Source organism: Arachis ipaensis, chromosome B7 (genome assembly GCF_059453495.1).
Source record: "Arachis ipaensis isolate K30076 ecotype BB chromosome B7, ASM5945349v1, whole genome shotgun sequence".
NCBI lineage: Eukaryota > Viridiplantae > Streptophyta > Magnoliopsida > Fabales > Fabaceae > Arachis > Arachis ipaensis.
Genome location: NC_142442.1, coordinates 31,895,010 through 31,967,098, shown reverse-complemented (window position 1 = coordinate 31,967,098; position 72,089 = coordinate 31,895,010). Strand labels below are relative to the sequence as shown.

Genomic DNA, 72,089 nt, shown 5'->3' with positions numbered 1-72,089 from the left:
ATAATAAAGCCAAACAATGAAATATCTACAGTCCAATACTCCATTACTGGGCCAAATATTTAAAGATCCACTTCCACTATATCCAAGCCAAGCCAATGTCAGCAGCATGGCTTGCCTCTTAACCCTTCCATCACGCTCTCAAGCTCTCTGAACCATATCTGCAAGTTGTTTCCCCACCTACCAACATTATTCCACGTGTCATCATTATATCCTTCTAAAAAAATATCTGTATATGAAAATCTGTATTTTATAATTGGCCTTCTTTTATATTAATTTTAAAACATAAATATCAATAAAAAATATTTCCTATTTAGATTTAAAAAAATATATATATAAAAAGATTTAAATTAACTAGATTCAATTTACATGTTTATGTAATAAATCAATTTGTTAATTTAATTTACTACTTCTGCAACATATATATAGTAAATCGAATCTAATTAATTTGATCTACTACTATTATAGATAAATCAAATCCAATTGATTCAATTTACATGAGTTAAGCCCTACTTTGGTCCTTGAGATTGGCTAGTTGCACTGATTTAGTTCTCGAGATCCCAATTGCACTAAATTAGTCCCCCAGATTCAAAAAAATGCACCACGTTAGTCCTTCTCCTAATTTCCGTCACTGGAGCACTAACGCCGTCAATGACGTAGCCATTTCTTGCCACGCTGGACAGAATGAAATGACGTCGTTTCTAATTTGGCACTAAACTTCCCTTTGAACGACGTCGTTTGTAAGTAATGGGAAATAAAACGTTAGGCACCCTTTTTTGTTTCTACTCTTCATCTTCTACTTCTCCATGAGTGATGCAGAGAAAAAAAAAGCTTCTCTTCCATGAGTGACCCAAAGTAGCAACAAGTTGCTGCAATAGGATTTGTCGAGACCATTGGAACACAACGTTCGCTGTGCAACTATCGGAAGAGTTAGTTTGCCACTACAGGGATCTTCTGTGTCATCACTGAGGTTAGTGAGGATCAAAAAATTTTTTTTTTCAAATTTAATGGAATGCTGTGATGGTTGTTGATCATGATTAAGTGTGTTAGGATTTTGTTTTGATGTTTTGTGGGACTGTTTTTAGGGGTTTCTTTTATGCTCTGTTCTAATGGTGGAAGAATCAGCACCTTCGCATGAGTGATCATGTTTTTTTAATGATATTTTCTATGGCTTTTATGAATGTTATTGATGAAAACAGTCTTAAAGTTATCAGTGTGTGTTACTGTTGATTAAAATAAATTCTTTTGAACCATGCAGATGGATGTGCAGTTAGATATTATGTTCCACCATAGGGAAAGTGTAAGACCCAGAATTTTTAAATAAATCTTATTATGAATTAATTTCAATTCATTTATTCATTAGAAATTCTATTTCAGAACTTATTTTATTAAAGCTAATTAAATCAAAAATTAAATCAGGTTTTGATAATTAATTAGAATTTTACCTAATTTTATAATTATTGAATTATTTTCTATATTTAAATTACAAAATTAGTAGTTATGGAATGACAAAAATTTTTATGTGATTTAATTTAAATAATTGATATTTCTATGATTTAATACTTTAAGTTTTAGAAATAAAGAAAATAAATCTTATTATCTTATAGATTCAATTAAAGAATTTGATTTCAAATTAATTAGTATTTTAATACAACAAATAATATTTTAAAATAATTTTGAGGATTAAATTAGATTTTAAATTAACACTATATACCCTAATTTAATTGAAATTAACCAAATCCAAATAAATCCCAAAATCCCCAATTTCATACGCAAACCCTAACCTTAATTTTACCCTAATCCTTACCCACACTCACCGCCACTCATCAGCACTCACCCTATCCCCCCTTTCCCCAAACACATACGCAGCAGGCAGAGAGAAAGAAAGAAACGGCAGAAAGAAAAGGGAGAAAATGGGAAAGGAAAAGAGGGGGGGCAGAAGGGGGAAGAGAGGGAGACGGCGCCGGTGGGCATCATTGCCACCGTCGCCGCCGCTGTGCCATCAGGAGGGAGATCCAAGGGAGAGAGAGTGTGTGGAGTTGAGGGAGCAGAGAAGCACGCCGCCACCTTCAGATGTCGTTGCCGCCGCCGTCGCCCTCATCCCGAATCGCTATCATCGCCGTTGCAGGGAGCGTGCGCGAGGAAGGAGAAGCCCTGCCCTCGCGTCCGTTGTTTTCTCCGCGGGTCCCTGTCGCCGCCGCCTCTGAGTCCGTCGCCGTCAAGCAGAGCACGCTGGTGCACGAAATTGTGATCATCAACAATGGCGCCAAAGACTTGGAGCTCTCAAACGTGAATCACACTTTGTCACAATTTCGCACAACTAACCAGCAAGTGCACTGGGTCGTCCAAGTAATACCTTACGTGAGTAAGGGTCGATCCCACGGAGATTGTCGGCTTGAAGCAAGCTATGGTCATCTTGTAAATCTCAGTCAGGCAGATTTAAATGGTTATGGAGTTTAAGGTGATGAAAATAAACATAAAATAATGATAGAGATACTTATGTAATTCATTGGTGGATTTCAGATAAGCGTATGAAGATGCTTTGTTCCCCTTGAACCTCTGCTTTCCTATTGCCTTCTTCCAATCATTCATACTCCTTTCCATGGCAAGCTTTATGTTGGGCATCACCGTTGTCAATGGCTACATCCCGTCCTCTCAGTGAAAATGGTCCTGATGCTCTGTCACAACATCGGCTAATTAGCTGTCGGTTCTCGATCATGTCGGAATAGGATCCATTGATCCTTTTGCCTCTGTCACACGCCCCACAATCGCGAGTTTGAAGCTCGTCACAGTCATCCCTTCCCAGATCCTACTCAGAATACCACAGACAAGGTTTAGACGTTCCGGATCTTAGGAATGGCTATCAATAATTCTAGCCTATACCACGAAGGTTCCAATCTTAGATTAGAAACCCAAGAGATACGCATTCAAGCCATTTCTAGTAGAACAGAGGTGGTTGTCAGGCACATGTTCATAGGTGAGAATAATGATGAGTGTCACGGATCATCACATTCATCAAGTTGAAGAACGAATGAATATCTTGGAGAAGAAATAGACTTGAGTTGAATAGAAAAACAATAGTACTTTGTATTAATTCATGAAGAACAGCAGAGCTCCACACCTTAATCTATGGTGTGTAGAAACTCTACCGTTGAGAATACATAAGAACAAGGTCCAGGAATGGCCGTGAGGCCAGCCCCAAACGTGTCTAAGGTAGCACAAGATCAAAAGTATATATCGTGTGTCAAATACAATAGCAAAAGGTCCTATTTATAGAAAACTAGTAGCCTAGGGTTTACAGAAATAAGTAATTAATGCAGAAATCTTCTTCCGGGCCCACTTGGTGTGTGCTTGGGCTGAGCATTGAAGCTTCCATGTGTAGAGACTTTTCTTGGAGTTAAACACCAGCTTTTGTGCCAGTTTGGGCGTTTAACTCCAGCTTTTGTGCCAGTTTTGGAGTTAAACGCCAGAATTCTTGAGCTGACTTGGAACGCCTGTTTGGGCCATTAAATCTCGGAAAAAGTATAGACTATTATATATTTCTGGAAAGCCCATGATGTCTACTTTCCAACGCAATTAAGAGCGCGCCAATTGGGCTTCTGTAGCTCCAGAAAATCCACTTTGAGTGCAGGGAGGTCAGAATCCAACAGCATCTGCAGTCCTTTTTCAGCCTCTGAATCAGATTTTTGCTCAAGTCCCTCAATTTCAACCAAAAAATACCTGAAATCACAGAAAAATACACAAACTCATAGTAAAGTCCAGAAGAGTGATTTTTATTTAAAAACTAATAAAAACTAACAAAAATATACTAAAAACAATGCCAAAAAGCGTATAAATTATCCGCTCATCACGTGCACAGGGGAGAAGCCGTTCAAGCCACTGCCAAGTCACCGTCGATGAAGCTTCAACCGCCGTACCTCTGGTCGCCGAAAACTGCCACTGGAGGCACCACCTTCTTGGTAAACCCTAGCCATGTTCTGGTTTTCTCTTATTGTCGGTCAAAATCCTAGTTACTATAAGAGTTGTTGTTGAGGTTGTTTGTGCCAAGGATTGTTTATCGCGAGTTGCTCTGTTGTACGCCGCTGTCGGAGCTACGATTCTACTACTGCCGCCTTTGCTGTGAGCCGTTAATTGTAGCGAGTATTGTTGTCATGGCGGCTGGTTTAGTCGCTCCTCTTTAGTACGGTAAGCTATTCCTTATTTCAATTTCGAACTCTGTCAGTCGCTGTTCTATTATATGTTGTTAAGACTCTGCGACGTTAATGCTTTAGGATCGAGGTCCGATTGCTGCACGTTGGCGAATTTAAGTTACTGCTGTGGGTACGGACACCATGGAGCTGTGATTGCGATTGTTACCAATGTCGGGCCGAGAGGAAAAGAGTTTCGATGACGTGTTTGGTCTATAGTTTCGACTTATTGAGGTAGGGATTTTTCTTAAAATCTAATTTATACTACAGAGTTGTGATAAATAGATATTAATGTGAGAGAACATATGCTTGTGATTATGATTGTCTTCTAAATGTGGTTGTTTACTGGACTGAATGACTGATTGCTTGATTGCTTGAGTAGTTTGTGATTGCTGAAAAGAAATTAGTTTGAAAGGTTATTTAGTTGATTATTATGAAAAATGACTTTTCTTGGTTTTGAAGCTATTGTTGATAATGTAAAGGAATTGTCTTTGGAAATGATTTGGAATATGAAACTGGATTAGCTTTGGAAATGGTTTAATTTTGAGTTAGTAACTTTATAAATGACTTTATCAATGATTTAGTATTTGAGCTGGTTCGATTTTAAAAAGAAATTTATTATGGGCACTTATTCGCTTTGAAAATAATTTGATATTGGAACTAGTTGAATCTTGGAAAATGATTGAGATTTGGAAAATGTTTGAGAAATGTTTGGATGGGACCCGAAAAGGGTGACAGTGTCCAAGTTTTAGAGGAGATGCTGCCGAAATTTTATAAAATTGGAAGTTTTATTTGAAGTAACTAATCAAAAAGATTTGTTTTTAAACATTATATGCTTTAAGATTGATTTATTTATTAAAGAAAGAATTGTGTTTTGAATTAGGATTGTTAATGAACGGGATGGAAAGAAGGATGATGAGGATTGATGAGGATTTTCTTTGAAATATGGTTTTTGAATGAATTTGGAAATGAGATTTGGATTGATGAATGATTATGACGTTGAGAATGTTGAGATATGATCTTTGAATTATTCATATGGCTTATGAATTTAAAATATCTGAGATATGAGGTTCCCTGGATTAAGTGCCGTGGCTTGCCACCACGTGTACCAGGTTGAAAACTCGATACTCTGTTGACCCTACGACGTAAGTGTGACCGGGCACTATATAAATTCCCGGGAATGTTACCCCCATTGAGCAATATTAATTATTTGAGAAAAAAACTATGCATAGACTCTTGGGGATACACGTCGGGGGACAGTCTAAGGACAATTCAGACTTGTCGGGTTGGCTGGATAACCGACAGATGAACCTCATCAGCCATAGGACACGCATGCATCATATGCATTTGTATGCTTTGCTTGGGTTTGAACTTGTTTTGGTTTGCCTAATTGCTAAACTGTTCTTAACTGCTACTTGAACTATTTGCTGTAGCTGCTTCCTACTTGTGCTTTCCTTGTCTGTCTTGCCTGCTTTTGTCCTGGCGTGTTACATTTGAGATTGGATTTTGGTGCTGAATTAATGACTGTGTTGTTTGATTGCGTGGTTGGTTTCTGATTGAGATTTGCTTATGAGAAAGGAAAGACTTTGGATTTCTGAAAATATTAAACATTTTTTCTTTGAAAAGGTTTTGAACGATTAACTATTGGATTTTAAAAGGATTCATAAGGCAATGATCATCACAAAATCTGAAAACAATTTTCTTATTGAATATCTTCTTATGACAACTTTGAAACTCCGTGGTGAGACCGTGTGGTTAGGTTCTCACCCCCCTACAGCTTTACCTTTTCAGGAACCAGATGAATAAGCATTAAGAAGAGTTATACTACGTTTGGTTTATATGCTATTGTATTAATTAGATTATTTTCTCCCCTCGTCCTTGTTATTACAAGTTTGTAAGAGGGATAGGAATTGTATGTTTTATACGTATATTATGTTGAATTATTATGTAGGGAGTCTTGTATATGAATCTATGTCTGCTTGTAATTTTCTTAAAATAAAGCATTTACTTCTGGTTTTCAAAGAAATCAGCGATACAGTATCGAGTTACAGGCTCCTATTCTAGTATTTAGTATGTAAAGTAGTCGTAATACTTCTTGCTATCAGAGTAGCGCAGCCGGAAGCGTGATTTCTGATAATGAGGGTGTTACAGAAAGTTTCAAAAAGATGAGAATGGGATAACTATTTATTCCCCTGATAAGAAGGCCTGTGTTGGTGACATTGATCAAGATACTTTGGATGTATTCTGGGTGAGGAATTATTATAAAGAACTAAGATATGATAAGATAGAAGAATGTTGGTGGCATGTTCCTAGGAGGAGTTTAGACAGTGGTTTAAGGGCTCTGAATTCTGATAATGAATTAAGAGAGATGTGTTTCATGGCTCAAGAAAATGATGGACTGATTGATATTTACTTTGAGCATGCAGTGTCATCACCAGAATTTCTAGAGGGGAAGGAGATTGTTCTGTATGTTGAAGATGAGTATGATGAACCCAAAAAAGATAGCCCTTGCAAGCCTAATGAGAAAGATATAACAATGCCTGGCAATGAACCCCTAGCAAGCAAGATCCATGAACAAGCTACCTGCCCTCTGTCTGACAACAATGAACCCAGAACCACATCCAATTCTAATCCCAACAAAGGCAATAAGCCCATTGCCCTGGCTGATAACACTTTACCACCCAACAACACAGAACCAACAAATCATGGTGCTAATAACCCAACATCCCACATCAAGGAATCCATTACCAACAATAATGCTAACCAAGCTGCTACTACAAAGCCTAACATGAAGACTCCTCCAACTTGCCCAAAGACTAAACCCAAGGAAAAGACCATCTCAAAGCCAAAACCCAGCAGTATATCTTCTTCAAAGCCCAAGTTCAGGTCCAAATGTATGTCCAAGCCCAAGAGAAGCTCAAAGCCCAGTCACAAAACCAAAGCCTATTGCACAAGATCTACTTCAGGGGTGAGGCAAGTCCATCAAGGTCTTTAGAAAAAACAAGTTGTAATGTTGTCTTCTTCTGAAGATGAACACACCACAGAGGGTAGTTCATATGAACCTGGAGGAGATGATAGCTCAAGTGGTGATGACACAGATGGAAAAATTGGCAAAGGCAAGGCAAGAAACTTTAAGTTGAGCCATGCACCGACAAAGGCTTTTGCAAAGTCTAAAAGGAAGTTAATTAATGATGACGATGCATTGGTGGTGGATGATGAAGAGTGTGAGGTGGACCTAAATTTCTTCAAAGTCCCTGTCACAGAAGATGAGGATGTCGAGAATACGGACTTTTGCAAATTGATGAGCGGATAATTTATACGCTTTTTGGCATTGTTTTTACATAGTTTTTAGTATGATTTAGTTAGTTTTTAACATATTTTTATTAGTTTTTAAATAAAAATCACATTTCTGGACTTTACTATGAGTTTGTGTATTTTTCTGTGATTTCAAGTATTTTCTAGCTGAAATTGAGGGACTTGAGCAAAAATCTTATTCAGAGGCTGAAGAAGGACTGCAGATGCTGTTGGATTCTGACCTCCCTACACTCAAAGCAGATTTTCTGGAGCTACAGAAGTCCAAATGGTGCACTCTCAACTGCGTTGGAAATTAGACATCCAGGGCTTTCCAGCAATATATAATAGTTCATACTTTGCCCAAGTTTAGATGATGCAAACTGGCGTTCAACGCCAGCTTTCTGCCCTATTCTGGCGTTAAACGCCAGAAACAAGTTGCAAAGCAGAGTTAAACGCCAGAAACAAGTTACAAACTGGCGTTCAACTCCAAGGAAGATCTCTACACATGAAAGCTCAATGCTCAGCCCAAGCACACACCAAGTGGGCCCGGAAGTGGATTTCTACATCATTTACTTATCTCTGTAAACCCTAGTAACTAGTTTAGTATAAATAGGACTTTTTACTATTGTATTTACATCTTTTGATCATCTCTGGAACACATTATATAACTTGTACGTTCTGAGACCTCCATGGGGGGCTGGCCACTCGGCCATGTCTACCCTATTTTCACTTATGTATTTTCAACGGTAGAGTTTCTACACACCATGGATTAAGGTGTGGAGCTCTGCTGTTCCTCATGAATTAATGCAAAGTACTATTGTTTTTCTATTCAACTCAAGCCTATTTCTTCTCTAACATATTCATTCACATACAAGAACATGATGAATGTGATGATTATGTGACGCTCATCACCATTCTCACTTATGAATGTGTGCCTGACAAACACTTCCATTCTACATGAAAGCAAGCTTGAATGTATATCTCTTAGCCTCCTGATTTACGATCAGAGTCTTCGTGGTATAGGCTAGAATTATTGGCGGCCATTCTTGAGATTCGGAAAGTCTAAACCTTGTCTGTGGTATTTCGAGTAGGATCTGGGAAAGGATGGCTGTGACGAGCTTCAAACTCGCGAGTGCTGGGCGTAGTGATAGACACAAAAGGATTACTGAATCCTATTCCAGCATGATCGAGAACCGACAGATGATTAGCCGTGTGGTGACAGCGCATTTGGACCATTTTCACTGAGAGGACGGGATGTATCCATTGACAACGGTGATGCCCAACATACAGCTTGCCATGGAAAGGAGTATGAAGGATTGGATGAAGACAGTAGGAAAGCAGAGGTTCAGAAGGAACAAAAGTATCTCCATATGCTTATCTGAAATTCTCACCAATGAATTACATAAGTATTTCTATCCTATTTTATATTTTAATTATATTTTAATTATCAAATCTCCATAACCAACTGAATCTGCCTGACTGAGATTTACAAGGTGACCATAGCTTGCTTCAAACCGACAATCTCCGTGGGATCGACCCTTACTCATGTAAGATTTATTACTTGGACGACCCAGTGCACTTGCTGGTTAGTTGTGCGAAGTTGTGAAGAAGAGTGATATTACAATTGTGCGTACTAAGTTGTTGGCGCCATTGAGATCACAATTTCGTGCACCAAGTTCTTGGCGCCGTTGCCGGGGATTGTTCGAGTTTGGGCAACTGACGGTTCATCGTGTTGCTCAGATTAGGTAATTTTATTTTAATTTTAAGCTTTCTTTTTTATTATTTTTATCTTCGAAAATTTTTCAAAATTTTTTTTATTTTATTCTATGTTCTTCAGAATTTTTAAGAATGAATTCTAGAGTTTCATCATGATCTGTTGAAGCCTGGCTGGCTGTAAAACCATGTCTAAATTCTTTTGGACTGAGGCTTCCTCTTCACATGCTTGAACTATGTATGCTGAAGCTTGGCTGGCCATTGGCCATGTCTAGTGTTTTGGACCGGAGCTTTCACTGAAAGCTTGGCTGGCTAGTAAGCCATGTCTAATTCCTGGACCGGAGCTTTAGACTAACACTGCATGATTCCTGGAATTCTCATTAGAAATTTTGAAATCCTTATTTTCTTTTTCAAAATAATTTTCGAAAAATATACAAAAAAATTAATAAAATCATAAAATAAAAAAATTGATGTTTCTTGTTTGAGTCTTGTGTCAATTTTTAAGTTTGGTGTCAATTGCATATTTTTTATTTCATTAAAATTTTCAAAGAACACCTACACGGAACTGTTCTTCATGATCTTCAAGTTGTTCTTGATGATCTTCTTTGTTTTGATCTTTGCATTTTCTTGTTGTGCATCTTTTCTTGTTTCTCATATGCATTTTCAATTTGTTAGTGTCTCAACATTAAAAATTTTTAAGTTTGGTGTCTTGCATGTTTTTCTTTTCTTAAAAGTTTTCAAAAATAAGTCTTGATGTTCGTCTTGATCTTAAAAGTGTTCTTGGTGTTCATATTTTTCTTGTTTTGATTCATAATTTTTATGTCTTGAGTCATTTTGATGTTTTTCTCTTTCTTCATTAAAAATTCAAAAATCAAAAACAATATCTTTCCCTTATTCTCTCATAAATTTTCGAAAATTTGGTTTGATTTAGTAAAAAAGTTTTTAAATTTAATTGTTTCTTATGAGTCAAATCAAATTTTCAATTTAAAAATTCTATCCTTTTCAAATCTTTTTTAAAAATCAAATCTTTTTCATTTTTTTTCTTTCATAATTTCGAAATTTTCAAAATTTATTTTCAAAATCTTTTTCTTATTTCTATTTCATATTTTCAAAATTAATGCTAACAATTAATGTGATTGATTCAAAAATTTTTAGTTTGTTACTTGCCTAGTAAGAAAGGTTCAATCTTTAAATTTTAAAATCATATCTTTTTGTTTCTTGTTAGTCTAGTAATCAACTTCAATTTTCAAAATCAAATCTTTTTAAATTCAAATCTTTTTCAAAATGATTTTCAACCATATCTTTTCAATGTCAATCACATCTTTTTCAAAATCAATTTCAAAATCTTTTCTAACCTCTTATCTTTTCAAAATTGATCTTCAAATCTTTTTCAAATTAATCCTATCTTTTTGTTTGATTCTTATCACCTAACTAATTTTTCCTCTCTAATTTTCGAAAACTCTTCCCCACTTTTTCAAAATTCCTTTTTAATTAACTATTTGTTTTAAATTATAATTTAATTTAATTTCATTTTTCTTTTTAAAACTTTCGAATTGTAACTTCAAATTTTAAATTAAAAACAAAAATATTTTTATTTTATTTTATTTAATTTTTGAATTCTTCCCTCTCTCATCCCCTTCTATTTATTTAATTATCTACTAACACCCCTCTTTCACTCAAAAATTCGAACCCACTCTTCTCCTCTGTGTTCGAATTCTTATCTTTTCCTTCTTCCATTCTTCTCTTCTTATACTCATATAAGGAATCTCTATACTGTGACATAGAGGATTCCATATTTTCTTTTCTGTTCTCTTCTTTTTCATATGAGCAGGAACAAGGATAAGAACATTCTTGTTGAAGCTGATCCTGAACCTGAAAGGACTCTGAAGAGGAAGCTAAGGGAAGCTAAAGCACAACTCTCTGAAGAAAATCTGACAGAAATTTTCGAAAAAGAAGGAGACATGGCCGAACCCAACCACAATGCAAGGAAGATGCTTGGTGACTTCACTGCACCAAATTCCAACTTACATGGAAGAAGCATCTCAATCCCTTCCATTGGAGCAAACAATTTTGAGCTAAAGCCTCAATTAGTTTCTCTGATGCAACAGAATTGCAAGTTTCATGGACTTCCATCAGAAGATCCTTTTCAGTTCTTAACTGAATTCTTGCAGATTTGTGATACTGTTAAGACCAATGGGGTTGATCCCAAGGTCTACAGGCTTATGCTTTTCCCGTTTGCTGTAAGAGACAGAGCTAGAATATGGTTGGACTCTCAACCTAAAGATAGCCTGAACTCTTGGGATAAGCTGGACACGGCTTTCTTAGCCAAGTTCTTTCCTCCTTAAAAGCTTAGCAAGCTTAGAGTGGATGTTCAAACCTTCAAACAGAAAGAAGGTGAATCCCTCTATGAAGCTTGGGAGAGATACAAGCAACTAACCAAAAAGTGTCCCTCTGACATACTTTCAGAATGGACCATCCTGGATATATTCTATGATGGTCTGTCTGAATTATCAAAGATGTCATTGGACCATTCTGCATGTGGATCCATTCACCTAAAGAAAACACCTGCAGAAGCTCAGGAACTCATTGACATGATTGCAAATAACCAGTTCATGTACACTTCTGAAAGGAATCCTGTGAGTAATGGGACGCCTCAGAGGAAGGGAGTTCTTGAAATTGATACTCTGAATGCCATATTGGCTCAGAATAAAATATTGACTCAGCAAGTCAACATGATTTCTCAGAGTCTGAATGGATTGTAAGCTGCATCCAACAGTACTAAAGAGGCATCTTCTGAAGAAGAAGCTTATGATCTTGAGAACCCTGCAATAGCAGAGGTGAATTACATGGAGGAACCCTATGGAAACACCTATAATCCCTCATGGAGAAATCATCCAAATTTTTCATGGAAGGATCAACAAAAGCCTCAACAAGGCTTTAATAATGGTGGAAGAAACAGGTTTAGCAATAGCAAGCCTTTTCCATCATCCTCTCAGCAACAGACAGAGAATTCTGAGCAGAATCCATTTAGCTTAGCAAATATAGTCTCTGATCTATCTAAGGCCACTCTAAGTTTCATGAATGAAACAAGGTCCTCCATTAGAAATTTGGAGGCACAAGTGGGCCAGCTGAGTAAAAAAGTCACTGAAACTCCTCCTAGTACTCTCCCAAGCAATACAGAAGAGAATCCAAAAAGAGAGTACAAGGCCATAACCTTACTTGGTGTGGCCGAACCCAGAAAGGAGGAGAAGGACGTGAATCCTAGTGAGGAAAACCTCCTGGGACGTTCACTGACTAATAAGGAGTTTCCCTTTGAGGAACCAAAGAAATCTTAGGCTCATCTAGAGACCATAGAGATTCCATTGAACCTCCTTTTACCATTCATGAGCTCTGATAACTATTCATCTTCTGAAGAAGATGAAGACATTGTTCAAGGGCAAGCTGCTCAGTATTTGGGAGCAATCATGAAGCTGAATGCCAAGCTATTTGGTAATGAGACTTGGGAGGACGAGCCTCCATTGCTCATTGATGAACTAAATATCTGGGTTCAGCACACTTTACCTCAAAAGAAACCGGATCCTGGTAAATTCCTAATTCCCTGTAACATAGGCACCATGACCTTTGAGAAGGCTCTGTGTGATCTGGGGTCAGGCATAAACTTAATGCCACTCTCTGTAATAGAGAAACTGGGAATCTATGAGGTACAAGCTGCGAGAATCTTACTAGAGATGGCAGACAAATCAATGAAACAGGCTTATAGATTAGTAGAGAACTTGTTAGTAAAGGTTGAAGGCCTTTACATCCCTGCTAACTTCATAATCCTAGACACTGGGAAGGATGAGGATGAATCCATCATCCTTGGAAGACCCTTCCTAGTCACAGCATAAGCTGTGATTGATGTGAACAGAGGAGAGTTGGTCCTTCAACTGAATGAGGACTACCTTGTATTTAAGCCTCAAGGTTCTCCTTCTGTAACCATGGAGAGGAAGCATGAAAATCTTCTCTCACTGCAGAGTCAACCAAAGACCCCATAGTCAAACTCTAAGTTTGGTGTTGAGAGGCCATAACCAAACTCTAAGTTTGGTGTTAAGAGACCTCAACATTGTTCTGATTTACTGTGAGGCTCCATGAGAGCTCACTGTCAAGCTATTGACATTAAAGAAGCACTTGTTGGGAGGCAACCCAATGTTATTTAATTATATTTAATTATTTTCCATTTCTATTTTATGTTTTTTTTAGGTTGATGATCATGTGAAGTCACAAAAACTACTGAAGAATCAAAAATAGAATGAAAAATAGCATTAAAAATAGCTCACCCTGGAGGAAGAACTTACTGGCGTTTAAACGCCAGTAAGAAGCATCAAACTGGCGTTTAACGCCAGGAAGAAGCATCAAGCTGGCATTAAATGCCAGAAACAAGCACCAGACTGGTGTTTAACGCCAGAACAGAGCATGGAATTGGCGTTAAACGCTAGAAACAAGCAGCAAGATGGCGTTTAACGCCAGACATGCATTCTAAGGGCGTTTTACACGCCTAAATGGAGCAGGGATGTTAAGTCCTTGACCCCTCTGGATCTGTGGACTCCACAGGATCCCCACCTACCCCACCTCCTCTTCTCTCCTCTTCACACCTTTTTATAACTCTCTTCCCCAAATACCCTTCACCAATCACCTCCATACCTCTTCCCTAAATACCCTTAACCAATCACATCCATCCATTCTTCCCCATAAACCCCACTTACCTCCAAAATTCAAATTCTTTTCCCTCCCAAACCCAACCCTAATGGCCGAAACCTACCCTCCACCCCACCCTTATATAAACCCCTCAACACTACTCCATTTTCACACATTACAACCACCACTTCTCCCCCTTGACCGAATACACTCTCTCCCTCCATTTCCTCCATTTTCTTCTTCTTCTACTACTTTCTTTCTTATTTTGCTCGAGGACGAGCAAACCTTTTAAGTTTGGTGTGGTAAAAGCATTGATTTTTGTTTTTCCATAACCATCAATGGCACCTAAGGCCAGAGAAACCTCATGAAAGAGGAAAGGGAAGGCAATTGCTTCCACCTCTGAGTCATGGGAGATGGAGAGATTCATCTCAAAGGTCCATCAAGACCACTTCTATGAAGTTGTGGCCAAGAAAAAGGTGATCCTTGAGGTCCCTTTTAAGCTAAAAAAGAGCGAATATCCGGAGATCCGACAAGAGATTAGAAGAAGAGGATGGGAAGTTCTCTCTAATCCTATTCAACAAGTCGGAATCTTAATGGTTCAAGAGTTCTATGCAAATGCATGGATCACTAGGAACCATGATCAAAGTAGGAACCCGAATCTAAAGAATTGGCTTACAATGGTTCGGGGGAAATACTTAGATTTCAGTCCGGAAAATGTAAGGTTGGCGTTCAACTTGCCAATGATGCAAGAAAACGCACGCCCCTACACTAGAAGGGTCAACTTTGATCAAAGGTTGGACCAAGTCCTCATGGACATATGTGTGAAAGGAGCTCAATGGAAAGTTGACTCAAGAGGCAAGCCAGTTCAATTGAGAAGACCGGACCTTAAGCCTGTAGCTAGAGGATGGTTGGAGTTCATTCAACGCTCAATTATTTCTACTAGCAACCGGTCTGAAGTTACTGTAGACCGGGCCATCATGATCCATAGTATCATGATTAGGGAGGAAGTGGAAGTTCATGAGATTATACCTCAAGAACTCTACAAGGTGGCTGACAAGTCCTCTACTTTGGCAAGGTTAGCCTTTTCTCACCTCATTTGCCACCTCTGCAATTCGGCTGGAATTGACATAGAGGGAGACATCCTCATTGATGAGGACAAGCCCATCACTAAGAAAAGGATCGAGCAAACAAGAGATCATGGACCTCAACAAGAGCATGAGAAAATTCCTCACCATGAAATCCCTGAGATGCCTCAAGGAATGCACTTCCCTCCACAAAACTATTGGGAGCAAATCAACACCTCCCTAGGAGAATTAAGTTCCAACATGGGACAACTAAGGATGGAACACCAAGAGCACTCCATCATTCTCCATGAGATTAGAGAAGATCAAAGAGCTATGAGGGAGGAGCAACAAAGACAAGGAAGAGACATAGAGGAGCTCAAGAGCACCATTGGTTCTTCAAGAAGAGGAAGACGCCACCCTCACTAAGGTGGACTCGTTCCTTAATCTCCTTGTTCTTATTTTCCTATTTTTCGGTTTTTGAGCCTTATGTTTTATTTATGTTTGTGTCTTTACTATATGATCATTAGTGTTTAAGTGTCTATGTCTTAAAGCTATGAATGTCCTATGAATCCATCACCTCTCTTAAATGAAAAATGCTTTTAATCACAAAAGAACAAGAAGTACATGATTTCGAATTCATCTTTGAAATTAGTTAATTATTTTGATGTGGTGACAAGACTTTTTGTTTTCTGAATGAATGCTTGAACAGTGCATATATCTTTTGAATTTGTTGTTTATGAATGTTAAAATTGTTGGCTCTTGAAGAATGATGAAAAAGGAGAAATGTTATTTGATAATCTGAAAAATCATAAAATTGATTCTTGAAGCAAGAAAAAGCAGTGAATACAAAAGCTTGCGAAAAAAAAAAGAAAAGAAAATTGGCAAAAAAAAAATAAAAGAAAGAAAAAAAAGCAAGCAGAAAAAGGCAGTAACCCTTTAAACCAAAAGTCAAGGATAATAAAAAGGATCCAAGGCTTTGAGCATCAGTGGATAGGAGGGCCCAAAGGAATAAAATCCTGGCTTAAGTGGCTAAACCAAGCTGTCCCTAACCATGTGCTTGTGGCGTGAAGGTGTCAAGCCAAGAGCTTGAGACTGAGCAGTTAAAGTCAAGGTCCAAAGCAAAAAAAGAGTGTGCTTAAGAACCCTGGACACCTCTAACTGGGGACTCTAGCAAAGCTGAGTTACAATCTGAAAAGGTTCACCCAGTTATGTGTCTGTGGCATTTATGTATCCGGTGGTAATACTGAAAAACAAAGTGCTTAGGGCCACGACCAAGACTCATAAAGTAGTTGTGTTCAAGAATCAACATACTGAACTAGGAGAATCAATAACACTATCTAATTTCTAAGTTTCTATAGATGCCAATCATTCTGAACTTCTATGGATTAAGTGAGATGCCAAAACTATTCAGAGGCAAAAAGCTACTAGTCCCGCTCATCTAATTGGAGCTAAGTTTCATTGATATTTTGGAATTTATAGTATATTCTCTTCTTTTATACTATTTGATTTTCATTTGCTTGGGAAAAAGCAACAATTTAAGTTTGGTGTTGTCATGAGCGGATAATTTATACGCTTTTTGGCATTGTTTTTACATAGTTTTTAGTATGATTTAGTTAGTTTTTAATATATTTTTATTAGTTTTTAAATAAAAATCACATTTCTGGACTTTACTATGAGTTTGTGTATTTTTCTATGATTTCAGGTATTTTCTGGCTGGAATTGAGGGACTTGAGCAAAAATCTGATTCAGAGGCTGAAGAAGGACTACAGATGCTGTTGGATTCAGACCTCCCTGCACTCAAAGTGGATTTTCTAGAGCTACATGAGTCCAAATGGTGCGCTCTCAACTGCGTTGGAAAGTAGACATCCAGGACTTTCCAGTAATATATAATAGTCCATACTTTACTCAAGTTTAGACGACGCAAACTGGCGTTCAACGCCAGCTTTCTGCCCTATTCTGGCGTTAAACGCAAGAAACAAGTTGCAAAGCAGAGTTAAATGCCAGAAACAAGTTACAAACTGGCGTTCAACTCCAAGGAAGACCTCTACACATGAAAGCTCAATGCTTAGCCCAAGCACACACCAAGTGGGCCCGGAAGTGGATTTCTACATCATTTACTTATCTCTGTAAACCCTAGTAACTAGTTTAGTATAAATAGGACTTTTTACTATTGTATTTACATCTTTTGATAATCTCTGGAACATATTATGTAACTTTTACGTTCTGAGACCTCCATAGGGGGCTGGCCACTCGGCCATGTCTACCCTATTTTCACTTATGTATTTTCAACGGTAGAGTTTCTACACACCATAGATTAAGGTGTGGAGCTTTGCTGTTCCTCATGAATTAATGCAAAGTACTATTGTTTTTCTATTCAACTCAAGCCTATTTCTTCTCTAAGATATTCATTCGCACACAAGAACATGATGAATGTGATGATTATGTGACGCTCATCACCATTCTCACTTATGAACGCGTGCCTGACAAACACTTCCGTTCTACATGAAAGCAAGCTTGAATGCATATCTCTTAGCCTCCTGATTTACGATCAGAGTCTTCGTGGTATAGGCTAGAATTATTGGCGGCCATTCTTAAGATCCGGAAACTTTAAACCTTGTATGTGGTATTTCGAGTAGGATCTGGGAAGGGATGGCTGTGATGAGCTTCAAACTCGCGAGTGCTGGGCGTAGTGACAGACGCAAAAAGATTACTGAATCTTATTCCAGCATGATCGAGAATCGATAGATGATTAGCCGTGCGGTAACAGTGCATTTGGACCATTTTCACTTAGAGGACGGGATGTAGCCATTGACAATGGTGATGCCCAACATACAGCTTGCCATGGAAAGGAGTATGAAGGATTGGATGAAGACAGTAGGAAAGCAGAGGTTCAGAAGGAACAAAAGCATCTCCATATGCTTATCTGAAATTCTCACCAATGAATTACATAAGTATTTCTATCCTATTTTATATTTTAATTATATTTTCATTTAGCAATAGCAAGCCTTTTCCATCATCCACTCAGCAACAGACAAAGAATTCTGAGCAGAATCCATCTAGCTTAGCAAATTTAGTCTCTGATCTATCTAAGGCCACTGTGAGTTTAATGAATGAAACAAGGTCTTCCATTAGAAATTTGGAAGCACAAGTGGGCCAGCTGAGTAAAAGGATCACTGAAATCCCTCCTAGTACTCTCCCAAGCAATACAAAAGAGAATCCAAAAGGAGAGTGCAAGGCCATTGACATAAGTACCATGGCCGAACCTGTAAGGAAAGGAGAGGATGTGAATCCCAAGGGGGAAGACCCTCTGGGACGTCCAGTGATCAATAAGGAGCTTCCCTCTGAGGAACCTAAGGAATCTGAGACTCATCTAGAGACCACAGAGATTCCATTAAACCTCCTTATGCCATTCATGAGCTCTGATGAGTATTCCTCTTCTGAAGAGAATGAGGATGTTACTGAAGAGCAAGCTGCCAAGTTCCTTGGTGCAATCATGAAGCTGAATGCCAAATTATTTGGTATTAAAACTTGGGAAGATGAACCTCCCTTGTTCACCAATGAACTAAGTGATCTGGATCAACTGACATTGCCTCAGAAAAGACAGGATCCTAAAAAGTTCATAATACCTTGTACCATAGGCACCATGATCTTTAAGGCTCTGTGTGACCTTGGTTCAGGAATAAACCTCATGCCCCTCTCTGTAATAGAGATACTGGGAATCTATGGGGTGCAAGCTGCTAAAATCTCATTAGAGATGGCAGACAATTCAAGAAAACAGGCTTATGAACAAGTAGAGAACGTGTTGGTAAAGGTTGAAGGCCTTTACATCCCTGCTGATTTCATAGTCCTGGATACTGGAAAGGAAGAAGATGAATCCATCATCCTAGGAAGACCTTTCCTAGCCACAGCAAGAGCTGTGATTGATGTGGACAGAGGAGAATTGATCCTTCAATTAAATGAGGACAACCTTGTGTTTACAACTCAAGGATCTCTCTCTGCATCCATGGAGAGGAAGCAGAAAAAGCTTCTCTCAAAGCAGAGTCAAACAAAGCCCCCACAGTCAAACTCTAAGTTTGGTGTTGGGAGGCCACAACCAAACTCTAAGTTTGGTGTTGAACTCCCATATCCAAACTCTAAGTTTGGTGTTGGAGAGTCTCAACAATGCTCTGAACATCTGTGAGGCTCCATGAGAGCCCACTGTCAAGCTATTGACATTAAAGAAGCACTTGTTGGGAGGCAACCCAATTTTTATCTAACTATATTTTTCTTGGTTATATGTCTTTATAGGTTCATGATCATGTGGAGTCACAAAATAAATATAAAAATTGAAAACGGAATCAAAAACAACAGAAGAAAAATCACACCCTGGAGGAAGCATCTGCCTGGCGTTCAACGCCAGAACAGAGCATGGTTCTGGCGCTGAACGCCCAAAATGGGCAGTATCTGGGCGCTGAATGCCCAAAATGGGCATCATCTGGGCGCTGAACGCCAGAATGGCACCCTGGAGAGGAGCTGGCGCTGAACGCCCAGAACAAGCATGGTTTTGGCGTTGAACGCCAGAAATGGCTAGTAAATGGGCGTTGAACGCCCAAAATGGGCACCAACCTGGCGCTGAACGCCCAGAGTTGTGTGCAAGGGCATTTTGCATGCCTAAATTGGTGCAGGGATGTAAATTCCTTGACACCTCAAGATCTGTGGACCTCACAGGATCATCTCAGGATCTGTGGACCCCACAGGATCCCCACCTTCCTTCCTCATAATCCTAGTTTTTTTTCCACATCTTCTTCTTCATCTATTCCTTATTCTTTTGCTCGAGGGCGAGCAACATTCTAAGTTTGGTGTGGTAAAACAATTATATAAAGGTCTATAGCTCAGTGGTAGAACATTTGACTGCAAATCAAGAGATCCCTGAGATACCTCAGGGGATACATTTTCTTCCACACAATTATTGGAGGCAACTAAGGGTGGAACATCAAGAGCACTCCATCATCCTTCATGAAATTAGAGAAGATCAAAAAGTAATGAGGGAGGAGCAACAAAGACAAGGAAGAGACATAGAAGAGCTCAAGAACATCATTGGTTCCTCAAAAAGGAAACGCCACCATCACTAAGGTGGATTCATTCCTTGTTCTTATTTCTTCTGTTTTTCGTTTTCTATGTTATGTGCTTATCTATGTTTGTGTCTTCATTACATGATCATTAGTAGTTAGTAACTTTGTCTTAAAGTTATGAATGTCCTATGAATCCATCACCTCTCTTAAATGAAAAATGTTTTAATTCAAAAGAACAAGAAGTACATGAGTTTCGAATTTATCCTTGAACTTAGTTTAATTATATTGATGTGGTGACAATGCTTCTTGTTGTCTGAATGAATGCTTGAACAGTGCATATGTCTTTTGAAGTTGTTGTTTAAGAATGTTAAATATGTTGGCTCTTGAAAGAATGATGACTAGGAGACATGTTATTTGATAATCTGAAAAATCATAAAAATAATTCTTGAAGCAAGAAAAAGCAGCAAAGAACAAAGCTTGCAGAAAAAAAATAGGCGAAAAAAAATAGAAAGAAAAAAAAAGCAAGCAGAAAAAGCCAAAAGCTCTTAAAACCAAGAGGCAAGAGCAAAAAGGCAATAACCCTTAAAACCAAAAGGCAAGGGAAAATAAAAAGGATCCCAAGGCTTTGAGCATCAGTGGATAGGAGGGCCTAAAGGAATAAAATCCTGGTCTAAGCGGCTAAACCAAGCTGTCCCTAACCATGTGCTTGTGGCGTGAAGGTGTCAAGTGAAAACTTGAGACTGAGCGGTTAAAGTCAAGGTCCAAAGCAAAAGAAGAGTGTGCTTAAGAACCCTGGACACCTCTAATTGGGGACTTTAGCAAAGCTGAGTCACAATCTGAAAAGGTTCACCCAATTATGTGTCTGTGGCATTTATGTATCCGGTGGTAATACTGGAAAACAAAGTGCTTAGGGCCACGGCCAAGACTCATAAAGAAGCTGTGTTCAAGAATCATCATACCGAACTAGGAAAATCAATAACACTATCTGAACTCTGAGTTCCTATAGAAGCCAATCATTCTGAACCTCAATGGATAGAGTGAGATGCCAAAACTATTCAAGAGGCAAAAGGCTATAAGTCCCGCTCATCTGATTTGAGCTATGTTTCATTGATAGTTTGGAATTTATAGTATATTCTCTTCTTTTTATCCTATTTAATTTTCAGTTGCTTGGGGACAAGCAACAATTTAAGTTTGGTGTTGTGATGAGCGGATAATTTATACTTTTTTTGGCATTGTTTTCAGTATGTTTTTAGTAGGATCTAGTTACTTTTAGGGATGTTTTCATTAGTTTTTATGTTAAATTCACATTTCTGGACTTTACTATGAGTTTGTGTGTTTTTCTGTGATTTCAGGTATTTTCTGACTGAAATTGAGGGACTTGAGCAAAAATCAGATTCAGAGGTTGAAGAAGGACTGCTGATGCTGTTGGATTCTGACCTCCCTGCACTCAAAATGGATTTTCTGGAGCTACAGAACTCGAAATGGCGCGCTTCCAATTGCGTTGGAAAGTAGACATTCAGGGCTTTCCAGTAATATATAATAGTCCATACTTTGGCCAAGAATAGACGACGAAAACTGGCGTTCAACGCCAATTCTCTGCCCAAATCTGGCGTCCAGCGCCAGAAAAGGAGCCAAAACCAGAGTTGAACGCCCAAATTGGCACAAAAGCTGGCGTTCAACTCCAAGAAGGACCTCTACACGTGCAACACTCAAGCTCAGCCCAAGCACAGACCAAGTGGGCCCCGGAAGTGGATTTATGCATCAATTACTTACTTCTGTAAACCCTAGTAGCTAGTTTATTATAAATAGGACCTTTCACTATTGTATTAGACGTCTTTTTGACCATCTTTGAACGCATAGTTCTTAGAACATGGGGGCTGGCCTCTCGGCCATGCCTGGACCTTTCACTTATGTATTTCCAACGGTAGAGTTTCTACACTCCATAGATTAAGGTGTGGAGCTCTGCTGTTCCTCAAAGATTAATGCAAAGTACTACTGTTTTCTATTCAATTCATCTTGTTTCGCTTCTAAGACATTCATTCGTACTTCAATCTGAATGTGATGAACGTGACAATCATCATCATTCCCTATGAACGCGTGCCTGACAACCACTTCCGTTCTACCTTCGACTGAATGAGTATCTCTTAGATCTCCTAACCAGAATCTTCGTGGTGTAAGCTAGAATGATGGCGGCATTCAAGAGAATCCGGAAGGTCTAAACCTTGTCTGTGGTATTCCGAGTAGGATTCAATGAATGAATGACTGTGACGAGCTCCAAACTCGCGATTGCGGGGCGTTAGTGACAGACGCAAAAGGATAGTAAATCCTATTCCAGCATGATCGAGAACCGACAGATGAATAGCCGTGCCGTGACAGGGTGCGTTGACCATTTTCACTGAGAGGATAAGATGAAGCCATTGACAAGGGTGATGCCTCCAGATGATTAGCCGTGCCGTGACAGGGCATTTGATCATTTTCCCGAGAGATGACCGAAAGTAGCCATTGACAGTGGTGATGTATCACATAAAGCCAGCCATGGAAAGGAGTAAGACTGATTGGATGAAGATAGCAGGAAAGCAGAGGTTCAGAGGAACGAAAGCATCTCCATTCGCTTATCTGAAATTCTCACCAATGAATTACATAAGTATTTCTATCCCTATTCTATTAATTATTATTCGAAAACACCATTATCAATTTATATCTGCCTAACTGAGATTTGCAAGGTGACCATAACTTGCTCCATACCAACAATCTCCGTGGGATTCGACCCTTACTCACGTAAGGTATTACTTGGACGACCCAGTGCACTTGCTGGTCAGTTACACGGAGTTGTGAGCCGTGGTTTTGGCATCATGTTTTTGGCGCCATTTCCAGGGAAAGAAAGAGCAATGAACTTTACATAATTAAAGTGTAATCACGATTCCGCGTACCATGACCATAGCTTGTTTCAAACCGACAATCTCCGTGGGATCGACCCTTACTCACGTAAGGTTTATTACTTGGACGACCCAGTGCACTTGCTGGTTAGTTGTGCGAAGTTGTGAAGAAGAGTGATATTAAAATTGTGCGTACCAAGTTGTTGGCGCCATTGAGATCACAATTTCGTGCACCACAAATCATCACATATATGTTATAGCCTGGGCAATTGTGGATGTCGAGAATACGGAGAATTAGAAGTGGTTTCTGGAGCTGCTCCATGAAGAACTGAAGATTGATGGTTTAGAGGTTATAGAAAACTCTCGTTGCGAGTATAGTTACTAAACCAAGTAATCAACCTTTCTTACAAACGTTTTGGTTGTCACAAGTAACAAACCCCTAAATAAATTGTTAACCGAAGTATTCAAACCTCGGGTCGTCTTCTCAAGGAACTGCAGGGAAGTATGTTCTTATTATTGATTATGAAGATTGTAAATCGGGATTTTGAAGATGAGGAACAAGTAATTTGAATTGCAATTAAAAGTAAGTAAATGACTGTAAAATAAATAAATAACTGTAAAAACACACTTTTGGCAAGGTATGAGAAATTGGAAGTCCAACCTTAGTTATCCTTATCAATAACAATGAAAGTTGAATCTTAATTCCACTTTGTTAACCTTTACTCAAATAAAGGAAGGTCAGGGGATTAATTGGTTGATCTTCGAATCCTATTTATTTCCTAAGAAAAGATTGGGATTATGGAAGTTCAGTTCAATTAACAAAGATAATAATTATCAATTATGTTGTTGAATTGGATAACTCTTGAGTTACTAATTTCTTAACCAAGACCAAAAGGAGAAAAATAAATCTACTTGGAATAAAAATATCTTCAGAGTAAAAGTATCAATAGCATGAATAAGAGAAATCAATATTAAACTGAAATACCTCAAATAACATTAATTCAAATAATCTGTAACCTGAAAGGATTCATAAAGTAGCTTGCAAAAGTAAATAAAAGGAATATTGAACCTGATCAAAAGAGGTAATCCTGAAAGTGAATGAAAAATCCTAAATCTAAATCCTAATCCTAAAGAGAGAGAGAATCTCTCTCTAAACTAAATCTAATTCATGGAAAGTAAAAATTGGCGAGCTCCCTCTGAATGGATGCGTTCCCTCACTTTATAGCCTCTAATCTGTGTTTTCTGGGCCGAAAACTGGGTCAAAAATAGCCCAGAAATCGCCCCCTGCGTATTCTGGTACGTTCAGGTCGCGGACAAGTGACGCGGAGGCGTCGTCCACACGGCCGCGCGGATTGGAGTTCGCAGATGCGACGCATCCGCGTAAATCACGCGTTCGCGTCGCCTAGCATCAGGGCAACTATGGCATATTATATATCAAATCGAAGCCCCAGACGTTATCTTTCCAATGCAACTGAAACCGCGTCATTTGGATCTCTGTAGCTAAAATTATAGTTGTTTGAGTGCGAAGAGGTCAGGCTGGACAGCTCAGCAATTTCTCCAACTTATTGTATTCCTTCCACTTTTGCATGCTTCCTTTCCATCCTCTGAACCATTCCTGCCCTGTAATATCTGAAAATACTTAACACACATATCAAGGCATCTAATGGTAATAGGAGAGGATTAATAATAAGTAAATATAAGATCAAAGAAGCATGTTTTCAATCATAGCACAAAATCAGGAAGGAAATATAAAACCATGCAAATATTATGAATATGTGGGTAAAGAGTTGATGAAATCCACTCAATTGAGCACAAGATAAACCATAAAATAGTGGTTTATCAACCTCCCCACACTTAAACACTAGCATGTCCTCATGCTAAGCTCAAGAGGAGCTATAAAGATGAAGAGGAATGGTAGAAAGTATGAAATGCAATCCTATCTATATGAATGCAACTAAATGCAAAATGTTTCTACCTACTTGGTTAAAAGTAAATAAGCTTTTCAAGACAAACATAAATTAAATTTCACTAATTCAAATTATACAATAAAAGACAAGTAAACTTGTAAGAAGATAGCTCATGAAAGCAGGGAACATAGAATTAAGCATTGAACCCTCACTAGTATTGTATATCACTCAAACTCTCAAGTGTCTAAGGTCAATCACTCTACTCTTCCCTAATCATGCTTTCTAAACTTTGTTCTTCATCTAACCAATCAACAAATATTTAGCATACCAATGCAAACATCATGAGGTCTTTTCAGGGTTGTAATGGGGCTAAGGTAAAGGTAAGGATATATGTATGGTCAAGTGAGCTATAATATGAATCTTTGACTAACCTAAGCTCTCACCTAATATACATATACTCTATATACTTTTAAATTCATGCCTAACTACCCATAATTCCCACTTTTGTATGATTCCCATACTCATGTACCAAAATTTTGATATTTCTTTACTTTTATCACATGAGCATTGATCATTTATTAACTTAGCATTGGGGTAATTTTGTCCCCTTATTTATTTATTGAAAAAAAATTTTTGAATCATATAAGCAAACATAACTTATCAATGCACATGGATTTTCCATTATTTTTCTATTTTGGTTTTTTTTTTCATGAGTAGGTTTCCCAAATTCCCAATATTCAAATAAATTAGAAACATGATACATTCCCTTATTAACCCATGTTCCCACAGTTTCCCCACACTTAGTTGATGCACAATTTCTATCTTAAGCTAACCAAAGATTCACTTGGGATTTTTAATTTGTTTTCTGCTTAAGGCTAGTAATGTGGTTATAGAACAAGAGGGGATTAAGCTCAAGGGGCTAACAAAGGTGATGTAAAAGGTAGGCTTATTTGGGATAAGTGAGTTAATAACAAATAATGGCTTCAATCATATGCAAGCATGTAAATACACTAAATATTGGACATATAGAATGGAACAAAGCAAAGATTGCAATCATAGTAAAGAAAACACACAAGAATAAAAATTTATGGTTAAATAATGTAACCATGTAAATAAGCTCAAAATCTCACAGGTTGTGTGTTTTTTAGCTCAAAAACCATGTTCCAAATATAACTTCAAACAAGTTTTAACAGAAATTTTTTTTTAAATTTAAATTAGTGAAGTACTATAAAAATTTCTTGAAAAAGAAAATATTACTTCAACCAAGTAGTAACTAAATGCACAAAATCAAATAAACATGCAATCAAATATGTAAATGCAACAATGAATTAACAAAGAAAATAAGACAATGGTGTTGAAAGGAGGAAAATAGCTAACCCATGGAGATCGGTATCGACCTCCCCACACTTAAAGATTGCACCGTCCTCGGTGCATGCTGAGATGTGCGGTGAACGGGCTGCTACAACTGATGCTTTTCTCCAAAGATTGTGCAGATGAACTTGTCTTATCTCCCCATGTAAACGTCTTCCAGTTCCCTTCCGGGTGGCCATCCTGAAAGAAAAAGGGAAGAAAGGTAACCCAATAATAAAGATAAGAAAATAAATAAAGTATGGGTGGGTTAATGCCAAATGATAAGGGTCTCATTTACATGGAAGCTTCAACATGTACGTGAGAAAACAATAGAAGCCATGGCATACCAGTGGTGCAAGATTTGAAACATAGGGGAGGAGAGTGTGGGTAATGAAAGACAGTATAAGCTCATGTCAATGCAAAAAGGAATACAAATATCATAAAGGAATAGCATTGATTTAAATAATATTACCCAACAGTGTAAACAAGTCACTAAGCACCAAATAATACCGAAAAAGTTGCAACAGTTAAATAAGAAAATCAACACCAAAGGAAAAATAATAAATGTAGAAAAGAAAAGAAAAAATATGCACTAAATTAAAATGCAATGAATGAAATATGCAAATAAATTAAGTAAAATAAAATGAAAGATAAGAAGAATGAGAAGGGAAAGAAGTGAGTAAGAAAGGAGGGAGGGAAAAATTAGGATTGGGGAAGAAAAGATAAGATATTTGGCAAATTAGGATAAGCTGTGCGGCGCAGGCGACGCGGTCGCATGGGGCACGCGGTCGCGCGGCTTGCGCTTAAACTGATTGACACGGTCGCGTCGGTCACGCGGTCGCGTGACCCATTTTATGCTACTGGTGCAAGGACAGCCTCGCTCTCTCATAACTCTCTGTTCAAAAATCATTAATTGCCAAATATTGGGTGACGCGATCGCGTGGGGCACGCGATCGCGTGAATGGGCACTTAGTAGGATGTGACGCGGCCGCGTAGGCACGCAGTCACGTGAGATGGACTGCGCGTCCAGCGCCAGTCCAGCACCACTCTAGCACAACTTTCGGCTGTGCACCATTATTACGTCGAAATCCTGGTCACGTGGTTGCGTGGGAGGCCAGTATTCCCACTCGACGCGGACGCATCGGCGACGCGGTCGCGTGGGACGATTTGTGCCACGGGCACGCCTCCAGCAACGCTCCAGCATGACTCTCTGTTCGTTTTTATTTTCTCCCCTCTCCTTGCGACGCGAACGCGTCGCTGATGTGGTCGCGTCGCGTGGTATTTTTTTTTATATGTGGAATGCGGAATGCAATATGCAGAATGCAGTGCTTAATGTGAATGCTATGCATGATTCCAGGTTCAATAAAATAAAATAAAATTCAAAAACAAACAAAACTAAATAAAATTAAAATTACAAAAGGAACGATCATACCATGGTGGGTTGTCTCCCACCTAGCACTTTTAGTTAAAGTCCTTAAGTTGGACATTGGAAGGGCTTCCTGTTATGGTGGCTTGTGTTTAAATTCATCCAGAAATCTCCACCAATACTTGGAATGCCAATAGCCTCCGGGGTCCCAAACTAGGCATGTAAAGTTTCTGAGCAGCTTCAAACAGATTTTCAGGCTCCCGGGGTGACAAATGTCAGAATAGATTTCAGGATCCCAAGCCTTGTTTTTAAATCCGCCTCCGTCTTGATCTCCATGTTTCCATCCGGGCGGTTTAAAAAGTAAATTCTCACTATGGTAACTTGGTGCACGAAATTGTGATGTCCAGGCTCAAACTATTCCTGGCACGTGAGCAACTTGGTACGCATAATCGTGATTACACATTCATAATTTGTCACAACTTCGATACAACTGACCAGCAAGTGCACTGGGTCGTCCAAGTAATACCTTACGTGAGTGAGGGTCGAATCCCACGGAGATTGTTGGTATGAAGCAAGCTATGGTCACCTTGCAAATCTCAGTCAGGTGGATATAAAATAATCATGGAGTTTTCGAATAATAAATAATAGAATAGGGATAGAGATACTTATGTAAATCATTGGTAGAAGTTTCAGATAAGCGAATAGAGATGCTTTTCGTTCCTCTGAACCTCTGCTTTCCTGCTATCTTCATCCAATCAGTCTCACTTCTTTACATGGCTGGCTTTATGTGATACATCACCACTGTCAATGGCTACTTTCGGTCATCTCTCGGGAAAATGATCCAATGCCCTGTCACGGCACGGCTAATCGTCTGGAGGCATCACCCTTGCCAATGGCTTCATCTTATCCTCTCAGTGAATAATATGCTCACGCACCCTGTCACGGCACGGCTATTCATCTGTCGGTTCTCAATCATGCTGGAATAGGATTTACTATCCTTTTGCGTCTGTCACTAACGCCCTGCAATCGCGAGTTAGGAGCTCGTCACAGTCAATCAATCATTGAATCCTACTCGGAATACCACAGACAAGGTTTAGAATTTCCGGATTCTCTTGAATGCCGCCATCATTCTAGCTTACGCCACGAAGATTCTGGTTAGGAGATCTAAGAGATATTCATTCTAGCTTATTTCATGTAGAACGGAAGTGTTTGTCAGGCACGCGTTCATAAGGGAGAAGGATGATGAGCGTCACACATAATCATCACCTTCATCACGTTCTTGGGTGCGAATGGATATCTTAGAAGTGAAATAAGATGATTTGAATAGAAAACAGAAGTACTTTGCATTAATCTTTGAGGAACAGCAGAGCTCCACACCTTAATCTATGGAGTGTAGAAACTCTACCGTATGAAAATACATAAGTGAAGGTTCAGGCATGGCCGAGATGGCCAGCCCCCTAAAACGTGATCAATAGTCTCCTAAGATGAACAATGAATTAAAACTGAGACCAAAGATGCCTAATACAATAGTAAAAGGTCCTATTTATAATAAACTAGCTACTAGGGTTTACATGAGTAAGTAATTGATGTATAAATCCACTTCCTGGGCCCACTTGGTGTGTGTTTGGGCTGAGCCTGAGTGTTGCACGTGCAGAGGCCATTTGTGGAGTTGAACGCCAATTTCTATGCCAGTTTGGGCGTTCAACTCTGGTTTTGGATCCTTTTCTGGCGCTGGACGCCAGATTTGGGCAGAAGGCTGGTGTTGAACGCCAGTTTACATCATCTATTCTTGGCCAAAGTATGGACTATTATATATTTCTGGAAAGCCCTGGATGTCTACTTTCCAACGCAATTGGAAGCGCGCCATTTCGAGTTCTATAGCTCCAGAAAATCCACTTTGAGTGCAGGGAGGTCAGAATCCAACAGCATCAGCAGTCCTTCTTCAACCTCTGAATCTGATTTCTGCTCAAGTCCCTCAATTTCAGCCAGAAAATACCTGAAATCACAGAAAAACACACAAACTCATAGTAAAGTCCAGAAATGTGAATTTAACATAAAAACTAATGAAAGCATCCCTAAAAGTAACTAGATCCTACTAAAAACATACTAAAAACAATGCCAAAAAACGTATAAATTATCCGCTCATCACAACACCAAACTTAAATTGTTGCTTGTCCCCAAGCAACTGAAAATCAAACAGGATAAAAAGAAGAGAATATACTATAAATTCCAAACTATCAATGAAACATAGCTTCAATCATATGTGCGGGACTTATAGCTTTTTGCCTCTTGAATAGTTTTGGCATCTCACTTTATCCATTGAGGTTCAGAATGATTGGCATCTATAGGAACTTCAGATTTCGAATAGTGTTATTGACTCTCCTAGTTCAGTATGATGATTCTTGAACACAGCTTCTTTATGAGTCTTGGCCGTGGCCCTAAGCACTTTGTTTTCCAGTATTACCACCGGATACATAAATGCCACAGACACATAATTGGGTGAACCTTTTCAGATTGTGACTCAGCTTTGCTAAAGTCCCCAATTAGAGGTGTCCAGGGTTCTTAAGCACATTCTTTTTTTTTTTTTTGCTTTGGACCTTGACTTTAACCGCTCAGTCTCAAGTTTTCACTTGACACCTACACGCCACAAGCACATGGTTAGGGACAGCTTGGTTTAGCCGCTTAGGCCAGGATTTTATTCCTTTAGGCCCTCCTATCCACTGATGCTCAAAGCCTTGGGATCCTTTTTATTTGCCCTTGCCTTTTGGTTTTAAGGGTTATTGGCTTTTTGCTCTTGCCTCTTGGTTTTAAGAGCTTTTGGCTTTTTCTGCTTGCTTTTTCTTTTTCTTTCTAATTTTTTTTTTCGCATATTTTTTTTCTGCAAGCTTTGTTCTTTGCTTCTTTTTCTTGCTTCAAGAATCATATTTATGATTTTTCAGATTATCAAATAACATGTCTCCTAGTCATCATTCTTTCAAGAGCCAACATATTTAACATTCTTAAACAACAACTTCAAAAGACATATGCACTGTTCAAGCATACATTCAGAAAATAAGAAGCATTGTCACCACATCAATATAATTAAGCTAAGTTCAAGGATAAATTCGAAACTCATGTACTTCTTGTTCTTTTGAATTAAAACATTTTTCATTTAAGAGAGGTGATGGATTCATAGGACATTTATAACTTTAAGACAAAGTTACTAACTACTAATGATCATGTAATGAAGACACAAACATAGATAAGCACATAAACATAGAAAACGAAAAACAGAAGAAAGAAGAACAAGGAATGAATCCACCTTAGTGATGGTGGCGTTTCCTTCTTGAGGAACCAATGATGTCCCTGAACTCTTCTATGTCTCTTCCTTGTCTTTGTTGCTCCTCCTTCATTACTTTTAGATCTTCTCTGATTTCATGAAGGATGATGGAGTGCTATTGATGTTCCACCCTTAGTTGCTTCCAATAATTGTGTGGAAGAAAATGTATCCCCTGAGGTATCTCAGGGATCTCTTGATTTGCAGTCAAATGTTCTACCACTGAGCTATAGACCCTTGATGGAAGCTTTTGTCTTCCCTTTCCTCTTTCTAGAGGTTTCTCTGGCCTTAGGTGCCATCAATGGTTTTGGAAAAAACAAAAAAAGCTATGCTTTTACCACACCAAACTTAGAATGTTGCTCGCCCTCGAGCAAAAGAAGAAAGAATAGAAGAATAAGAAGAAGATATGGAGGAGATGGATGGGAGTGTGTATTCGGCCATATGGGTGGATTGGGTGGGAGAGAGATGTTGGTAAGTGAGTGTAAGGATGTGAGTGGTCGAGGGTTAATAGGGAAGAGTGTTTGTTGGGAATAGAGGATGATTGAGAAGAGGGAAGAGAGTGAGTGGAGGTATGTGGGGATCCTGTGGGTCCACAGATCCTGAGATGATCCTGTGGGGTCCACAGATCTTGAGGTGTCAAGGCATTTACATCACTGCACCAATTTAGGCATGTAAAATGCCCTTGCACACAACTCTGGGCGTTCAGCGCCAGGTTGGTGCCCATTTTGGGCGTTCAACGCCCCTTTGCTGCCATTTCTGGCGTTGAACGCCAGAACCATGCTTGTTCTGGGCGTTCAGCGCCAGAAACATGCTCTGTTCTGGCGTTTGAACGCCAGGCAGATGCTCCTCCAGGGTGTGATTTTTCTTCTGCTGTTTTTGATTCCGTTTTTGATTTTTTTGTTTATTTTGTGACTCCACATGATCATGAACCTATAAAGACATATAACTAAGAAAACTATAGTTAGATAAATAAAAATTGGGTTGCCTCCCAACAAGCGCTTCTTTAATGTCAATAGCTTGACAGTGAGCTCTCATGGAGCCTCACAGATGTGCAGAGCTTTGTTGAGACTCTCCAACACCAAACTTAGAGTTTGGATATGGGAGTTCAACACCAAACTTAGAGTTTGGTTGTGGCCTCCCAACACCAAACTTAGAGTTTGACTGTGGGGGGCTCTGGTTGACTCTGCTTTGAGAGAAGCTTTTTCTGCTTCCTCTCCATGGTTGCAGAGAGAGATTCTTGAGTTTTAAACACAAGGGAGTCCTCATTCCATTGAAGGACTATTTCACCTCTGTCAACATCAACCACAGCTCTTGCTGTGGCCAGGAAAGGTCTTCCTAGGATGATGGATTCATCCTCTTCCTTTCCAGTATCCAGGACTATGAAATCAGTAGGGATGTAAAGGCCTTCAACCTTTACTAACACGTCCTCTACTTGTCCATAAGCCTGTTTTCTTGAACTGTCTGCCATCTCTAATGAGATTTTAGCAGCTTGCACCCCATAGATTCCCAGTTTCTCTATTACAGAGAGGGGCATGAGGTTTATTCCTGAACCAAGGTCACACAGAGCCTTAAAGATCATGGTGCCTATGATGCAGGGTATTATGAACTTCCCAGGATCCTGTCTCTTCTGAGGCAATGTCAGTTGATCCAGATCACTTAGTTCATTGATGAACAAGGGAGGTTCAACTTCCCAAGTATCAATGCCAAATAATTTGGCATTTAGCTTCATGATTGCACTAAGAAACTTGGCAGTTTGCTCTTCAGTAACATCCTCATTCTCTTTAGAAGAGGAATACTCATCAGAGCTCATGAAGGGCATAAGGAGGTTCAATGGAATCTCTATGGTCTCTAGATGAGCCTCAGAGTCCTTTGGTTCCTCAGAGGGAAGCTCCTTATTGATCACTGGACGTCCCAGGAGGTCTTCCTCCTTGGGATTCACGTCCTCTCCTCTCCTCACAGGTTCGGCCATGGTGCTTATGTCAATGGCCTTGCACTCTCCTTTTGGATTCTCTTCTGTATTGCTTGGGAGAGTACTAGGAGGGATTTCAGTGATCCTTTTACTCAGCTGGCCCACTTGTGCTTCCAAATTTCTAATGGAAGACCTTGTTTCACTCATGAAACTTACAGTGGCCTTAGATAGATCAGAGACTAGATTTGCTAAATTAGAAGCATTTTGTTCAGAGTTCTCTGTCTGTTGCTGAGTGGATGATGGAAAAGGTTTATTATTGTTAAACCTGTTTCTTCCACCATTATTAAAGCCTTGTTGAGGCTTTTGATCCTTCCATGAGAAATTTGGATGATTTCTCCATGTTGAGTTATAGGTGTTTCCATAAGGTTCACCTAAGTAATTTACCTCTGCTATTGCAGGGTTCTCAGGATCATAAGCTTCTTCTTCAGAAGATGCCTCTTGAGTACTGTTGGATGCAGCTTGCATTCCATGCAGACTCTGAGAGATCATATTGACTTGCTGAGTCAATATTTTATTCTGAGCCAATATGGCATTCAGAGTATCAACCTCAAGAACTCCCTTCTTCATAGGCGTCCCATTACTCACAGGATTCCTTTCAGAAGTGTACATGAACTGGTTATTAGCAACCATGTCAATGAGTTCTTGAGCTTCTGCAGGCGTTTTCTTTAGGTGAATGGATCCACCTGCAGAAGTGTCCAGTGACATTTTTGATAGCTCAGATAAACCATCATAGAATATATCCAGGATGGTCCATTCTGAAAGCATGTCAGAAGGACACTTTTTGGTCAACTGTTTGTATCTTTCCCAAGGTTCATAGAGGGATTCACCTTCTTTCTGTCTGAAGGTTTGAACATCAGCTCTAAGCTTGCTCAGCTTTTGAGGAGGAAAGTACTTGGCTAAGAAAGCCGTGACCAGCTTATCCCAAGAGTTCAGGCTGTCTTTGGGTTGAGAATCCAACCATAATCTAGCTCTGTCTCTTACAGCAAAAGGGAAAAGCATGAGCCTGTAGACTTCAGGATCTACTCCATTAGTCTTAACAGTATCACATATCTGCAAGAATTCAGTTAAGAACTGAAAAGGATCTTCAGATGGAAGTCCATGAAACTTGCAGTTCTGCTGCATCAGAGAAACTAATTGAGGTTTCAGCTCAAAGTTGTTTGCTCCAATGGCAGGAATGGAGATGCTTCTTCCATGTAAATTGGAATTAGGTGCAGTAAAGTCACCAAGCATCTTCCTTACATTATTATTATTTTCGGCTGCCATCTCCTCTTCCTGTTCGAAAATTTCTGAAAGGTTATCTCTGGATTGTTGTAATTTAGCTTCTCTTAATTTTCTCTTCAGAGTCCTTTCAGGTTCTGGATCTGCTTCAACAAGAAAATTCTTGTCCTTGCTCCTGCTCATATGACAAAGAAGAGAGCACAGAAAAATAATAATAATAATGGAGATCCTTTATACCACAGTATAGGGATCCCTTTGTAAGTGGAAGAAAAGAGGGAGACAAAGAATGTAATATAATGGAAGAAACACAACTGTGAGGATGGCAGAGATGTGAGATGAGATGTTAGGATATGAATGAATAAATAGAATAAGATGGAAGAGAGAGAATTTTCGAAAAATATTTTTGAAAAAGAGTTAGTGATTTTTGAAAATGGTTTTTGAAAAATGTTAGTATTTTTCGAAATTTTTTTTAAATCAAAAATAAAAATAATTAGTTAATTAAAAAGAAATTTTTGAAAAAGAGGGAAGATATTTTCGAAAATTAGAGGGAGAGAGTTAGTTAGATAGTTTTGAAAAAGTTAAGAAACAACCAAAAAGTTAGTTAGTTAGTTGAAACAAATTTTGAAAAGATAAGAAGTTAGGAAGTTAGGAAAGATATTTTGAAAAAGATAAGATGAGAAGATATTTTTGAAAAGTAGTTTTGAAAAAGATTTGATTTTTAAAATCTCAATTAATGACTTGATTCATAAGAAATCACAAGATATGATTCTAGAACTTAAAGTTTGAATCTTTCTTAACAAGCAAGTAACAAACTTCAAATTTTTGAATCAAAACATTAATTGATTATGTTATTTTCGAAAATTTGGTACAAAAATAAGTAAAAAATTTTTGAAAAATATTTTTGGAATTTTCGAAAATAACTAAGAATTTTGAAAAAGATTTGATTTTTGAAAAATATAAGATTTTCAAATTGAAAATTTGATTTGACTCATGAGAAACAATTTGATTTTAAAATTTTTTGAAAAAGTCAATCCAAATTTTCGAATTTGATGAGAGAAAAAGGGGAAGATATTTCTTTGATTTTTGAAATTTTTATGAAAAACATGAAAATTATGCAATGCATGAAATTTTTAGATCAAAACATGTGATGCATGCAAGAATGCTATGAATGTCAAGATGAACACCAAGAACACTATGAATGTCAAGATGAACATCATAGACACAATTTTGAAAAATTTTTAATGCAAAGAAAACATGCAAGACACCAAACTTAGAATTCTTTAATGCTTAGACACTAAGAATTCAAGAATGCATATGATAAACATGAAAAGACACAAAACAAAAAATCATCAAGATCAAACAAGAAGACTTACCAAGAACAACTTGAAGATCATGAAGAACACTATGAATGCATGAAATTTTCGAAAAATGCAAGATGCACATGCAATTGACACCAAACTTATAACATGACTCAAGACTCAAACAAGAAACAGAAAAATATTTTTGATTTTTATGATTTTCTAATTTTTTTGGTATTTTTCGAAAATTAATTGAAAAAGGAAAATAAGGATTCCAAAATTTTTAATATGAATTTCAGGAATCTTGCATTCTTAGTCTAAGGCTTCAGTCCAGGAATTAGACATGGCTCACTAGCCAGCCAAGCCTTCAATGAAAGCTCCGGTCCAAAACACTAGACATGGCCAATGGCCAGCCAAGCTTCAGCATGTAATTCAGATATGACATGCCTGACATACTCATTCCCAAAGGAATAGACATGGCTTTACAGCCAGCCAAGCTTCAACATGCTTCATGAAACACTAGAATTCATTCTTAAAAATTTTGAATAAAAATTTTTGAAAACATTTTTTTTTATTTTTTTTTTATTTTTTCGAAAACAGATGAGAAAATTTTGAAATATTTTTGAAAAATTTTTGAAAATAAAATAAAAAGAAAATTACCTAATCTGAGCAATAGGATGAACCGTCAGTTGTTCAAACTCAAACAATCCCCGACAACGGCGCCAAAAACTTGGTGCACGAAATTGTGATGTCCAGGCTCAAACTATTCCTGGCACGTGAGCAACTTGGTACGTATAATCGTGATTACACATTCATAATTTGTCACAACTTCGATACAACTGACCAGCAAGTGCACTGGGTCGTCCAAGTAATACCTTACGTGAGTGAGGGTCGAATCCCACGGAGATTGTTGGTATGAAGCAAGCTATGGTCACCTTGCAAATCTCAGTCAGGTGGATATAAAATAATCATGGAGTTTTCGAATAATAAATAATAGAATAGGGATAGAGATACTTATGTAAATCATTGGTAGAAGTTTCAGATAAGCGAATAGAGATGCTTTTCGTTCCTCTGAACCTCTGCTTTCCTGCTATCTTCATCCAATCAGTCTCACTTCTTTACATGGCTGGCTTTATGTGATACATCACCACTGTCAATGGCTACTTTCGGTCATCTCTCGGGAAAATGATCCAATGCCCTGTCACGGCACGGCTAATCGTCTGGAGGCATCACCCTTGCCAATGGCTTCATCTTATCCTCTCAGTGAATAATATGCTCACGCACCCTGTCACGGCACGGCTATTCATCTGTTGGTTCTTGATCATGCTGGAATAGGATTTACTATCCTTTTGCGTCTGTCACTAACGCCCTGCAATCGCGAGTTAGGAGCTCGTCACAGTCATTCAATCATTGAATCCTACTCGGAATACCACAGACAAGGTTTAGACTTTCCGGATTCTCTTGAATGCCGCCATCATTCTAGCTTACGCCACGAAGATTCTGGTTAGGAGATCTAAGAGATATTCATTCTAGCTTATTTCATGTAGAACGGAAGTGTTTGTCAGGCACGCGTTCATAAGGGAGAAGGATGATGAGCGTCACACATAATCATCACCTTCATCACGTTCTTGGGTGCGAATGGATATCTTAGAAGCGAAATAAGATGATTTGAATAGAAAACAGAAGTACTTTGCATTAATCTTTGAGGAACAGCAGAGCTCCACACCTTAATCTATGGAGTGTAGAAACTCTACCGTATGAAAATACATAAGTGAAGGTTCAGGCATGGCCGAGATGGCCAGCCCCCTAAAACGTGATCAATAGTCTCCTAAGATGAACAATGAATTAAAACTGAGACCAAAGATGCCTAATACAATAGTAAAAGGTCCTATTTATAATAAACTAGCTACTAGGGTTTACATGAGTAAGTAATTGATGTATAAATCCACTTCCTGAGCCCACTTGGTGTGTGTTTGGGCTGAGCCTGAGTGTTGCACGTGCAGAGGCCATTTGTGGAGTTGAACGCCAGTTTCTGTGCCAGTTTGGGCGTTCAACTCTGGTTTTGGATCCTTTTCTGGCGCTGGACGCCAGATTTGGGCAGAAGGCTGGCGTTGAACGCCAGTTTACATCGTCTAATCTTGGCCAAAGTATGGAATATTATATATTTCTGGAAATCCCTGGATGTCTACTTTCCAACGCAATTGGAAGCGCACCATTTTGAGTTCTGTAGCTCCAGAAAATCCACTTTGAGTGCAGGGAGGTCAGAATCCAATAACATCAGCAGTCCTTCTTCAACCTCTGAATCTGATTTCTGCTCAAGTCCCTCAATTTCAGCCAGAAAATACCTGAAATCACAGAAAAATACACAAACTCATAGTAAAGTTCAGAAATGTGAATTTAACATAAAAACTAATGAAAACATCCCTAAAAGTAACTAGATCCTACTAAAAACATACTAAAAACAATGCCAAAAAGCATATAAATTATCCGCTCATCAGTAACCAAACGTTTTCCGAGATCCATTCGATTGATTTTGATGCCAATCGGTGCACTTTGAGTTGAAGCGTGGAACCTTATTGAACCTTGTGCACCAGCTCTGAGCACGAGCCATTTTCCTCTTATTCTTAAAGCCGCAGAGAGCTCTAAGCTGGCCATCTGTTTCAAGTAAACCATATTCAAGTGAATAAGTAAAGTTAAAAGTTAAGGATTGTACCCACTTGAAGCTTGTATTAGGTGGTAATGGCCTTGGGGAAGGTGTTTCTGGTGGTTCTATAAGTTCTGCTCCCTTGTGCTCTTCTGTGAATTCCTCCACTTCTTTGCAAGGATCTTCAAATGCATCATCACCCTGGTCAAAGTCTTCTATGTCTTCCTCATCACTTGAGTCATAGATTGGGGGTTGAGAAAAATCTACCTCTGCATCATCCTCATATTCATTTGGGGAAGATTCGTCGATCTCAGAGAACTCACTTGCAGATGCAAGTTCATTACTAAGAGAGCTTGACTTGTGACTATCATCATCAAGGGAATTTGCTTCCTGGATTATTCCGTCTGATTCTTCATAAACGACTTGCCTTGGGGATTGTGTGCTATCCTCCGTAGCATTAACTATAATGTCCTTGACGGATTTCTCCTCAGCTCTGGATTCCCATGGAGGTTCTGCATCTCCTAGATCTTCAACTAACTCTTCTTGTACAATGACAGCTTCTTCTACTTGTTCGAGTACGAATTCATGCTCTGTCTTGTCCACTGGAGTTTCTAGTATCTCCTTCATGCTACGCTCTTCATTAGATTGTCCACATGGGGCTGTGGTTGGTCCTTGAATGTTCGCGCGTCTAGAAACTAATTGAATTACTGCTTGCTCCAGTTGTCGAATGGTTGCTTGAATCTTATTTACTGTTTCCTTGAGGCGAACCTCTGATTCTCGGGGTGATGGATTTGGACATGATACATAGGAAAGTGGTGGTGCTTGGGAGTGACTGGATTGGAACTGGGGTAAATAGGGATCATGTGGTGGCGAATGGTGAAGAGAAGCTTGTGAGTGTGGTGGTTCGGGGTTATGTTGAGAGGATGGTCTATAGGCACGGGGTGGGGCTTGTTGGTAGTAACAAGGTTGTCCACCATATCTATCAGCTGGATATGCATTGTAGAATGGCCTTTGTCCATGATATCTTGGAGGGTGTTGTTGCCTAAAGGGGTGATTAGATCCTCTTGGTTCCATCCATCCTTGATTGGTTTGACCTTGATGCATATTCCTGATGTAACTTCTATTTCCTTCAACAAAGTTAGAACCAAACTCAAAGCGAGAGAGGTGAGAGTTCATAGTAGCAAATAAAATTAAAAAGGAAAAACAGAAATAAATAAACAAGCAAAAGAAAAATATTTACAATAACCAATAATAAGGCACACGTTAGCAGTTCCCCAGCAACGGTTCCATTTTGAAGAACTAAAGATTGATGGTTTAGAGGTTATAGAAAACTCTCGTTGCGAGTATAGTTACTAAACCAAGTAATCAACCTTTCTTACAAACGTTTTGGTTGTCACAAGTAACAAACCCCTAAATAAATTGTTAACCGAAGTATTCAAACATCGGGTCGTCTTCTCAAGGAACTGCAGGGAAGTATGTTCTTATTACTGGTTATGAAGATTGTAAATCGGGGTTTTGAAGATGAGGAACAAGTAATTTGAATTGCAATTAAAAGTAAGTAAATGACTGTAAAATAAATAAATAACTGTAAAAATACACTTTTGGCAAGGTATGAGAAATTAGAAGTCCAACCTTAGTTATCCTTATCAATAACAATGAAAGTTGAATCTTAATTCCACTTTGTTAACCTTTAGTCAAATAAAGGAAGGTCAGGGGATTAATTGGTTGATCTTTGAATCCTAATTATTTCCTAAGAAAAGATTGGGATTATGGAAGTTCAATTCAATTAACAAAGATAACAATTATCAATTATGCTGTTGAATTGGATAACTCCTGAGTTACTGATTTCTTAACCAAGACCAAAAGGAGAAAAATAAATCTACTTGGAATAAAAATGTCTTCAGAGTAAAAGTAACAATAGCATGAATAAGAGAAATTAATATTAAACTGAAATACCTCAAATAACATTAATTCAAATGATCTGTAACCTGAAAGGATTCATAAAGTAGCTTGCAAAAGTAAATAAAAGGAATATTGAACCAGATCAAAAGAGATAATCCTGAAAGTGAATGAAAAATCCTAAATCTAAATCCTAATCCTAAAGAGAGAGAGAATCTCTCTCTAAACTAAATCTAATTCATGAAAAGTAAAAATTGGCGAGCTCCCTCTGAATGGATGCATTCCTTCACTTTATAGCCTCTAATCTGTGTTTTTCGAGCCAAAAAATGGGTCAAAAATAGCTCAGAAATAGCCCCTTGCGTATTCTGGTACGTTCAGATCGCGGACAAGTGACGCGGAGGCGTCGTCCACGCGGCCGCGCGGATTGAAGTTCGCAGATGCGACGCATCCGCGTGGATCATACGTTCGTGTCGCCTAGCATCAGAGAAACTATGGCATATTATATATCAAATCGAAGCCCCGGACGTTAGCTTTCCAATGCAACTGAAACCGCGTCATTTGGACCTCTATAGCTAAAGTTATAACCGTTTGAGTGCGAAGAGGTCAGGCTGGACAGCTCAGCAATTTCTCCAACTTATTGTATTCCTTCCACTTTTGCATGCTTCCTTTCCATCCTCTGAACCATTCCTGCCCTGTAATCTCTGAAAACACTTAACACACATATCAAGGCATCTAATGGTAATAGGAGAGGATTAATAATAAGTAAATATAAGATCAAAGAAGCATGTTTTCAATCATAGCACAAAATCAGGAAGGAAATATAAAATCATGCAAATATTATGAATAAGTGGGTAAAGAGTTGATAAAATCCACTCAATTGAGCAGAAGATAAACCATAAAATAGTGATTTATCACTCCACGAGGACCTAGGAGACTATAAAGAAAACAAATGGTGCTTTATGAGTGACATGCAAAGGTAATAATCTTTATTCATTCATTATCTTTATTTTCTTCCATGGTAAATAGTGTAAATGAACTTGTTGATTTCTTGTATGATTTCTTGTTGGTAATAATCTGAATGGATTCTGGATTATAAATAGTGTAAATTAACTTGTTGGTGGACTTGTATGATTTCTTGTTGGTAATAATTTGAATGGATTCTGGATTATAAATAGTGTAAATGAACTTGTTGATTTCTTGTTGGTAATAATCTGAATGGATTCTGGATTGAGAATACTGCAAAATGAACTTGTTGATTTCTTGTTGATTTCTTGTTTGTAAATAATCTGAATGGATTCTGTATGGTAAATAGTTCAAATGAACTTGTTGATTGGTCTGAATAGGACTTGTCTTCTACTAAGAATTTCTCGTATGGGACTGTCAGTATTAGGTGGGAGTAGTGTAATATAGGGACCAAAACAGGGAACGACGTAAAAGTGGGAGACTATTATGTATTCATTAAAGAAATGTTAGGGACTATTATGGGTTCATTAATTGTATCTGAGGGACTATTATGTATCACAATAAAAGTGAAATAAGGTGTTGTCTTCGCATGTAGGGCCTTATCACTGCTGTCCAGGAGGTCATGCCACATGTCTACCATAGGTTCTGCGTGTGGCACCTATGGAGAAACTTTAACAAGTAGTGGAAAGATCTAGAGTTAAGGGCTTACTCTGGGAATGCGCAAGGTCAACCTAATATCAAGACTTCTCAGATAACATGAACAAGATTAAGAAAATTAATGAAGATGCATGGAATTACCTGAACAAGTGGCCTAGGGAGTCATGGACGAAGTCAGCATTTAGTCATAGCCCAAAGCTTGATAACATATGCAATAATGCATACGAGGTCTTCAATGCAAGAATTAAAGAAGCAAGGGCCAAGCCAATAATCACTCTACTTGAGGAGGTCAGAATGTTCGTGATGAGAACGATAGCTAATAACCACATAATGCATGCTTGTGCGGCTCTTGCAAGGGTGAACAGAAAACCTGAAGATTTCTGTCATAAATGGCTCACCATGGACGCATACAGAGACACGTATGCCCATTACATAAATCTCTTACCTGGATAACATCTTTGGGAGAAATCTGAGTCCAACAGACCACAAGCACCAAAGGCTAAGAAAAAGACTGGACCACTCACAAAGAAAAGAAGAAAGGATGCAAATGAGGGCAGTGGAGGAAGCAAAAAAAATGAAGTCTACTGGAGTCTTAAAGAGACAACTGAAGCCCTTTACTTGAAGATATTGCCTACAGAAGGGGCACACAAAGAGGGGTTGCCCAAAAAAGAGAGCAGCTGATGTTGCTGCTGCAGCTACTGCTGCTGCTGCTAAGACTAAATCCAATCCCCAAGAAAATGCAGCATCAGGATCAACTGTTGATCCAAATACTGTCACACCGCCAAGTCAACCTCCTCCAGATCCTGCACCCCAGCCTGTTGATGTGCAAGAAGTTGAGATCGATATTTCTCAACCCAACTTCTCAGTTGCACAAGAGTCTCAAGAGGTAAATCATTTACTCTATCAAACTACATTTCAAATTTTTGTGCACAATCAGTCTCATCTTGGATATTATTTTATTGGAATAGGCACCACCTCAAAGGCCATCCAAGTTGCAGACCAGGAGGAAGTCCTCATCACCATCAGGACTGGTCACCATGGATCCACTGCAAGGAGCAAGCTCAGCCACATCTTTCAGACTGGCCAACTTCTTGAAATTTGTCCCAACACCCGGCTTCAAGCTCCCGAAAAAGAAGAAATGAATGTAGTTGAATTAGGAATCTTTTTGTGAATCATACTCTTGTTTTTTGGCTTCAGTATATGACAGTAGACTAATTGTTATATTTGAAAACATTGTAAGGTTAATGGCACTATCTGTCTTTGTTATTGGTGTATTTTGGATCAAGAACTAGCTTTTAATTAAGTTGGGGAGGTGTCACTGATATGGCAGCTGTTTTGCTTGTTAATACTCATGCTGGAAACTCATTGTTAAGTTAGCATCTTATTATTATAATGACAAATTGTTCTACCTTTAATTATGCTACTAACAGGTTCTTCTTTACAATATTTTTTCCATCATTTTGTTAGATGACAAAAATAGAGTTCTTGGTTTATATTTAGAGCAAGACTACCAACTTCAAACAATTCACAATGACACTTTTTCTTTTGTCTACTTTACAATAACCCTAATCACATTAAAACATAATCATCCTCAAACCTTAAATAACAACATGAAAACAGCAACAAATATTATAAACAGAGCCAACAATAATATGTACAATTTGTGGGTCCTAACTTCAACTTCTAACTTTCCAATTCTCCAGGCCAAATTGACCCTCAGTTCATCAACATTCTCGGTAGCAGTCACCCTTTTATCGATGTCTTCTTCTCCAATGTCAGCCCAAACAAACAAACCACACCACCTTTTTCCACTGACATTGTAGTTAGGACACCCAAAGAATGGCTTGTTAAGGTTAGCCTCTGTTGTGGACCACCGGAGAACAGGGCGGCATCCCCACCCACACCACTCTGGAACACTCGATGCTCTATTGGTTCCTCTGGAGATCCTTCTGCTTGACCGCATGGAATTGTGGCTCCCACTTGCACTCATGATCCTAAACCCAGAAAGTTGCACAGCGAGAAAGAAGACGAAGAACTAGGAAAAGTGGATAAAAGAAGAAGAAGAAGAAGTTAGGACAGAAATCTTGGTTATAAAAGGGGACAAGGACTAAATTGGAGCTAATCAAATTTATTGCCATGTTGCTGGGTCCAGCGTGGCAAGAAATGGCCACGTTACTGACGGCGTTAGTGCTTCGGTGACGAAAATTAGGAGAAGGACTAATGTGGTGCATTTTTTCAAATCTAAAAGACTAATTTAGTACAATTGAGATCTCAATGACTAAATAAGTGCAACTCGTCAATCTCAGGACCAAAGTGGACTTAACTCCAATTTACATACAAATATTTTAGAACCATTTAATGACCGGTCGGTTTTTGAAACTTTTAGAATAAGACGGTTGGTGGAGTTGGACTCTGGAGCACCCGCACCGCTGCTCCGCACGTCAACTCGTCCGCTGCTGCGCTGCATTCGTGACTCTTCTTTTTCTTCTTACGGACCACCGCCATCCGACACTGTCTGACAGCCCTAGGTAGACCATCAATTTCATAGTCTACCACAATCTGACCACTGCTCAACACACTATTTCTTATTGAACCATTATTTGTTAATCAACTTTAGGTATGGAGGATAATAGCAAAGCGAGCGTAGTGAAAAAGCTCCAAGCTGTGAAGCAGAAGAACGGCAAGTCGTACAGTCAGTTAGCGGAGGAAACCGGACTGACCAACGTCTATGTTGCCCAGCTCCTCAAAAGACAAGCTCAGCTCAAACCCCAAACTGCCCCTAAGCTCCGGGCAGCCCTCCCTGACCTGACCGATGATCTTTTGGAAGAGATGATGAGGCCCCCCTTGAGGTCTTATGACCCTCACCTCATCCAAGAACCCACTGTATATAGGTTCTTCTTCTTGCTCCTCACATTTGAGTGCTGTAAATTCTAATTTTAATCATTTTGGTGCATGTGGATATTCTGTAGTTGAATTTTAACTCGAACATGAGGCTGTGATTATGGTATAATTATCCTCTCAAAGTTTAAGCTTTTTCAATTTCACTCTAGACATTTCAGGCTTGGTTTAAGTTCAAAAAATGAATTAATTATGAAACATGGTGTAGAATTGAAACCATTTATCAGTGTCTGAGGATTTATACTTGTATTTTTGTTTTTTAGCCAACATATTCTCTGCATACATTTTAGTTGCTAATAATGTGTCGATAGTCAAAAACCCTTTTAGACTGAGAATGGATAAGGATTAATGCTATTGTCTTCGTTCTCTTTTATTTGTCAGAACGAAATTTGGTAATTCTTGGACCAGTGTACCCGAATATAAATTCAGATAAATTAATTCAAGAATGTACCAGATTAGTGACTGATAAAAGGGGAATGGAGGCAGTGGCATTCAATTATATATGAGCTAATATAAGGTTTGTAAAGATATAGTACCTGCTTCAGCTTTTGAAAATGCTTCTGTTCAGTCAAGGAATGTGACATACTTCATTCCAAAGTGGTTTACATGTACTTTGTGGACCTGTGTTACTCGCTTTTTTGGATTCTAATATTAGGAATGTATTATGCATGATGCATCATATGACTTGCAGTTTTTGGATGCTTAATTTGTCGGGTTACTGATATTCTCTTTCATAGGTTGAATGAAGCTGTTATGCATTTTGGGGAGAGCATTAAAGAAATAATCAATGAAGAGTTTGGTGATGGGATGTAAGTTTTGAATTTTTATTTTTATAAATTTCTCTTGCTTGATCAAATTATATTCTTTTTGTGATGCTTTTTTATATTGATAATGCTATGCCGCAGTGTCATATATGCTACGCCATTCAATTTTACAGCTTATTGTTTAAAAAGAGGATATTAGGTCTAAGGAATTCTCTAAATTATTGTCAAGACTGGTCCTTATTGAAAATTGAAACTAACTCTTGCCGCTGAAATCAATTTTGATTTTCTTATAGTGCAATAGGCTATGTATGTTATATATATTCTTAAGTTACAAATAAAAATGTGCGCTAAATATGTTGAGGCTTATTGAAACATGGTTTCTATGTTAGAGAGAATATTCAACTGATAATACATTATGTATTGATATTCATATGCTTGTGGTTATGCCATTTTCAATCAGGGTTGGGACATTTTTCTATCCTTGTTTTCAATGTGAAGCGTCCAAATTATTAATCATTGTTAACTGATGATTTAAATTAATAATTCAAAGTGCTGATGTAATATACTCTGAAATCAGGATTTTGGAATTTTAGGATTCTTTATATAATACCAATGCAGGATTTTATACTTTTTATGTAGTTGCTAACCAGTCTTTAGGTATCATATTTGATGCTTTTGTCTTCTTTGGAACCACCAGAGGCACCTGTGTTTCTGGAGAAGAAATATCTGAGTGATTATCAATGTCATAAATCTCAATGAATGAATCATTTCCAAAACCTTTTGGATGGTAAAACCAAAAGATCCAGAGATCCTGTATTCTGAAGCCAAGGGGAATATTGTATTGTAAGAAGGTTTAATGAATTGTGTTTATTAATAATGTCTTGTCAGGAGGATTTCAGACAAGACACCAAGAGACATTCTGGTTTTTCTGAAACTGAGTCCTGGTTAACGACTCTGTTATTGAAACCTTGATCTTATGCATGTTACAACCCGATGCTTATGAATGATTTTCGGACGAGGGAGCTAAACCTCACAAGGCTCAACCACACAGATACATTGTCTCTTTCTCCTAGAATATCAGGTTATTGTTTTGTTCTGGATGTCCATTCATATGTTCTTAAACATATCTTCCTGCACCCTTCCTGTGACAAGAAAGGCTATCTTATCGTTATCAAAGTGCAAGTTAAAATTGAAGGAGCAAAGTCGGAAGTCAAGAAATTTGAAGTTCTTTCTTTGGAGATTGAAAGTTTACCACTCGCAGTTTTATGACATACATTATTATCACCTTTCATCCTTCTTTAGTCTATACTATCTCCATTGTCCAATCTATAATGCAACATTTTCACTTAAACATGCTTAAGATCTCAGCCAATAATAAAATTCTTGTGGAAAGCAAACTGAACATTTTATTTTTGAAGATTTCCCTGCCTAACAAATAGTTTTTGTTAATTTTCATTTTCAGCATGTCAGCAATAGATTTCTACTGCTCGGTTGACAAAGTCAAAGGAGTAGATGGGAAAGATCGTGTGGTCGTGACATTTGATGGAAAATATTTGCCATATTCGGAGCAGGTCAGTTGCATCTTATGTCTTTTTTCTCTTGCGAGATTTAGCTGCATGGAACAATGATCCACACAACGGAAAAATATAAATAAATAAAATTAAACAAAAAAAAGTAGGAAAATAATGCTAATACCATGTAAAAGCAGGGATAGCAGAAAATTTCTATAATTCTGCAGCCTCAAGAGTGTCTCACTTTGCTAACTTTACAGTCGAATTGACTTGGCTGTTATGAACATCCTTACTTCCTTAGTAGGTTTTGAAGCCACAAAATAACTGAGCGTTAATTCCTTTTGTGGGCCAGCTACATTGTTCTGATCAAGTTGATTTCTTTGAACTGCATAATCATGTTTATCCTATTAAAGTCTACTCTAGTTCCGGTTGTGTATATTCGTCATGAAGATTTTCTAGTTTTGAACTATGAATATTGTTTTTCTTTGCTTAAGCTATATTTATGTCCAAACTTTTCCATTCTGAGCAGAAATCAGAGCACATGGTTTCAAGACAAACGCCACACAGAAATTAATGAGTGCCGCGATGCGGCAACGATACCAAAATCTTTCCGCACAGACAGATTCTTCTCTGCCTGTGTTTTGTATTACTGCATGATGTTTTTGTTCGCTGTTGTCTTGTTTGTGTGGCTTATATATACTGAAAATTGCTAAAAATACATATTTTGTTCTTAATATATTATGTGTGTTAAAGCCAGAATAAAGGTATGTCCTAAACAATTTTGGGTGTGTCTCTAGCTTGACCCAAAATAAAATAATGTACAAGTTTTTAGACTAGCCAATCTTGGCCGTGTATGGCTTTTGGGATTCATGGCGTTTGTATCTTAATTCTTAAATCTTAAGTCTTTTAACAGTAAATAAGCTTTTATTGAAGCCAAGGAAACTTAAAAATGTTCATCCTTATTCCGTCCAGCATTGTAAAGTATGGCATCTTTTAATAGAAAAAAATGTCTGAAGTTTGGTGTTAAAAACCTAGGTATGTTCATCGGTAATTTGTTAATTACATTTACGAATAGGTTTTCTCAAGTACAAAATTTATGAAAAATAAAAGTAGTAGTTGGAGACGTGTGAAACTGTGAACTACCGAGTGTGTGTTTGGATTGTGGTTTGTCAAACTCCAGTTTGAATAAAATTGATTTTATAGATTTGATTTTGGGTAGAAGTAAGTTTGTGTCAACATGATTTATGTTTGGCAATTTTTTACCAAATTGATTTTGATAAAATAAATATTGTTTGGATAATATTAGTTAAAATCACTGTTAGATAGATAATTACTTAAAAGGACATGACATTATAATATAATGTTTAATTTTTTTTATACTTTTTTCTTATATGTTTTTTATATAGTATATTTTTAATACTCTTAGTACTCTTTTTTAGTACGTTATAATTTTTAACTATTATTATTATTATTTATGGTTAATTTTTTTTAATTTATTTTATCTAATGGGATTAATAAATTCTATTATAAAAAGATAATAATAAACATAATACACAAAAATTATAACTATAAAAATATATAATGTCAAATAAAAAAATTAATAAAAAATATAAATAATAAATAATAGAAAAAGAGTTCATATAGTGAGAAATAATAAGAATTTTATAAATAATACAATAACATGTATAAAAGATAAAGTTGGTAAAAAAAAAAAATAAATGTTGAAGATAGTGGCTAAAAGCATGTTAGTGCAACGGAGAAGTTAGAAATTATTACTTTTTGTAAACGTGGTTTTATGAACAAAATCACTTCTGCGTTTGTAGAGAAGAAAATTAGTCAAATAAAAAATTAAAACTTTTAAGAAGCTTTAATGTGCTTTTTTCCTTCAAATGTGGCTACCAAATACACCGTAATTTATGTAAGATATTAACATCAAAATCTATAAAAATTTATGAATAATAAAAATGTGGCTTGTTGGATACAATGTCTAAGCAAGAAAACTCTTGAAGTTATATTTGTTATAAATTATGTGTTTATATATAAAATGAAAAAAAAATAATTGTTTATATCCTGGTTCATTACCTAGTCAAATTCAAAATAAATAAAGCTCAATCTACAGACATTAGTTAGGCAGATATTTACCTGACTTCACAGAGGTCGGTCGTAATGGCATGAGTTCAACCTTATTTATCTAAATAAATAACTAACCCCTACTATCTCTTCTATCTATCTAAAAGGGAGATCCTAACAACCTCCTTACTAAAAGAGAATAACTAATCCATCATCAAAGGTGGAACTACTTAAAAAGTGGTTATTGACTTTACATTTATACTTATAAATATTCTGACATTCTCAGGTATTCTTCGAATTTCAATCTACTAAAAACCTGTCTAAAACCCTTGCTAACTTAAGCATTGGAGTCCTTTGCAGGTACCACCCTCCACCTCCTCATGAAGAACTTGGACAGTGACACCTCGACCCAGCAGACATCGGACGCTACCCTAAAAAAAGTCTGAACCTCATGTTCAGACAAAAAAAAAATCCATCCATTTCAGTTAACACTCGAAACATTGGTGCCGTTGCCGGGGACCTGGTAATCAAGACCGTATGATGGCGAACGATATTCCAAAAGATGGACACACAACTTCTAATTCCGAAGTCCGAGAAGAAGAACAATACAATGCCGAACGAGCATTAATCATACCACCCCGAGCTGATAAAGAAAAAGGTGTTGCTAGAGACACACGTCAGCCGAACCCAGAGAGGCCCAAGAAAAGCTCGGAAGTTCATCGAGCTAAAGGATCTAGGCCAAGAGATTGCACAGAAATCATGGGACTAGTTAACGGCCTTAGAGAAAGACCCTTCTCCCAATCCATATCAAAGAGGCATCCAACCTCTTGTATGAACGCTGACAAAAGTACCTATCAAATAAGAAAACTAACGTTGTACTCATGAAACTTAGGTTCTGTGTGACAAAAACATCTAAACCCTAATTTTTTGTTGATTTTTTAATAAAATTCTCAAACTACTTCCACCCTTTATATTTATCATCAATTCCACACGTATATTTTCTTTCTCAAATTCCAAACCTTCACAATCTTCTATTGCCACCACTTCTTTATCTTCAACCCTTCATTGACGGTGACCTCTAACTCATGCTCTCTCTCTCTCTCTCTCTCTCTAAAAGAACCCCTCATATTCTTCCAACTCAACATCATCATCGTCTTCATCACTGTCATCATCTTAATTATCGTCATCATCACCATTCAAGATGAATTCTCTTAAAGCTTGAGACGCCTTGTTTTGAGCTCCCAAAGCCCCAAGCCTCTCCTTCACCTCGAGAGACACTGCAGGGACCTCTAACCGGGACTTCTTGGGTACAAGCCAGCTCGTTGAGGGCAGGTCAGGCGAAGCTGGGCATAGCCACCCCAAACCCAGGCTCCGTGGTCAATCCCTCCCCTTATTCTTCTTGTTCTTCTTTATCTTGTTGTTTGAGGTGGGTGAGAGTGATCCGATGTGCACAGGTACAAGAGGGATGGTTGGGAGATGTTAATGACAAGGGTTAAAATGCCAGGGGACCCATTGAAATAGGAATTAAGGAGTTTAGAGATGTGATGTTCTAACTTAAAGAAAATGCTATTATTGTAGAGTTATGTTGGAGTTCGAATAAGGTTTGGCGGTAGTGGAGTTTGGGGAGGATTTTGGTACTAGAGATTTTTATCACTGCCGTCGACGATGGCACCTTCTATCTGAGGAGAAGAGTTTGGTGATGAGTTTGAATAGATGGTGGCTGAGTTCGAAGAAAGGTTTACTAGTTTATGGTTGGGTTTGTTTTAAATTATGAGTCAGAAAGAAAAACGAGTGAGGATGGGAAAGATAAAGAGTGGGGTAATTTGAGAATTTTATTAAAAAGTCAACAAAAAATTAGGATTTGATTATTTTTGTCATATAAAACCAAGGTTGCGAGAACCGGACCGATCAAAAAACCGGTGAGGTCACTGGTTCAATAGTTCACTGGTTCGACCGGAGTTCAACCGGGGTTCAACCGGTTTAATTAAATATAAAATAAAATTATTAAAAAACCTAAAAATAATTTTAAATATATAAATTCAATAATTTCTAACTTAATAAAATTTAAAATTTTACATAATAAATTATCCATTACTTAATATTAGAGGTTCACAAACAACTTCAAACATCAAAGTTTATAACTAAACAAAAAAAAAAAAAAAACGCACATAATGACAAACCCATAATGTTCTACATTCAAAAGAAACAATTACTAGCAAGTTTTCAACTAATCAAAGATGCAACTCATCAAAAATCATAATTATCATTAAGTGTTCCAACTAAGAACACTCACGTTGTTGTTCAACTGAGATTTGATTATATTATCCAAATCAGAAGTACAATGAAGGTGACTCGTTATAATAGATTGTTAATAATGGAACGCATTCAACATTCCACCTCGTCCCTCGGACCACAGTTTAGCACAAATAATGAGGTTTTGCAACTAAGCATTAGGTTTTACCATGAATTACATGTGAAAACGTACCAAGGGGCTATGAATGGCTGCTGGTCAAGGATGTTATGCACATAAAATATTAAACATATTTGCCACATGAACCCGCCAATGGTACCATGATGTAATGAACATTTGGGTCTTCTAGTCATCTGTTTATCTCAATACCAGAGGAGCAGGAAATTACCGATGCAGAACAAGAAGGCAAAATGGTGACAACAACATGATTTTTTATTTTAACTTCATTTTTTGGAGATGGAAGGTTTAACCAATTCTACAACCACCTGTTTTAAAAAAAGAAATCATGAAGCAGGAACCGAAATCATGAAGCACCAACCAAAATCATGTAATCCAGCTTGAACAAATAAATAATTCAGCAACCAAAATCATGAAGCAGCAACTCATTTCATCATGAACAAATCATGAACAGATACCAAATCATGAACAGCAACTCAAACAGAATTTTTCTGATGACCTCATCATGAATCCAGATAACAAATCATGAACAGAATCCAAATCATGAATCCAGATAACAAAACATGAACACGGAGTAACGGCGGCGAGTATTACCGGCGGCGAGTAACGGCGACGAAGGAGGAGGCGAGCTCGGCGACGAAGATGGAGGAGGCGAGCTCGGCGACGACGATGGAGGAGGCGACCTCGGCGACAACCAACGACGAGGGGAGCTCGGCGACAACGAAGAGGGGCTGTGGGACGGCGAAGAGGGGCTGTGGGATGTGGGATGCAGTGGTGATGGCGGTGGGATGTGGTGGCGATGGTGGTGGCTATGCGACGGCGAAGAGGGGCTGCTCGATCGTGGCCCGTCGGTGCTCTCTCTTTTGCAGTTCTGCTCGCTGGTGGTGGCTATGCTGTGCTTTCTCTTGTGAGTTGTGAAAGTGTGAGAGACTGAGATTAGGATTAGGGTTCATGCGTTTAGCTTGTTTTTTTTTTTTTTTTCCACCTTCAAAACGGCGCCGTTTTGTAGTTAATATCCAAACCGAAAAACTGCTAAAAAACCGGACGGTTCTCCCGGTTCACTGGTTAACCACCGGTTCGATCGGTTTTCTCACCAGTTTTTTGTCAGACAGTTTCTGACCTTATCCGAACCGGCTAAGTGACCGGTTCCCAATTTTTCTGGTTGAACCGGTCGGTCCGATTCGATTTTTAGAACCATATATAAAACTCATCTTTCATAGATACAACGTTAATTTTCTTGTTTGATGGATAATTTTGTGAGCATTCATGAAGTTTATGGGTGTAAATGATTGTTTTTCCCCTAAGAGCTTTGAGTTCAACAATGGCAAGTGTTAGGCATCACCATTAATTAGGAAACACACCTTTCGTATTGTCATAAAATTCTTCTACCTCAAAAATTCAAGAACTAGTCTCAAGACCATAACAATTCTCTTTAAAAGACTTTGTTGACCTCAATTATTTCCTCAACATTAAAGTACAAAAGCAAATTGATTATTTTTTAATTATTTTCATGGTTTTGAAAATCTTATCGGACAATTAAACCTAAAAAACTAAAATCCAATCGGTTTGATCAATTGAGAAAACTTCCAAATTCGAAAACTGGAATCATATAAAAAAAAAAACATTTAGAAACTAATGAACATATTCGAAATGGGGCCAAATCTTGACAAACTCTTTTTTTACCGAAGGATAAAAAAACTTTCTTTTTTTTTTGTATTTTTTAAAAATTTAATTATTTTACTGATTTTTATAGTCTTACTAAATTTTTAATTAGGTCTCTCTATATATATTTTTTTATTTTTAAATGGATTCCTATACCATATAAGATTTTGTAATTAAGTCTCTATCGTCATAAAAACGTTAGAATTAACGGAATATTCTATTAACCAAAATAAAATATTCAGTCAAGTGTTAAGGACTTAATTAGATATGATTTAGGGATTCAATTAAAAAATATAAAAATTTAATTAAAAATTAGATAAAATTAAAAAGACCGATAGAATAATTAAACTTTTTTAAATAAATAAAATAAATTGATTAATTATTGATATATGATTTTTTAAAAGATTTATAGTTTTTTCTTTGCCAATGAGAGATTAGTTTAAAAAATAAAATTGATATAATTTATTATAAGAATAAATGACATTTTGTACCCATAAAAGATGAAAACGCTGACATATGTATTCACACTAGATCGAAACTAAACTTGTACCCACGCAGAATGCCCTCCGTGTGACAAAAGTACCCTACGTGGCACTCCAACCCTCTAAAGATAGGGTACTTTTGTCACACAGAGGACATCTTGCGTGAGTACAAGTTTAATTTCGATTTAATGTGGGTACATATGTCAGCATTTTCATCTTTTATATATACAAATGATCATTTATTTTTTATTATAATATAGATGATAATTTAATTTTTATTTTTCAAACTAATCCGATTTTATTGAAAAGATTGTAATTTATACTATAATGATGTGAATTGATTTTTTTAATTCAATTCAATTGATACTATTATAATTTAATAATTTATATTATATTATTTTTAGATCTCATCTAAATTTTAAATTTTATCGGCTCTAAATTTTATTTTTTAAGAGTTTTATAATTTAACATTTTTAAATTGTTATTTTTTCTTGAAACAAATTATATCGAATCTAAATTTTAATTTTTTAAATGTGATCATTTAAAATATATCAAAATTTTAAATAATTAAAAACACATATTAATAAATAATCAACTTATTTTATTTATTAAAAAACAACTTTTCCATGCGGGCCTTGAAGAAAATAAAGGTCTAAAGTAAGTTTTTGTTTTTTTTTTTTTTTTGTTATTGGTCTAAAGTATAGTTATCAGATCCGACTTGACTTAGATAATTCGACTGGAAATCCGATCACCATGTCACTTGACTGGACCAAATCACTTACCAAACCGCCGGAGCTATCAGATCCGCAAAAAACTGGTTCAGTCCATCCGGGTCCAAGCAAAACCGGAGACCCGGTAGGTTTCTATAACCCGGACCGGGTCATGCTTAATTTTGAAAGAAAAAAAAAATTTGAAGACGACGTGGCTTTGTAGTGAAGGAAAGCCAAAACCCTAATCTGCTCTAGGAACGTCTCCTTCCTCTTCTCTCGAACCCACCGGGCCACCCTTCAGTGTCTCAGTCTTGTCACTCTCTCACTAAGCCCAATCTCTCTCATCTCTCTCGCTGTCGCTCTCGCACTCAAGCTCTCTCATCTCCGGTCTCTCTCACTGCCTCCGGTATCGCACTCAAGCTCGTCGTCGCTCTCTGTCTTGTCACCGTCTCGCAGTCAGCGCGCGCCTTCCCTGCGCTCGCCGTCGCTCTTTGTCTCGTCACTGTCTCGCAATCAGTCGCGCGCCTTCCCTGCGCTCGTCGTAGCCGGTGGCAGAAGCAGCACGTCCCGGGGCTGGTCGTCGTTGTCGTCTTTTGCTTTGAGCCTCGCCGTCAGCTTCCTCCTCGACGTCAGCAGCTGGTCCCCGATTTGGTGAGTTCAGCAAATTCCCCTGTTCTTTCTTGCTCAATTTTGTTGCTGTAATTCATCTCTGAACATTGATTTGGTTGCTAAGAGTTGAATTTATTGCTGAATATATCACTGAGGTAATTTTTGTTTGTTGCTGAAAATCATCACCGAGTTGAATTATTTACTGATTATAACCTTGAATCTGTTGCTGGCTTGTTGAAAAAATCACCTAGCTAAATTTTGTGTTGCTGTAATTCATCACTGCACCTTGATTTTGTTGCTAAAAGTTGAATTTGTTTCTGAAAATATCACTGAACTAATTTTTTTTTTTTTTGCTGAAAATAGTTGAATTATCATCCCTGAAGCTTGAATCTGTTGTTGTCTTGCTGATATAATCACTTAGCTACATTTTTTGTTGCTGTAAATCATCTTTTGAGCTAAATCTTTTGTTGTTGAAAATGAGGTTCACGCTCTCTGCAACTCAGAATAAAATTGTTCAGTTATTGTTCCCATGCTCTCGTTTTTTTTTTTTTTTTTGCTAGAATTTTAAAAATGTGTTCATCACAACTCAGTTGCTATTACGAATTATTCTTGGTATTGATTTGTGAAAAATACACAAATGTAGATATAGATGCAAATCAAAATGAAGGAAATGTTGGTCAAGCATCAGATTTGTCCTCTGAAGATATAGATGCCGACTTTGAGATCATCCCTTGAATTTGATTAACTGATTGTGTTATTTTTTGCTCTCTCTCTTGTTCATTTAAATTGAGAGAGTATTTTGTACCCGTGACCAGTTTATTATCTCTTTTTGCATCATTAGTAATGTCTAAAAACTGATACTTGGTTGTTATTAATATGTTTGTGAAGAAATACATTTTAATTTTTAACTTTTGATTTTAATTTTACTTTTATAATTTTACATTAATTATGATCGGGTTAACCGGGTAAATCAGTGACCCACTGGTTGAACCAGTGACTTGGTGACCCGGTCGTATGATTGGGTCAATTACTGGTTCGCTTCTGATAAACCTAATCCTCCCTTTCTCCTCACATTGATGCAGTCACATAATCCCATCATTACTTGTTTCATTCCGTCGCGCTTCTGCCGTCGTTCCGTCCCCCGTTCGTGTCCCCTTCAACGTCGCCTCTGTTCCGCTTTGGTCACCCCCTCTGCGGGCCACTGCTCATTTGCCATCCCCTGGTTCGTATGTTTTAATTTCTTTCGTTGCTTCTCTCTGTTTTTGTTTTAAGTGTTAATCACTTATTGATTTATTGTTGCTGCTTCTGTTATCTTATAATATTATTGATTCGGTATGTTTGCTGGCTAGCTGCTGTTATAATCGTTATGTAGAGATTCATACTTATAATAGTTTAATGGATGCTACTGGATGCAATGCTTAGATGGGTTTTCGACTTTTGGTGCATTGATTTTGGGGTTTGTTTTACCAGTCTTCATTGGGTATCAGTGATGTTAGCTTAAAAAAAAGAGTAGTGTGCTTTTGGGCTGTGTGTAAAGTGTTTTTTGAGGGGAGTTTTGCCTTTGAGTGTGACTAATTTTGTTATGTTAAAGATATCAGCTTCTGGGACTTGTTGGATTTTTAGTTCGAGGACCCCGCAGATTGGCATTGTCCTATTATGATTGTCTAGGATTAATTTTTTCTGGTATGAATACTGAGATTAATGAAGTACCTGTGGATATTGGCATTGGTTGTATCGGAGACTTCAGAATTGTTACATGAGATTATGAGACTTTAGAAGATGATTTTTGAATTTTGAAATTTTATGTACTTTTGAATTTACAAAGAGAGTATGTTCGTGTTATTGTGAGGCTGTGAGCTTATTTATGATTTAATATATTATTTTATTATAATCCGATTACTGTGGTTGAACCTTGGTTAAACTGGTTGAACCTCTGACCCGGTAGCTTGAATGGTTCAATCACTAGTCTGGTTTTCAAAACCTTAGTTTTCTCTTAGTCTTGTTTAATTTGTTATATTAAAACGAATCTTGTTTCTATGAATCTTTTATATGAAACTCTTTTTTGCTGACATCTCATAACTTACACAACCATTAACTAAAAAGAAACCACTTTTATGTCCGAGGTAGCACTTAATTGGATGCCAGTGTAAAATGTACAGTTGTAGACCGACAAGATGAACTTTTCTACTCACGACATGTTCCTTCTTTCCATATATCTGCGTCCACTATCAATCTCAACTGCCAATTCCAACTGATTTTGTGTTTTGGGCCTTTGAATCTTGATTTATTGTTCTATATTATTTTGTTCTGTTGGAGTGGCTTTATTGTTGCCTTTTTGAGTTTATTATTGAAACTTCACAGGGAAAAAGGGATCATGGTGGGATTCAAGAACCGATTTATGGTGATGGAGGTTTTTCTAAACCCTAATAGAGAAAATTTAGGGGGCACCCCTCTGATAATTACACAGTTTAATGTCACAAAAGCTATAAAAGACAGCATCCTTGTAAATTTTGGGGTGTGTGGTTTGGCTACAGCAATGGCATCATTTGATGGTAAGTAACATGCTCTTATATTATATTATATATATTCCGTTTATGAATTTCCGGTTAATTTGATGTTCTTTTAAATAATATATAATATGACATCTCTCTTATTTTTTGGGTGCAGTCAAGTATGTAAATCCAATCACTAATTTGTGTATAATTAGAGCTGCAACGGAGGACTATGAAAAAGTATGGTCTGCCATTACAATGGTTAAAAATATTGCACATGTGCCTGTCATATTTAACTTGCTGGATATAACTGGTAAGGGCAAACACTACATGGTTTTCAACCCCAGAAACGGTGGAAAAACCTGTATGATTGACATTCTAGTTTGTTGTTGTGTGTATATGTATGCATGTATATATTCCCTTCTTTTTCCTTTTTTTTTTTTTAAGATTGGTTTAGCTGCTTCCTAAAAGCCTAGTTAATGGTTACAGATAAAAATTAAGATGAAACACATTACAATTTGAAAGGACAAGGAGACCTGTTTTTGTATGTTTTCTAGTCTTTTTTTCTTGCTTAACTATCATGAGGAACTGAATAAAACTAACTTGCTGCAGGCACAGTTTGGTTTGTCGAACAGTTTGTTTACAGTAATACAGTTTACACTTTGCAGTGATTAAACTATTTTTTTTTTAATTTTATTTATTGTTTTTATTTGTTTGATTAGATAATGCAAATTGCTATATGCATGAATTCTATATTTTCATCCACTTATGGAGGAACCGATTCTTGACAACGATTCTGACATAATACCAATAAAATGTGGCCTCTCTATGCAGGAAGTAAAAGGTCATGCCAATCTCTGGCCTTGAAATGTGAGGAATCAAAGTTTGAGCAATACAAACTAACGGTTGGTGATCAACTCAAACCTGATGAACCTAAACGTATGTCAAGCTTTCTTGATCGGATCAAAGCATCAAAGTTTTAGGGCACTGAATATTTTGGCCACAATAGTATGCCTTATTCTTCCTTGTGATTGTTTGTGTTTTTGTGTTCAATCACAATATTGGTCTAAACTTCTAGATGAAAGTTCTAATATCTCAAATCTATGCAGAACTGTCAATTTTCCTTAAGAGTTAAGAGTGTATTATGTGATATCTAATTACTTCCTTCAGCCTTGAGAGGAGAGGTTGAGAAAATGATTAAACACTGCAATTTTGTTTTGTCTTACATTTTCAAATCCTTTGTAAATAATCATAGTAGTAGTAGTCCAAGGATTCAAAGTTACAGAGGATAACTTGTTTTTATGTTTTGATGCCTCCAAATCGTTCACAGGATTTTTTTCTTTTATAAATTTAAAAAATTAATTATTTCCAAAAAGAAATAGAACATTATTTACCAAAATATGATTTTTTTTTTCGGAAATTGCATGCAGTTTGCTCAATGAATAGGCAAACTGTGCCAGTTTACACAGTAATTGGGTGAATTACTCTCAAACCATGCAGTTTGCCGAGTGATTAGGCGAATTGTGTTTTGTTGCACAATTTGACATAATTTAGAATGTATTGGAATATTTTTATTTTTTTAATTAATTTGATTTTATTCAAATAATTTAAAATTTAAATTAATGATTTAATATGATAAAATAAATGTACATATTTTTAGTTATATTTATTCAGTTTTGAAAAAAATTAACTGTTTGAAATTTTTAGTTTTAAATTAAAAAATAAATGTTCTTGTATTATTTTTAAATTAAAAATTTTTAATTTAAAAGTTTTAAAATTAATATGAATGTTTATTTAAATTTTTAATTTAAAAATAATAGTAGTACTCTTATTTTTAAATTTAAAATTAGTGGTGTTTAATGGTTAATTTTTTTTAATTGAATAAATATAATTAATCACACGAGAATAAGGATACAAGTATGTTTGCTTTTACCAAATTAATTAATTTAATTTATATCTATTTAAACTTTTTTAAATTTTATAATTTTAAAATTTTTAATTTTTTAAATTTAGATTAATTGAGAAAATAAGAATATACTAATATAATTTAAATTATATTAAATTATAGAGTAAATGTCATTTTCGGTCCCTAATCATTTGTTCGATGAACTTTTCAATTCCTAAGAAATTTAAACATCTAAATCGGTCCTTATCTACTTTGATATATGTACGTTTCAGTCCCTGTCTACTTTGAGTAAATGCTCTTTTCAGTCTCTAACCAGGGACTAGAACGTACATATATCAAAGTAGATAGGGATTGATTTGGACTGTAGAACATACCATTGTCTGAACGAACTGCATGGTTGAAGAGCAGTTTCTCTAATACGTTGGGCGACTAACACAACATACTCTAGGATGGGAGAACTAGTACAGCTGCAAACTGCATGTAATGTACCAACAAAAAATCATAGAATAAATAGCCAAATTGGTCTCCGAAAGATAACCCATTCTTCAAACGAGTCCCCGTAAGAAAAAGATAATAAAATTTGTCCCCGAAAAATTTAAAATTGGTAACGTTAGTCCTTCCGTCAAATTTCCGTCAATTCCGTCAGTGACGCCGTTAACTGTTGCTTAGGTGGCTGTCAGTGTGGCATATGAGCATGCCAGCTTGGCGCAGAGTGGCTGGTGACAAGATATGTTTCCATATGTATGTCAAATTAGTCATAGGTTTGTAAACTCTAATCCCCTCTTCGTTTAAAATTGCCATTGTTGTTGCAGCTTGAGATTGATTCTGCAGAGGCCGAAAATTCATGACCGATTGCACGATGGGTAGCGTAGGTGGGGGTCGCAGTCGACAAGTGTCGCAATCACACGGAAGCCATGCCTCGAGCTCTTCGCTGCGGTGGCGGAGGAAGAACTCCGACCAAGTTTGCTTTTGTGGGCTGAAGACAGTGATCAAGAAGTCTGGGACAAGAGAAAATCCTGATAGATTGTTCCATGCTTGTCCAAGATACCGGGTGAGTTATCAATGTAGTCTTCTTGAAACTTCAAATGATTTGAGTTGGATTTTGACATTTTGGTACCCTGATTTTGTGCAGAAGGGCAGCCACTGCAATTACTTTAGGTGGGCTGAGGACGACGAGTATGAAGGATTAGAGCACTTAGGAGAAGTTAAAACTGATGCACAAATGGAGAGTGATGTTGCTTTGTTGAACCATAACATATCTTGGAGAATGATGACGTTAGAAGCTGAAGTAAAAGCACTTAGGATGCAACTGTATTTTGGATTAATAGTTGTGATTGTGGTTTTTATGATTATGTGTATGTTCTTTAGTGGGAAGTGAAGCAGTTACTGTGAAAAGGTGAAAAGGATGATGCTGTGAACCTTTACAGTTTTCTGTTGTTGTGAAAACCTTGTATGTTTATGTTTCTTTACTAGTAAAAAGGTTATTTACATACAATATTGTTGTTGATCATAACATAATGTAAGCAAATCAGAATAAGCAGAATTAAAATTAAGTGAACTAGGAATAGCATAACATCATAACATCACCAATGGTGAACTAGTTTCCATTGTGCCAGATTTAAATAAGAACATTGTTTTAACATGATAATAATCCAAAAGGTAGTAGCTGACAGTTGAAAGCAGTATACCATAAAGGGCTATACAAAAAACAGGGCTATTGAAGATACCACAACTACCACATTGTTTATAAATGGTAAAATTTAGCCCTGACAAAATAACAGATACTAATTGCCCTATATTTTATGTCTTCAAGTCTTGAAGTCATTCCATGTCTTTTTTTCTGGGAGGTTTGAAACCCGGAGTTGGAACAAATGTCATGAAGCTGGCAAGTTTCTTGGCTGTTGCGGAGCTGCTACCCTTGATGGTTTCAGCTGATACAGCATCTGCTCCTGGAGAGGCATTTTCCTTTGCCCTGGCCCTGGTGACATGGAGTTTTGGAGGCCTTCATCTTTTTCTAGTCTGTATCAAACAGTTATCATCATTGTCTGAAATCAAAAATAGCTACAAGTAACCAATGCTCAAATTAAAAGTCATGGGCAAGATTACTTGAGTGACATTGGTTGAGGTTTGGGATTGTTGTGTCAGTGGAAGCTGAGCATGCTGAGTAACAGGAATTTCAGTATGTTCATCTGGAGCAGCTACTGCTACTGCAGGTGGTGTCTGTATGGGCTGAGTGTGATCTTCCTTTTCTGCAGTTGCATCATCCTTGCTTTCTCCTGAGCATCGTCTTGCTTTTTCTTCCTGCAAGTTCTCTTGTTGTGGCCCACCTCTCTACAGTACATGCACCGAATTGGAGCATACTTCCTTTTCATTTTTGTCTTCGTGCCAGTGGGTCTTTCATCCTTGTCCTTCCTTCTATTTGTTGTTGGTCTGCCTGGTTTAGGTTTGATAGGAGGTGGAATAGGTGCAGGAGAACCAGTTTTCTCCCATAGATCTTGTCCCTTGACAGGATTAACATTGAATTGGTATGTTCTTCTGTAAGCATCCATGCTCAACCATTCGTGGCAATACTCCTTAGGCCTCTTATCCTTTTTTTCTTGAATGGCTGATATTGCGTGCATACAAGGCATTCCTATATATTTCAGAAAAAAAATTCATTCAGTTAAGTATGAATCATGGTATGCATATGAAAAATGAAATCAGTTATGAATTCAACCTGTCAACTGCCAAAACCTGCAGGAGCAAGTATGCTTCCCCAAATCTACCACCATATTAGTAGGCCATCCTTGAACTTCGTAGACTTCCTCTTTAGCATCACCCGACCAGTAGGGAGCCCAGTTTCTGGATAACTTAATAAGAGATTCTAGCCTACTTTGCTGAACTGGAGGAAGTTTTCCTTGATAACTCAAAAGTTTCAGTCTATTATTAGACATGCTTTTCATAACCATTCTTCGTACCTCCTCTGCCAGACTCAGAATAAGCTTACCTCTGTCATGCTTTGTCTTTGCATTGAAGGATTCACAAGCGTTGTTGCAAATGTTGTCGACCTTTGGCCCTTCACTGAAATGGGCTTTGGTCCAAGCTTCCTTCGGCCACTTGGCTAAGTATTCCCAAGCTTTTTCATTAATCCTTTTGACTCTATTCATATTCCTCTCGAACTCAACCGGGGTCCTCGATCTTGCACACTCCCAGACCAAGTCCTTAAGTTCGATGCTGCCCCACTGTTTAGAGAAGTTCCTCCACAAATGCCACACACAAAATCTGTGTGGAACTGCTGGGACGAGTTCTTTGACTGCTAGTATTAACCCCTGCACAAACAGTCAAGCCCGAGAAGATTTACAGTCATTACAGTCCTCAAAGAAGCATCATTAAATCAAAAAAGTCCTTAAAAATCAAATCGTGATTCAAATTAGTCTTCACCTTTTCCATGTCTGATAGGAGCAGCTCCAAGAACCATTTCCAGTTCTCTTTGTTCTCAACATCAACAATTGCGTATGCAATCATAAAAATGTGATTGTTTGCATCATGTCCGCATGCAGTGAGAAACTGTCCTCCGTGTAATGTTTTTTAGGAATGCCCCATCTAGACCTATCAATGGCCTACAGCCTGCTTTGAAACCCTTATTACAAGCATCTAGACAGACATAAAATCTCTCGAACTAAGGCGGATTATTAGTTATGGGAATCACACCCACCTGAACTATGGAACCTGGGTTGGCAGTGAGCAATTCATGTGCATAATCCGATATCAACCCGTATTGAGCAATCTCATCCCCTTCAACTATCTTCCTAGATGCCTTAAGAGCTCAGGTAATGCATGAACTATTCAGCTTCACGTTGCACTTCCTAACAAACCACTCACACACCTCCATATGCTTCATCTTAGGGTGCTTCCTAAGTTTTGGGTATAACTTGTTCACAGTCCATTCCAATATAGCAGCTCTGTTTTTTCGCTTTCTTGCGCAAGTGTGATTGTCAACTAGTGTTTTTATCTGCCAGGAACTATCACTAGGATTGTGTCTACAATATACTACCCATGTACAGTCTTCACACTTACAAACCACCCTTACTCTAATCTTGTCATTCTTATAGAACCTAATATTCCTACCCCATTGTATAGTGTAATCTCTAGTGGCAGCCATAAAATGTTGCTTGGATTTGAAAACCATATTTACCTCAAACTTCAGATCACCAAATTTGGGCTTGTCATTATAATGTGGATACACAGCTGGCCCTTCATCTTCAGAGTCTAACTCATGGGCAGAATCTTCTGACTTTCATTCATCTCCATCTGATGATTCTTCCCAATCAAATTCGTCATCTGACTCTGAAATTACATGAAAATATCATAAGATTTGTGTAGAAAAAATAAATTATTTGAATAAGATCTATTAATATATTAATACCTCCATCAGAGCATTCATCAGATTCAATGTTCTCATAGTTGGAGTCATCAGTGTCAATAGCTTTGTCCCTTGTTCTGTTAGCAGCAGGCCTATGCTTCTCTCTGTGATCTACTTTCTTGGCCCAAGAAGACTCTACTCCATCAACTCCACTATCACTGTCACTACTGTATATGGAATCTCCTGTAACTTTTGGAGGCTTGTACAAACTGTCTTCAGCACTATCATAGGAATCATGAGATTGACTATCATCTGCAAGTGGAGTTGCCTTGACCTGCCTTCAAGATCTTGTACTGGTTGTGGATTTCACCTTCTTGCTGATCTTGTCGGCTGCTGTAGCCTTGCCACTCCCTTTAGCAGCCTGGGGTTTAGTCTAAAGTTTGGGTTGCTGGATGGGCTTTTGCATAGCCTTGGTTTTGGGCTTTGGAGTGGGCTTAGGTGTGGGCGTACATGTGGGTTGGGGGTTGGCTGAGGAGTAGGCTGAGGTGTGGGCTCAGGAGTGGGCTGAGGTGTGGGCTTAGGAGTGGGCTCAAGTGTGGCTTTAGGTGTGGGCTGATGTGTGGGCTGAGAAGTGGGCTGGGGTGTGGGCTGAGGAGTAGACTTAGGTGTGGGCTAAGGAGTAGGCTTAGGTGTGGGCTGAGTTTTGGCTCTTTTTGGCTTATGTGATTTTTTTGTTATCTTACAGTAATCTTGGGACATTGCATCATTGTGGTCCTTGTTCAGTTTCTCTGCTTCTTCAGGGATGGTTGGCAAACAAAGTACTTCATCATCATCCTCGCTCATTGATGAGCGGATAATTTATACGCTTTTTGGCATTATTTTTAGGTAGTTTTTAATATGTTTAGTCACTTTTTATTATATTTTTATTAGTTTTTAAATAAAAATCATATTTCTGGACTTTACTATGAGTTTGTGTGTTTTTCTGTGATTTCAGGTATTTTCTGGCTGAAATTGAGGGAGCTGAGCAAAAATCTGATTCAGGCTGAAAAAGGACTGCAGATGCTGTTGGATTCTGACCTCCCTGCACTCAAAATGGATTTTCTGGAGCTACAGGAGTCCAATTGGTGCGCTCCCAATTGCGTTGGAAAGTAGACATCCAGTGCTTTCCAGAAATATATAATAGTCCATACTTTGCTCAAGGATAGATGACGTAAACTGGCATTTAGTGTCAGTTCTATGTTGCAGTCTGGCGTTCAGCGCCAGAAACAGGTTACAAGTTGGAGTTCAATGCCAGAAACAGGTTACAACCTGGAGTTCAACTCCAGAAACAGCCCAAGCACGTGAGAAGCTTAAGTCTCAGCCCCATCACACATCAAGTGGGCCCTAGAAGTGGATTTCTGCACTATCTATCATAGTTTACTCATTTTCTGTAAACCTAGGTTACTAGTTTAGTATTTAAACAATTTTTAGAGATTTATTTTGTAACTCATGACATTTTAGATCTGAACTTTGTACTCTTTGACGGCATGAGTCTCTAAACTTCATTGTTGGGGGTGAGGAGCTCTGCTGTGTTTCGATGAATTAATACAACTATTTCTATTTTCTATTCAAACACGCTTATTTCTATCTAAGATGTTTATTCGCACTTCAATATATGGATGTGATGATCCGTGACACTCATCATCATCCTCAACCTATGAACGCGTGCCTAACAACCACCTCCGTTCTACCTTCGATTGAATGAATATCTCTTGGATTCCTTAATCAGAATCTTCGTGGTATAAGCTAGAATCCATTGGCAGCATTCTTGAGAATCCGGAAAGTCTAAACCTTGTCTGTGGTATTTCGAGTAGGATTCAGGGATTGAATGACTGTGACGAGCTTCAAACTCACAAGGGCTGGGCGTAGTGACAGACGCAAAAGGATCAATGGATCCTATTCCAACATGAGTGGGAACCGACAGATGATTAGTCGTGCGGTGACAGCGCACTTGGACCTTTTTCACTGAGAGGACGGATGGTAGCCATTGACAACAGTGATCCACCAACACACAGCTTGCCATAGGAGGAACATTGCGTGCGTGAAGAAGAAGACAGGGAGAAAGCAGAGATTCAGAAAACAAAGCATCTCCAAAACTCTAACATATTCTCCATTACTGCATAACAAGTATTTATTTCATGCTCTTTTATTCTTTGCAATTCAAATTGATAATTATAATTGATATCCTGACTAAGAGTTACAAGATAACCATAGATTGCTTCAAGCCAACAATCTCCGTGGGATTCGACCCTTACTCACATAAGGTATTACTTGGACGACCCAGTGCACTTGCTGGTTAGTGGTACGAGTTATAAAAAGTGTGATTTACAATTCGTGCACCAAGTTTTTGGCGCCGTTGCCGGGGATTGTTCGAGTTTGAACAACTGACGGTTCATCCTGTTACTTAGATTAGGAAGATTTTGTCTTTTGGGTCAAAGTCTTTTACTTTCTTTTCAAAAATCTTTTAAAATTTTTTTATTTTTCTTTATTAATCTGTCTTTTATCTTTGAGTCTCTTATTATTGTTCTTGTTAAAGTTTTAGAATCCTTATTTTCTTTTTCAAAATTTTTTGTTTTCGAAATTTTATTTTTTTACTAATAATTGAGTTTTTCTGTTTGAGTTTAGTTTTATATTTTAAGTTTGGTGTCAATTGCATGTTTTTATTTTCTTTTAAATTTTTTAATTTGTGTTCATTGTTCTTTCTTAATCTTCAAGTTGTTCTTGTTTATTTTCCTTGTTTGATCTTTAGTTTTTCTTGTTTTGTGATTTTCTTTTGTTTTTCTTGTGCATTCTAGAATTATTAGTATCTAAAAAAAAATAATAATAAAATATTTTTATGCATTAGACACCTTGTTAAAACACTTTAAATTTATAGCTCAATTGGCTAGAGCGTGGTGCTTATGTTCTTGGTAATTTGCTATCTTCTTAAAAAAAAAAAACTTTTTCAAAAACATAATTTTTCTTTGGATAAATCTTGTGCCAAACTTTAAGTTTGGTGTTTTCTTGTTGATTTTTCTTTAGTTTTCGAAAATTTTATCTTGGTTTTCTAAAAATTTTAAGTTTGGTGTTCTATCTTCATGTTCTTGCTGTTCTTGTGAGTCTTCAAAGTGTTCTTGAGTCTTCCTTGTGTTTTGATCTTAAAATTTTTAAGTTTGGTGTTCCTTGGTGTTTCCCTCCAAAATTTTCGAAAATAAGGAGCATTAGATCTAAAAATTTTAACTTTTGTGTCTTTTTATTGTTTTTCTCTTTCCTCATTGAATTCAAAAATATCTTTTTCCTTTATTTTAATTGATTTTCGAATTTTCTTTTTAAAAATTCAGATTTTATTTTAAAATTTTTTATTTTATCTTATCTTAGTTTTAAAATTTCAAAATTCAAATCTTTTTCAAAACAATCATATCTTTTTCAAAATCTTATCTTATCTTATTTCAAATTTCAAATTTCAACTTCCAAAATTTCAAAATTCAAATTTCAAAATTTAAAATTTAAAATTTAATTTTCAAATTTCAATTTTCAAATCTTTTCAAAATTTAAATCTTTTTCAAATCCTTATCTTAATATTGTTGACTTTTTCGAAAATTCAAAATTCAATTTTCAAATTTCAAATTTCAAAATTAATTTTCAAATTTAAAATTTAAATTTCAACACTTTTTAATTTAAATTTCTTATCTTCTCTTGCCTAGCTTATCTAATCTTTTCTAATCTCAAAACTTAAAATCAAATCTTTTTCATATCTTTTCTTTCTTTTTTCTTTTATTTTATTTTCTTACAAGTATCTTTAAATTTAAGACATATCTTTTTCAAAACTTCATAACCAATTTTTCTCTCTTCATTTTTTTGAAAATCCTCACCCACATCTTTTTCTAATCTTTTTAATTAATTAATTTAGTTTTCAATTTTCTTTTATTTATTTTCCTTCAAATTTTTGAAATTATAGTTAATTTTTTATTTATTTTCTTTTATTTTATTTAATTTTAATTTCGGTTTTCAAAAAAAAAAATTTTTGCAATTCGCATCATCTCCCTTTCTCCATCATGGACCTAAGTGGAAATGAACAGTCCAGAAGGACTCTAGGGTCATATGCTAACCCCACTACTGCTTCATATGGGAGCAGTATCTGTATACCCTCCATTGGAGTCAGTAGCTTTGAGTTGAATCCTCAGCTCATTATCATGGTGCAGCAAAGTTGTCAGTATTTTGGTCTTCCATAGGAAGAACCTACAGAGTTTCTGGCACAATTTTTACAAATTGCTGACACAGTACATGATAAGGAAGTAGATCAGGATGTCTACAGATTATTACTGTTTCCATTTCCTGTAAAAGACCAAGCTAAGAGGTGGTTAAATAACCAACCTAAGGCTAGCATAAGGACATGGAAACAGCTGTCAGAAAAATTCCTGAATCAATACTTCCCTCCAAAACGGATGACACAGCTAAGGCTGGACATCCAAGACTTTAAACAAGGAGATAATGAATCTCTTTATGATGCCTGGGAGAGATACAGAGAGATGCTAAGAAAATGCTCCTCTGAAATATTTTCAGAATGGGTGCAGTTAGACATCTTTTATTACGGGCTTACAGAGAAAGCTCAGATTTTTCTAGACCACTCAGCTGGTGGATCTATACACATGAGAAAGACAATTGAAGAGGCTCAAGAGCTTATTGATACAGTTGCCAGAAATCAGCATCTGTACCTAAGTAGTGAATCTTCCAAGAAAGAAGAGGCTAAAACAGTAACTGCTGAACTCAGTCCTGCAGAACAAATTACTGAATTCAATCAGCAATTGGACTTTCTAACAAAACAGCTGGCCAAATTCAAGGAGATACTACAAGACACAAGAATGGCTAATCTGAATATGGAAGTACAGTTAAAGCAAACAAAACAGCAGTTATCAAAACAAATAACAGAAGAGTGCCAAGCAGTTCAATTAAGAAGTGGAAAAACATTAAATACCTCACTTCAAGGCAGCAGGAAGCCAAGAAATAAACAAACTGCTATTCAAAATCCCTCTGAGGACAGTAAGAGCCCAGAGAGGAATAACTCTGGCGTTCAAACGCCACAAACAGGCAGGGATTTGGCGTCAAACGCCCAATGGAAGCTTAGTTTTGGCATTCAAATGCCAGGAACAAGTAAGGAGTTGGCGTCCAACGCCAATCCAGCTTCTAACCCTGGCATTCAAATGCCAGTGAGGGATCAGACACACACAAGTGCTGATAACAACCCCTCTAAAAAGGCTTTTCCAACCACTTCTGTAGGAAATAAACCTTCAGCAACCAAGATTGAGGAGTACAAAGCCAAGATACCTTATCCTCAAAAACTCCGCCAAGAGGAGCAGGATAAGCAATTTGCTCGCTTTGCAGACTATCTCAGGACTCTTGAAATAAAGATTCCGTTTGCAGAGGCACTTGAGAAAATACCCTCTTATGCCAAGTTCATGAAAGATATCTTGAGTCATAAGAAGGATTGGAGAGAAACTGAAAGAGTTCTCCTCACTGAAGAATGCAGTGTAGTCATTCTGAAAAGCTTCCCAGAAAAGCTTAAAGATCCCGAGAGCTTTATGATACCATGCATATTAGAGGGTAATTGCACCAAGACAGCTTTATGTGATCTTGGGGCAAGCATCAACCTAATCCCTGCATCCACTATCAGAAAGCTTGGCTTGACTGAAGAGGTCAAACCAACCTGGATCTGTCTTCAACTTGCTGATGGCTCCATTAAATACCCATCAGGCATAATTAAGGATATGATTGTCAAGGTTGGGCCATTTGCCTTCTCTACTGACTTTGTAGTGCTGGAAATGGAGGAGCACAAGAGTGCAACTCTCATTCTAGGAAGACCATTCCTAGCAACTGGACGAACCCTCATTGACGTTCAAAAAGGGGAGATAACCCTGAGAGTCAATGAGGATGAGTTTAAGTTGAATGTTGTCAAAGCTATGCAACATCCAGACACATCAGACGACTGCCTGAGCGTTGATATTATTGACTCCCTAGTGGAAGAGGTCAATATGACTGAGAGTCTCGAATCAAAGCTAGAGGACATTTTTAAAGATGTTCAGCCTGATCTGGAGGATTCAGAGGAATTGAAAGAGCCTCTGAAACTTCCTCAGGAAGAGGAAAAACCTCCTAAATCCGAGCTCAAACCATTACCACCATCCCTGAAATATGCATTTCTGGGAGAAGGTGACACTTTTCCGGTGATCATAAGCTCTGCTTTAAATCCCCTGGAAGAGGAAGCACTACTTCAAGTGCTAAGGACACACAAGACAGCTCTTGGGTGGTTCATAAGTGACCTTAAGGGCATTAGCCTAGCAAGATGCATGCACAAGATCCTATTGGAGGATGATGCTAAGCCAGTGGTTCAACCACAGAGGTGGCTAAATCTAGCCATGAAGGAAGTTGTGCAGAAAGAGGTCACTAAGTTACTAGAGGCTGGGATTATTTATCCTATTTCTGATAGCCCCTGGGTGAGTCCTGTCCATGTTGTCCCTAAGAAGGGAGGTATGACAGTGGTTCATAATGAAAAAAATGAATTGGTTCTTATAAGAACAGTTACAGGGTGGCATATGTGTATTGACTACAGAAGGCTTAATACAGCCACCAGGAAGGATCACTTCCCTTTACTATTCATAGACCAGATGCTAGAAAGACTAGCAGGTCATGAATACTACTTTTTGGATGGCTATTCAGATTACAACCAAATTGCAGTAGATCCTCAGGACCAAGAGAAAACAGTATTCACATGTCCATTTGGAGTATTTGCATACAGAAGAATGCCTTTTGGTCTGTGCAATGCACCTGCAACCTTTTAGAGGTGCATGCTCTCTATCTTCTCTGATATAGTAGAGAAATTTCTCGAAGTCTTCATGGACGACTTCTCAGTATTTGGAGACTCATTTAGCTCCTGTCTTAACCATCTAGCACTTGTTCTGAAAAGATGCCAAGAGACTAACCTGGTTCTAAATTGGGAAAAATGTCACTTTATGGTGACTGAAGGAATTGTCCTTGGGCATAAAATTTCGAACAAGGGAATAGAGGTGGATCAAGCTAAGGTAGAGGTAATTGAAAAATTATCACCACCCACCAATGTTAAGGAAATCAGAAGCTTTCTGGGGCATGCAGGATTCTATAGGAGGTTTATAAAGGATTTTTCAAAAATTGCAAAACCTCTGAGCAATCTACTAGCTGCTGACACGCCATTTATGTTTGACACAGAGTGTCTGCAGGCGTTTGAAACTCTGAAAGCTAAGCTGGTCACAGCACCAGTTATTTCTGCACCAGACTGAACATTACCATTTGAACTAATGTGTGATGCCAGTGACCATGCCATTGGTGCAGTACTGAGACAGAGGCATAACAAGCTTCTACATGTCATTCATTATGCTAGCCGCATTTTAAATGAGGCCCAGAAAATTTACACAACCACAGAAAAAGAGCTGCTTGCAGTGGTTTATGCCATTGACAAGTTTAGATCATACTTAGTAGGATCAAAAGTGATTGTGTACACTGACCATGCTGCTCTTAAATATCTACTCACAAAGCAGGATTCAAAGCCCAGGCTCATAAGATGGGTGTTGCTTCTGCAAGAGTTTGATATAGAAATAAGAGACAGAAAAGGGACAGAGAATCAAGTAGCTGATCACCTGTCCCAGATAGAACCAGTAGCAGGAGCATCCCTCCCTCCTACTGAGATCTCTGAAACCTTTCTGGATGAGCAATTGTTTGCTATTCAGGAAGCTCTGTGGTTTGCAGACATTGCAAACTATAAGACACAAGGTTCTCCTTCTGTAACCATGGAGAGGATGCATGAAAAGCTTCTCTCAATACAGAGTCAAACAAAACCCCCACATTCAAACTCTAAGTTTGGTGTTGGGAGGCCACAACCAAACTCTAAGTTTGGTGTTGAGAGGTTCCAACCTTGCTCTGATTATCTGTGAGGCTCCATGAGAGCTCATTGTCAAGCTATTGACATTAAAGAAGCGCTTGTTGGGAGGCAATCCAATGTTATTTAATCATATCTATTTTATTTTCTTTTTGTTATTTCGTGATTTATTAGGTTGATGGTCATGTGAAGTCACAAAAACTACTGAAAAATCAAAAACAGAATGAAAAACAGCATTGAAAACAGCACACCCTGGAGGAGAGCAGTTTGGCGTTTAAACGCCAGAAACAAGCATCTGTCTGGCGTTTAACGCCAAAAACAAGCACCAAGCTAGTGTTTAACGCCAGAAACAAGCAGCAGTCTGGCGTTAAACGCCAGGATTGCATAGCAAGGGCATTTTACACGCCTAATTGGAGCAGGGATGTTAAGTCCTTGATCCCACTTGATCTGTGGACCCCACAGGTTCTCCACCTACCTCACCATTCAAATTCAAACCTTTCCCCTCCTAAACCCACCCATTCACACACCTCCATCTCCTCCATCTTCTCCACTTCTTTCTTTTTTTGCTCAAGGACAAGCAAACCTTTTAAGTTTGGTGTGGTAAAAGCATTGCTTTTTGTTTTTCCATAATTCAGAGGTAGAGCAATTGACTGCAGATCAAAGAGCTATGAGGGAGGAGCAACAAAGGCAAGGAAGAGACATAGAGGAGCTCAAGAGCACCATTGGTTCTTCAAGAAGAGGAAGACGACACCCTCATTAAGGTGGACCCATTCCTTAATCTCCTTGTTCTTATTTTCCTGTTTTTCGTTTACTATGCTTCATGTTTAATTATGTTTGTGTCTTTACTATAT

The 72,089-nt window shown here is 37.6% G+C and overlaps 3 protein-coding genes, 1 non-coding gene and 1 pseudogene across 5 annotated transcripts; 4 read left to right on the top strand and 1 right to left on the bottom strand.

Annotated features, from left to right (window-relative positions):
* Positions 1 to 11,545: 11,545 nt before the first annotated feature.
* On the bottom strand, positions 11,546 to 11,649 carry LOC148550761 (small nucleolar RNA R71). Its single transcript, XR_015893403.1, has one exon. It is a non-coding gene; the product is annotated as a small nucleolar RNA R71 (small nucleolar RNA).
* Positions 11,650 to 41,773: 30,124 nt separating this feature from the next.
* LOC148550760 (uncharacterized) lies at positions 41,774 to 42,585 on the top strand (annotated as a pseudogene).
* A 1,218-nt stretch (positions 42,586 to 43,803) lies between these two features.
* On the top strand, positions 43,804 to 49,453 carry LOC107609283 (cyanate hydratase). Of its 2 annotated transcripts, none has more exons than XM_021107576.2 (5): positions 43,804 to 43,971; positions 44,061 to 44,334; positions 45,079 to 45,150; positions 46,568 to 46,676; positions 49,047 to 49,453. In XM_021107576.2, the coding sequence occupies exons 2-5, from the start codon at positions 44,063 to 44,065 to the stop codon at positions 49,068 to 49,070; spliced, it is 477 nt and encodes a 158-aa protein (XP_020963235.1). In that variant the 5' UTR covers positions 43,804 to 43,971; positions 44,061 to 44,062; the 3' UTR covers positions 49,071 to 49,453. The 2 variants fall into 2 exon arrangements, with proteins under 2 accessions (XP_020963235.1, XP_016166654.1); XM_016311168.3 differs by lacking the exon at positions 49,047 to 49,453 and adding an exon at positions 47,146 to 47,484.
* A 4,720-nt stretch (positions 49,454 to 54,173) lies between these two features.
* On the top strand, positions 54,174 to 58,304 carry EMB1687 (ribonuclease P family protein / Rpp14 family protein). The gene is made up of 5 exons (XM_016311440.3): positions 54,174 to 54,619; positions 55,660 to 55,799; positions 56,939 to 57,129; positions 57,245 to 57,382; positions 57,904 to 58,304. Exons 3-5 carry the CDS (start codon positions 56,952 to 56,954, stop codon positions 58,050 to 58,052), a joined length of 465 nt encoding a protein of 154 aa, XP_016166926.1. The 5' UTR covers positions 54,174 to 54,619; positions 55,660 to 55,799; positions 56,939 to 56,951; the 3' UTR covers positions 58,053 to 58,304.
* A 1,503-nt stretch (positions 58,305 to 59,807) lies between these two features.
* Positions 59,808 to 60,353, top strand: LOC110264547 (uncharacterized). The gene is made up of 2 exons (XM_021106692.2): positions 59,808 to 60,026; positions 60,108 to 60,353. Exons 1-2 carry the CDS (start codon positions 59,820 to 59,822, stop codon positions 60,351 to 60,353), a joined length of 453 nt encoding a protein of 150 aa, XP_020962351.1. The 5' UTR covers positions 59,808 to 59,819.
* Positions 60,354 to 72,089: the final 11,736 nt, after the last annotated feature.

Coding starts and splice junctions, on each gene's coding strand:
- LOC107609283 (XM_016311168.3), top strand. CDS start 44,063: ATGGAGGATAATAGCAAAGCGAGCGTAGTGAAAAAGCTCCAAGCTGTG. Junction 44,335..45,078: donor CAAGAACCCACTGTATATAG/GTTCTTCTTCTT, acceptor TCTCTTTCATAG/GTTGAATGAAGCTGTTATGC. Junction 45,151..46,567: donor GAAGAGTTTGGTGATGGGAT/GTAAGTTTTGAA, acceptor TTTCATTTTCAG/CATGTCAGCAATAGATTTCT.
- EMB1687 (XM_016311440.3), top strand. CDS start 56,952: ATGGTGGGATTCAAGAACCGATTTATGGTGATGGAGGTTTTTCTAAAC. Junction 57,130..57,244: donor AGCAATGGCATCATTTGATG/GTAAGTAACATG, acceptor TTTTGGGTGCAG/TCAAGTATGTAAATCCAATC. Junction 57,383..57,903: donor TAACTTGCTGGATATAACTG/GTAAGGGCAAAC, acceptor CTCTCTATGCAG/GAAGTAAAAGGTCATGCCAA.
- LOC110264547 (XM_021106692.2), top strand. CDS start 59,820: ATGACCGATTGCACGATGGGTAGCGTAGGTGGGGGTCGCAGTCGACAA. Junction 60,027..60,107: donor ATGCTTGTCCAAGATACCGG/GTGAGTTATCAA, acceptor GATTTTGTGCAG/AAGGGCAGCCACTGCAATTA.